Source organism: Ciconia boyciana, chromosome 5 (genome assembly GCF_034638445.1).
Source record: "Ciconia boyciana chromosome 5, ASM3463844v1, whole genome shotgun sequence".
Classification (NCBI taxonomy): domain Eukaryota; kingdom Metazoa; phylum Chordata; class Aves; order Ciconiiformes; family Ciconiidae; genus Ciconia; species Ciconia boyciana.
Genome location: NC_132938.1, coordinates 74,202,169 through 74,274,257, shown reverse-complemented (window position 1 = coordinate 74,274,257; position 72,089 = coordinate 74,202,169). Strand labels below are relative to the sequence as shown.

General features: G+C 41.5%; 1 protein-coding gene across 6 annotated transcripts; it reads left to right on the top strand.

The window, feature by feature from the left end:
* The first annotated feature begins 20,685 nt into the window (after window positions 1-20,685).
* Window positions 20,686-56,100, top strand: PCDH10 (protocadherin 10). 6 transcript variants are annotated; one of them, XM_072861446.1, is made up of 7 exons: window positions 20,686-24,347; window positions 25,988-26,046; window positions 26,621-26,727; window positions 35,165-35,494; window positions 50,008-50,103; window positions 52,089-52,163; window positions 54,500-56,100. In XM_072861446.1, exons 1-6 carry the CDS (start codon window positions 21,744-21,746, stop codon window positions 52,121-52,123), a joined length of 3,231 nt encoding a protein of 1,076 aa, XP_072717547.1. In that variant the 5' UTR covers window positions 20,686-21,743; the 3' UTR covers window positions 52,124-52,163; window positions 54,500-56,100. The 6 variants fall into 6 exon arrangements, with proteins under 6 accessions (XP_072717547.1, XP_072717552.1, XP_072717548.1 ...); XM_072861450.1 differs by having other exon boundaries at window positions 20,687-24,347; window positions 35,189-35,494; XM_072861451.1 differs by lacking the exon at window positions 50,008-50,103.
* The last annotated feature ends 15,989 nt before the right edge of the window (window positions 56,101-72,089 follow it).

The following is a 72,089-nucleotide window of genomic DNA, read 5'->3' as shown; positions in this document are numbered from 1 at the left end:
CACACTAGTTTTCCTCTTGTCCTTCTGGCTGCAACTTTTCTTTGTCAAGAAAAGCAGCTCTGTGCTGCAAATAATATATTATCTCAATATATCACGTAGGGAACTAGAGTGCACTATGCTGGAAAGGCTTAGAAGACTGACGAATCAGGCCAGCTTTAAACTTTAAAACAAAACTGTACTAAGCTCACTCACTGGCAGCAACACGCTAATGGTTAGCCCTTACGCCTTGTTAATCATTTTTGCTACATGCAGAACTGTCAGCCTTTCACACCTCTGTCCTAAACCAGCTGCGACTGGCACGCAGCACCACAGAGCTGACAGGGCTTCTTCATTGCAGAGGTGAACATGATCAGGCCTGACTGACAGCTGCTCAGCTAGGAAAGCTGGGACTGAGACAGGCTTGCCTTCTCTGCCTTTCTTCCTCCTTGAGGTTTCTGTGCAACTTGCTTCCCCCCCACACCCCTCCAAAGGGGGGCTCAGCTGCTTCCAACAACACTTATCTCGGTTTTGCCACTCACCCCTGTGCATTTGGTAGGACACTCTGCACATTTATCTTGCAACTTTTGGTTATTTGGATGTTTCCTATGTGAAAATACACTCATCTTTATTGCCCCTTTGGTGGTCACATTGGTTGTATCTAGCGATGCCATCAGTGCTACAAAATACTCACATACTGGTTTTTGTTAACCATCTTAGCATGCTCTTATTTGGGTTCAAGGCAAGCTAACATTAATTACATCCTGATTAATGCACTTATAATTTGTAGGTGTCATAAACCTTTGCTTTAGCTACGCCTAGATATACAACTCCCAGGCTAAACAGGTGCTCTTCTACCTGTGGTAGTAAAGAATTACTTCTACAACTTGTGCTATATGTAACTTATCTTCATACTGGCAGAGAAAGTTTAATGCGATATGGGTAAAAGTGATAATAGGACCAGAGTACAAGGGGGGGGAAGAGATATTTATTTTTTTCCCCAGAATAAAGTTCAAAAAACCCTGAAGATATTTTTAAAAGCAATGTGTTATTTCTGATAATGCAATCTAGATAGAAGCAAGGATTGGTACTGTATCTACACTATTAATACTCAAGAGTTCTTCCTGCCCAGCACTGATGTGGTCTGCTATTTTGGAATATTACCCTCCTTGTTCCATCCACAGACTCATTCTTCAAATCCAAGAAATACAGTAATACAGTAATAATGATTTCTCTAGTATATTTTGTCTATGACTTACCTACTGTGATAAGTGACACCAAGCAAACACACACACAAAAATTTCTTTTTTCTACTATTTCTATGTTGGCTTCAGTTGTTTTACCTCTTTCTAATTTCCCACATCCATGAGCATTTTATAAACACAGCTCCTACTGAAGAAAAGAAATGAGTCTTTGCCCCACATTTTAAAAGCTGTTTGTTTATTCCCAGCCCCCCACACACCCCCAGAATACAGGCATGGAGTTTAGATAACTTTGAATGTTTAAAATAGAACAAGGAAAATTGATTCTTTGCAAGGAAATTAAACAATATACTCATTATCTAGATGGCATAGAAAGCATGCATTTAATTTAACGCTACATACATTTTTATTTCCATTACGCCAGTTTCATTGTGGCCTGCCAACAAAATTTTCAAGCTTAAAGTCCTGAACCTTGTTGAGTTTGTCTGGAAAAACACCCAAAGTTCGATGAAGACACAGAAACAAGACCACAAACTTTGAACAGAGAATCTCTATCTGGGCCCAGTATTCCGGTTGTTGAGGCTCCAGCAAAAACCCAGAGAAAGAGATGGGTAACTAAAACATTCCTGCTTGGATGTCAGCTTTCAAAATAAGCTAATATACGTACTTAAAGTGCCCTTGTAAAATGAGGACTTCGCTCCAAGCAAAACTCAATACTTACTCCACTCAAGCCTCTAGACAGAAACAGGTGCCCATGTAATTAAAAAAAAAGCCAACATACACAACCAATTAATCATCTAAGTTTGCCATAAAAATGCAGTGTAACTTATATCCCCCAAGCCTGTCCCCAGATCCCTGTTTCACCTCTGTCCCTGACCCTGCTAAGCCAGCCGCTAATGCCACCAGCAACTGCTGGCTATAGACCAACCACTGTGGGTATACTTCCAGCCAGCTGAAGAACCATGAAATTATAGTTTGGGAGGCCCGAGCACTTGGAGAGACAGCTAAAAGGGTCTTCTGGCTGCTCAGCGCCTGGAGAAGTCCTGTAACAAAGTCCATAGACTGAAGATCTACCTCCAAAACTGTCAGCCTGGTTCCTGATCCCAAGCCTGACCTCTCCACCTCATCACCCACCACAAGTATCTGTATACCAATTCTGCTACAGTTTCTGATGCTTGGTCATCTGCCAAAACCAGAAAATACATGGATCAAGCCAAACCATCAACTAGAGGAAACATATGGATCCAGTCACTCATTTCCAAGCTCTCTGAACCCTCTTGAATACAAGAGCTCCCCAAGCACCATGGTGGAGACAGGTGCCTTCCTGCACCCCATGGCCTCATGCTTGCAGAGAGCAGGGCCTGTTGCAGTGGCTGTGCACCCACTGAGGTCTTGCCTGTGGCCACCAGGTCCCTGTGGTCCCAGCACCCTGCTGCAGCAGGGGGGCGAGGGATCTGCACCAAGGAGGGACCTCACCTCACCCCAGCCTGCATGAGATATTGCCAGGGCAGGGAGAAGGAAACGCATTAAAAGACTCAGTGTAGCAAAATTCACTTTTTTGCAGGATACCTCTGTAGGTTTAGTGAGCACCTGAAGTCAGCCCTGGGGCTCCCCCTTGGAAAGGTCCGTTTTCTCCTCCTCCACCTTCTGCTCAACTCACATGGCCAGCAGTAGGGACCATTTTGGCTGAGAGCAAGCAGACTTTGAGCCAGTCACTGAGCCTGGGCTCAAAGAGCCTGTGCCTTTAGCAGGGGCTGGTAATCCTCCAACTGACATAGGGCCCAGGCCACCCATGGGCAGGACAGGACACTTGCAAGGAGCAGGCTGGTGAGGATGCGTACTGCCACTGCACTGCATCTCACTACAACTCCGTCTGGGGTGCTGTTAGCCCCTGTCTCCCCAGGGTACCCTTGCCTCCCAGCCAGCTACCCAGAAAAAACCCACCAACGTGCAAAAATATACAATCCTAAAAAATCCAATACAAAAAAACCCCATATACAAAACAAACAGACCGGAAAATCTAGCCAGGCCAGCAAGATTTGCCAGATGAGGTGACCAGTGCTGAAGGAGCTGGTGAAAGAGAGCAACACCAAGGACCTGCTTCAGGAAGTCACAGAGACCAAGCCCTCCCCTCCCAGCTGATGCCTACATGGCAGCAAAGCCTCCCCAGCTACCTCATCAGGGATGGCACCCCAGCAGCTTGTTAAATACTAGCAGTATTTCACGTGTGCTGATCAATAAAGAATTGCTTTATACTTTCAAGTTGCGTATATCCCACTTCCAGAGCATCTTTGCACATGGCTACAGGCACCCAAATAAACTAGCCCAGAAGGGGAGTGATAACCACTTACCGGCAGTCAGGTGGTAAAAAAAGTCACCTTCCTTGAGACAGGAACTGTGTTTGGCCACGAGCTTGTCGTTGTCGCCATTAGGTATTGCTACACCGTTCATGTACATGAGACAGCTGAAACCCTGGTGGGCCACCACAGCATTTGCACGTAGCCATAAGACAGGTGCCATCACTGTTTGTCCTGGCATGGCTTCCCATGTGAAAGCAGGGTGCCAGGCTCCTCCGCAGCTCAGGTACCTGCCCAACCACTGATGCTACCACAATGCTGGCCAGCCACAAAAATAAATGAAAAACCTATGTGGAGGCCTGTGTAACTCAGCCACTGAGTTTGGTGTATCAGGTGTGAAGGAACATGGACGTGGTGGCTGTGGCTGTGGTTGCCACGCAGAACAGAAATAACTACTGTGAGCTGATGGCTGCTCCAGATGTTTTCTTTAAATATACATAAGGAAACTAAGCTCAACTTCTGGTTCTTCTTTACTTTTAAACACTGACCAGTACCTTTATTTAATTATATATGCCTTTAAAATACTGTTCATGAAAACTTATTAAGTTTCCATAGTACCTGGTGGGTGCCTTGCCATTAACATTTCTTAGACTTTCCATAAAGGTGTGATTTATGGCCTTATTCTGCAACCACCCATCGGAGGGATTTTGAATTCACTGAGACAATCTGCGTGAGTAAATGTTACTCATGTACATTAGTGGTTTCCAAGTCAGGCAATTAACTTACAAATGTTTGCAGGCTCTTGCTTCATTTTTTTCATACCATAGTCAGACACAGTATTAATATCCAATACTGACTCTAATAAGATTTCCATTACCTTCTGGGGTTAATAATGAACACAGCAGGGACAAAATCAGTATCACTGTATTAACTATCATTAAATAGGGTATCTAAGCATCAGCATCATAGTGAGTGAACAGCTTAGTGTATATAAAAAATTTGTATTTGTCTACTTATCTCATTCAAATTCTAACTTTAACATTAAGCCTTGGATTTTAAAATTAGTACCATGCAAACACACTGTGCATGGTCAATTAAACTGAACTCTACTATTTCACGTAATTGCAGAAACTGTGAAAACCAGAAGTAAACTTTGTTTCAGCCAGTTTCAAACAAGTATTTTAGATTTTTTTCATTAATGAAAAAAATTGTCTGAATCAATTGATTTTAAATATGGAATTCTCTGAAGAATTTGACCCTGCATATGATCATTTCAACTTAAAAACTGAATCCATACTACATATTATAATAGCAAAATTAAATTTTACTACATTCCTTCATTAGCAACATGCATCCGTGTGTGCTGGTTTTGGTTGGGATAGAGTTAATTTTCTTTATAGTAGCTAGTACGGGGCTATGGTTTGAATTTGTGCTGAAAACAGTGTTGATAACACACTGATGTTTTAGTTGTTGCTAAGTAATGTTTGTACTGGTCAAGGACTTTTCAGCTGCCCAAGCTCTGCCGGGTGCACAGGGAATTGGGAAGGGGCACAGCCAGGATAGTTGATCCAAACTGGCCAAAGGGCTATTCCATACCATATGGCGTCATGCTCAGCATATAAAGCTGGGGATGAAGGAAGGAAGGGGGGGACGTTCGGAGTGATGGCGTTTGTCTTCCCAAGTCACCGTTACGCGTGATGGAGCCCTGCTTTCCTGGAGATGGCTGAACACCTGCCTGCCCATGGGAAGGAGTGAATGAATTCCTTGCTTTGCTTTGTTTGTGTGTGCAGCTTTTGCTTTTGCCTATACTAGCTACTATAAAGAAAATTAACTCTATCCCAGCCAAAACCACCACAACGTGTAATTAAAATACCTACAGTTATCAAACCTGAGGCATGTATTATGTCTGGTCTAGCACATGGAAGTCTGTGGTAGAGGGTTCAAGGCATATTCCCCACTGGCTAACCTCGGGCACTTAATTTAAGTGTTTGTATGGACAAGTAGGCTCCATACAACCTGTCAAGCCAGCAAAGAGAGACAAACCCAAACCATGTAAGTCTGAAGTCACCTCCACACATGATAAAATGATGGCAGAATCACATTTGGGGGGAAGGAAGGAAAAAGAGAAAATGCCTCTTTGTTTAGGAGGAAGTAAATGAAACAGAAGGGGGAGACGACACACAAGGGATCCCAGCTCCCCACATGCTCAGGCAACGAACTCACCTGAGCACTCCAATAACCCCATCCGAATTACGCTGGGTGAAAGAGAGAAGGGCAGAGCTAATGTCTCCTGCAGTGTTCTCCCACTACCGACTCAGGATACAGGTAAAAGCATGAGCCAACAGGTCGCACAGGGTAGACACAACCCAAACTTAGATGATGCCTATGCATGGCTCTTCCCTGCACTCTTCTCTGTTAAAAGCTTGATGACGGAAGGAGAGGCACCACGTGAGTGCCGATCAACCTCGAAATGCACAAGTCTGCACAGTTCTGGACTGAGAAAGTTTATTTATGGCTGACCCGTACTTGGGAAGACCCGCTACCCGCTCATACTCTTGCAACAGACTGCAGCCACTCCAGTTTTAAATGTAATCCTGCTGTTCTTAATGTGAACCACACACCAACACCATAATTAATACCAGTTGGCATTTATTAGCAGTTTGAGATACAAGACAGTCTATGGGCTTAGAAAGTGTGGCCTCTTAAGGTGGGCCTCTTCAGAGAAAACTGAGGTAACACAGCAGAGAAATACAATGAGACGTTGCTTGCAGCTTCGTAATCTGCTTTTTTTGAGATTGGATCCACAGGTGAAATACACAGAGCAATAAGATAAACATTCTAGGACTAAGTCTAGACCATCCTTGAATACTAAACATCTTTTAAAATACACAATTAAAATGAAATAGTTTCATAAGTATCACAATTTATCTTCCCACATAAAGAGAACAAAATTAGTTTTAAATATCTCAGAAGCAATTTTTTTCCTCCTTCAGAATCAAATGGGGCTGAGGACTTTTTGAACAAAGGGATTGACAGTGAACACCTGCAAGCAGCTGTAGCCACATGCATTTCTCATTTACATCTTCATTTTTCTCCTTCTTCCTCAAAGTAATTAAAATCTTCCTTTTGCTGGAAGGCCTGTGGGGAATCATCACAGGGGGGTTGCTCTGACAGACAATGAGGTCCTGAGGTGAACCAGCTTCCTCCGGGTCCTCGGTCAGCATCATCTCCGCTGTACTACTGGTGGTGCAGCGCTCCTGGTAAACCTTTCTTGGTGTTGCCCCAGCAAGCACTGGTGGCATGTGGAAATGCCGTTTCCATTGCTCAATGGACTGAACCTAGGTTTGTGCCTCTGCCCAAGGGCTGACTCACTCGACTGACTTCCACCGTCACTGACCTAGCCTCATTTCGTCTGTAGGAGTCGAGCTGTACTTTAGGTAAGTGCAGCTAAATTTGGGAGATGATAACTTTATTTCTGCACGTCCACTCAATTAATCTGTTCCTGGACTGTCAGCGATAATAATTCTCCAAGAATTACCGATTAAGTCATACACTTAAAATTGTTTCCTAAAACCTCCTATTGTTATCCGAGAACTTTGACAGTGACTCTTGTCCTTACAGCTCGTTACCCTTCAGCATCATCACATCCAAAATAAGGATTACGTTTTTCCTTGTTCATTCACAAGATTATAAATGTAGTGGCGGGATTACCATTTCACATTCTACTTCTTATTTGCTAGAACTTTCCTTACCTAATTTTCCCTCTGGGATCTTTGCAAACATATACTGCCTTATTCTTTTATGGTATTTTCTGCAATTCCTCCTCATCTCCATTATTACTGCTGAAACTATTCACTCTCCTTCCCTTTTCATTTTGTAAAAACCTTAAATTCCCTTCCCACCCCAAATTGTTTAAGGGCTTTCACTTCTGGTGTATATCAGATAGGCTAAAGCTCTAGTTTTCTGTTTTGCTTAATCCTAATTAAACTTCTGGCCCACATACAAATGATGCCTATTACCTCTGTGGCAGCTTTTGCTTTTGACTAATCTAGAAATACTCATTTTCCTATATATTTTGTACTAAGGGAAGTTGTCTTTAAAGATGAGCAACTTTGCTCTTCAAACATTTAATCAGTGAATACCACACAGAGATGTAATCTGCTTTCATATAGCCCTCCCTGCGTCAATCCAGGATGAGGTGTTTTGTACTACCTACAAACCAGAAGACTATTTAAGACCATTTAACCATGATAGGACATAAATATTCAGATTACAAAATAAATAAGTGAATTGAGAAGATTTAAAAAAATAAAAAGGGGAAAATTAATCCTGATGTAAAGCCAGCTAGTTAAACCATATTCTTGCTATATAGCCACCATTAGACAACCCCTGCAGTTTCCAGATGTTTATTACAGGATATGCCTGGACAAATCTTCTTTCATAAAAGCTCTTTGACACAAAGACATTAAACTGTAAGTACCTTAACACAAAAGCAGACCTTTTAAAGGGGATTTACTTGAACTTTTTATATACAAAAACAGCTAGAAAGGGAATAGAATGGCAATGAAGTAAAACAATACTTACAGACAACTGGTTAGTAAAACTCCATCTTCTCCTTCAGGCACAAAACTCTATCTTCTTCTCCTTTAGGCACAAAAGCGAACTCCATACACTGTCAGCACCACGTACACAATAGTCCTATTAAACTCACCATTTTCTAGAAGATTAAGGGCCTGATCAAAACACTGAAATCACTGGAAGTCTCACAATTTGCTTGAACAACTTTGGATCGGGTCCATACTGACTCCATAAGAATAACTGCTCATAACAACTCAGCTTAAAGCTGTAAAAAAACAACTCTGGTTACAACCTCCATAAAAATAAAAAGGAACACATGCTTTCTTTCTATTTACTTTACTTTCCATAATTTTTAAAATTGAAACTTCCAGCATTTTGCTCCACAATATAATCCAATTCATTTGGTCTAAGGAAAATACAACAAGGCATAGAAGTTTGGTTCCCTATTCTGAGATGTATCATTATTCACAGTGAAAATAACTACTATTTTATCCCTCAGTTTGATGCTGAACCAAAAATTATTTGCCAAAAATTGGGGGGACAGTGGGACATACTTTTTCTTTCTAGAAAATGCTCTCTGTATTGCCAGTTCCAGGGTCCTGGTTCTGCATTTCTTCCATGTCCCAACTACCTATGGGCTTTTCATCGCAATTTCACATGTTCATTAAATGCAAGGTCAGACTTCTGTAACCGACAGTTTTACTTCCACTTGTATGTATGTGTGTGTGTGCAAGAATATATATTGTAGAGCAAGGCCAAAAAATGAATATAGCATCAAATGATAAAAACAAGGAACATGATTCCAAAATATTTTAACTAAAACTTATGCTGGTCGGATACCGACCATTCCTAATTTCAGGCAAGGCTTCTACTGTTTGCAATGTGTGCCAGAGAAAAAATGTTTCTATTATTCCTGTGAGAGGGAAAAAAAAAAGAAACAAACAAACAAAACAATCAAAAAATATGGTCAAAGAACGGTTGTCCACTGGGTGACAAACACACACAGATTTGTACGACAAATGAAGCCGTGTTTACGAGCAGGATCTCATCTCACCTCAAGTAAAAAAATCTGTGTCAAAAACTCCAGTGATTTAAGTGGGACTAGAACAGATGCCAAAGTTATGATTCTCTTATCGGCAGAAAGGTTAAACCATTTTGTAAATTTTTTTCTACCACTCTCACAGACTGAAAGCTATTATTGCCTAATGCCACATTTGGCAACCAGATGGTACTGAGGAAACCTCTATTCTATTTTTACAGGTATTTTAGTAAATTTATGCTAGGCTTTTTAGATCACTAATATATGATTAGCATCTTCTATACACAAGTAGATAGATCATATACATACTATCTGATCATCCAGCAACAACAAGCTGGATCAGGTTCAAGTTAATCAGACAATCACAGTCCTAGTAAATTAGACAAATCAAGCAATATGGAATACCTACCGACTTCTTCCAAGTCAAGACAGATGTTACCTATGATCCAGCATACAGGGGAGAAGCAGTAAACCTTCCCATTACAAAATTAACTTATCTATATGTTCTGAAGACATTTGAATAAATCAAACATGTTTATATCAGGCTGTATTTTGGCCATGGCTACAGCATTTTTGATGCAGCACTGGAAGCTCTAACACTGCATTTTTCATACTGCCAAACCACACTAAGTTTCTCCAAAAGTTCCCAAACTTCTGCTGTTAGGATGCCCCCAGCAGACATTTCTGCTTCTGTCTCATTTCAGTAGGCAGGCTTACAGAAAACCCTTCTTGGATTAGACTCATACACAGTAATGAAGTCAAATTCCTGTATAGGACCTTCTTACTCATGGACCTAGGTCAGTTTTTTCATAGGGGAGAAATAATATTATGCCCATTATATATACATAAAGACTGAGGCATGGAAGCGGTTCTTCCAAATCACCACCACTAGCAAAGCAAGAGCACAATCCTGTCTTCTAACTTTGGTACTACATCAAATGAAAATTTTTGCCATTCCCTAAAAGCACATAAGCTCTGGAAACTGTTTTATTACAGCAATCACCTCTAGAAATTTTCAGAACCAAATTATTACCCAGAAAGTTCATTTTGGCAGAAAAAAAATACAGTTAGATACATGTATTTTTTCTAGCCCCATTTTTTGTGATTTCTCAGATTAGAATACCAATCAGGTATTATCCTCCCTCTTCCCACAGAGACCACAACACAAGGTGGTTATTTATTACCTACTGAAAATTCTAAAAAGGGACATTAAAATTTACAGCTTTATATGTACAGTTCTGTAGATAAAGGACTTCTGATGATGCTATAATTTTCTGAATTCTGGTCAAGGATTTTCAGTTAATATTCTTCAATACTGCCCTGTAAGCCTATAGTTACATTGAAAAATCAATGTATACAACTATTATTTGGCTTTTCTATCTTTGCTCGCAGTAAGAACCGCATTTTTGAAGCTATTTATTGGCACTTTGGTAATGCCATAAAGGCTATTTCTTCCTTCCTAATTGTGCTTTTGTTCCTTTCTGTGCTGAGCAAAATATGGCAAAGGGTCAAAAGTATATATATCTTTTCTTTCCAGCAAATTGAACCTTATAAAATCAGTTCCGGGTCACCTCCAGATTCTTAGAAACTAGAGAGTGGTGGGAACTGGGGGACACAAGTGCACCCCAGATCCCTACTGCCCAACAGTACAGCAGCATGGGAGAGTGGCAGACAACTTTCTAACACATTCTTCCAGAAGAGGCTTTAATTAAAGGCAGTAGTAGGCCACAACCAGTAATAGCAGTAAGTTGTTCCAAAATATTCCCACTCTGCTATTAACGCTGCCTTTTACAGGAAGCAACAATCCCCTTTCACCAAGTTTCCCCTAGTTCCAGGGAAATCTGTGAGAATCACTGAAAGCCAGCAAACTCTTGAATGCTTTTCAAAGCTAAGAAAATCCAAGCCTTCCTACAAGACTTCTATCATCTTCCCACTCTACCCTAAATCACATTTACATGGCTCGTTCTCCCATTTTACACTTCCCACAACTTGAGTCCTTCCTGTCTTGTCTTCCTTTTCCCTCTTTTTCCTGCAAATCTCTTTACTTTCATGCTTAGCTCACGCAGAGTTATCACAGTGCCTGTGTTATGTTTTTCTCCACTAAACTGATTACTTCTTTAAGTCAGCTCTCTGCCTTCTGGAGACAGACACTCCTCTCGTGACTGCACAGCAGTGCAGATTACTACGCAACAGTACGCTGCGTCGCTACTTTTATTTGTAATCAGCACAGCTCCTCTTTTTGCACGGGCAAAAAAAAGCATTGCTTTTTTGCAGTCCAGCTGCTGCCTCCCACAGCTGCAGGATTTGCTGGACCATCCCTTCGAAGCAGCAGCTGCTGCAGCTCGCAGCTCTCTGGGAGCGCAGAAAGGATGCTGCCAGGGAAAGGATGCTCTCCCTCCCCGCGGCAGCGGGTCCCTGGACTGGTACTTGGCAGCCAGGAGGAGCAGCCACCGAGGCCATCCAGCTGCTGTGCTGAGCTCTGCCACGGCGGGGTGACCCTGCCAGTCATGGGGGTAACGTTTTGCTGTCTTGAGTGGCAGAGTTGATCAGCCTCTCCCGAGAGCTTGGAAGTGCGTCGAATTAAAAGACGTTGCCTCTCAGTAGAGGCAGGATCGGTTTTGTATTGGCCGTTGCTTCTGCTGAACTCGACTGCAGCTGCATCGCCCTCTCCCCCCACATGCACATCTTGCAGTACTGTCATTTCTTTCCAAGCTCAACATCAAGGTTCATGTAATTACATATAAGCATATGTATATGATTGTATATGCATGCGGTACTTCAAAAAGATTTGCATAGTAAAGCCTGCAAAATGAGAAAACATCAGTATTAAAGGAAGCAGGTCTGATTCAGCAGCTTGTTGTGGGCATGTTAGGAGACAGTCACATGTGGCTGCAGACTTCTTCAGTGCATATCATGCGAACCCTCCACTTCCTATGAAATTGTAATCACCTCCGGAGCTCTTCTCATCGTACCCAAGTGCTTCACAAGTATTTGTCCATTCATGTCAAAATACATTCGGCAATACTGTTACAGCCCTTCTTGAAACGGAGGAACTGGGGCATACGTTACATATGTTAACACACAATAGCATTTGGCATTCAACATATTTGACTACAAGATCTTTCTTTTCCCTCCTCACGCGTTGTGTACTATAACAGAAGCTGAAGTCCTGCAGGTACTAACCAGCTCTGATTCAACATCAGCAGCACTGCTCGTTGTGTACACCGATCAAACAACAAAAGCTTTCTCGGAAAAGATCTTGTCTCAGAATAAAAATCCGGTACCATTTGAGTCCCCCGTTCCAATGAACCAATTGCAGGACTGATGGGCAGTGGAGAGGGATCTTTTAGTAACAGATCACCACAATGTACAGGCTCATCAGAAGCAACAACATGAGTAACTTTCAAGTCAAACATTTCTTAAGTCTGATTATGCAACTTGCATACTTTGTTAATAATATTTCCAAAGTTTTGCTGAGTGAGGCGTATCATCCCTGTCCCCCATAGCTGCAAGATCCTGCTGATCAGAGCAACCTTGCAGCTGCGTGAGGCAGTGGCTGCTGGGCCAGCACAGCCCCCAGAGATCCTGAGCACGGACTTCTGTTGAGAGAGACAATCTTTTGTTTTGATTTCTTAATTGAAAAACTGTAATTGTAGCAACACCAGGCCCCAACTTGCATAATGAATAGAGTGTGGACCATTGAGATCTATAGCACAGACTACTCCTACTTCTCCTAATTAAGAGCGAGCTAGCAGTTGTGAGCTTCTCCATATGCATATGTAAAGCCTGCTGATAAAAGGGGAAAGGGACCTCTAACAGCTTTTTTGTTGTTAGGCTGCAGGAACTTAGGAAGCTGCTGAAAAGTCTGGTAGGAGATTTAGCTTTGTGGTTATAGTCTGATTGTTTTTGCTTTTAAGTCTAAATGCTTTTTTAATTTTTCTCTCTTCCCATTTGTTTTGCTGCACTTATACTTTTATAGTCACTTCTCTATACTTAGTACCTGTGACCTCCTTTTTCTGCTATTCTATGTGTTGTTCTATATGTATGCTTTTCTTTTTCTGCTTTCTCCTGCTTCCCTACCACCACCAGTGGGAGTAGTAAGTGTATGGATGGTAAGTGTACACATGCTTCAACTCTATACCTAGCTCTACAGAGGAGCCTGCAGAACTCTGGAAATAATTATTCTGAGAAAAATGGTGTTCATCCTCCACAGCAATTGTGTGGAACATATGAACTTGCACAGTTTCTGTTGTGCAGTCCAGCCACTAAGCAGGAGTTGTGAGAGGAGATGTCTAGTACAGATTTTTCAAGGGCCAACTTATAAATTTCTGAGAGTGTGTAAGCTGAGGCTTTTCAAGGACTTACTGCTTTGGTGTATCTTCCTGAGAATGGCAAAAAGCACTCGAGACCTCCATCTGCTAAAGTCACTCTTCCAAAGTGTGGAGGTGGTAAAATTTCTGAATTGAATGCTGCAATATTTTTAGCATAGACAAAATAACGTATTTTTCTTGATTATTGCCTCATAAATGAACAAACTGCTTTCCAGCTGGAACTTCCTCAATACTCAGATTGAGGTGGGTAACACTATGGGAAAGCTGACACTAGCCAGACGCAATTTGAGGAGAAAAAGCAAGCACCCGAGTACAGGGTCTTGTCATGTGAAGGCTCAAATAGAAAAATGCAGTCTTAACTATTGGTAGTGAAAGTAGCTCCACCTAGAATAGTTATAAAAATATATAGATGTGCGCTCTCTTCCCAAGTGACTACATAATTATAACGTCACTTTCCCCATCCTTCTCCTTTCCCTTCCTAGTTGGTGCTATTGTTATCTGCTGTGTAGTTGGTATGATGACTCAGATGACAGAATTATGCTGGAGATTATATATCTATGGAACACTGAGGCCCAAGAATGCAAATTCTCCTGGGCAAACAATCTGGGGGGGGGGGGGTATTTATTCTGCCAAGCACTACACATACAGTGTTATAAGGATAAGAATAAAAGTTTTATATTTTTAACTACTGCTTTCAAGCTGAACCTCAAAACAAGCTATGCTTTATTTCAAGGTTTGAACTTGCTGTTGAAAAGAAAATCAACAGAGCAATTTTCTTTATCATGAGTAACTCATCTACCTATGGCTTTGAGTGTATAATAAGAAGCTTAACAGTCTCAAGCAACCGCAGTTTTCCACTGCAGTTTTGTCCTCATTTGCTCTAGTAATCATTCAAGCTTAGCAGCATTTGTTAAATTCAGATACAGGTCAACTGTATTTCGATGAAGTTCAAAGAAATGGGTGCAGCTGATTGAGCCATATCATAAAAAAATAAATTTATATAGAAAATAGTGGCTTGATGATGCCTGTCTTGATGTCTTGATAAATGTGATAATATTTTGCTTCTCAGCTGATGTAATACCAGGTTTCTATCTATGGAGTAAACTATCTTTCTGGAAATTCTAGTTAGATGATAAGTAATTTGCCTTATTGAAAAATATTTTGTCAAGAAATATGTTCTGTGAGGTAAGTTAGATACAGAGGTCATCTCTTGTCTGCAAGTAAACAGATACATTAAAAGGAGTATGTATTTTTGATCATCTTATGTAAAGTAATTTCCATTGGTTTACAATGTATCTGCAGCACTACAATAAGCATCAAGTTCAAGATTGTCAGATTTGCCACCACTTAATCGATTAAAAATAATGTGACATAAGGCAAGCTTATAGGAATTGGGCCCAATGCATGTTGGTTAGTGTAAAGCCATGCATACAGAAATGCATGTTTTGAAGTGACCAGGACCTTGCTGGTCCAATCTGGACACTTAAAAAGGCCTGGTTGCTAGAAAATGTTGAGAGCTTAACTGTGAAAAAAATATTTTCTTATATTTATTTCAATGCAGAGTTGAATCAGCTAAAACCAAGTCATTAAAACAGGCTGAGATATTTTTTTTGCAATAAACATTATGATAGATTCTGAAAGCTGGAGAAGGTGGGATAATAGTAATGGACTGCACCAATCTACTGTTTCACACTGAACAGCCTCTTGCTGCTTGAGTGGTCTCCCTGAAATCTGTATGAATGTTTGGAGGCAGAAGCTGGCCTTAAACCCCTATAGGATGCATCCACTGTAATTCTGCTCCGGACTGTGGTGCATCCACTGCAATTCTTATTCAGAAAGATGCCCAGCACCTTCTGGAGAGGCTCCATCATATCTGATCACTAGTGCAGTACAGAGCATGTAATGAAGTAATACTTCATCTTCATTTATTAAAACAGCTGTCTAAGGTCATAAATACAATGAGTTGTTTTTATCACCAGGAGTCCTCCCATAAGCATGAGGATGATGATTAACATCGTATCTCCAGTTCTGCTTACATTTGCAACCTCGCGGCAGATGCTTGGCTCCAGTGTTGTTTAAAAGCCATCAGAAAATGTCTTGATCACTGGTGACCTCTGCAAGAACTTTGGTGGCTGCTACATCGATCTGACCCAAGGAGCGTTCCTCAGGCAAACATGAAGGCAGGCTTTTTTTATTGATTAGTCAAATGGCCTAGCCTTCCTGTTTTGTCTCCTCATTGGCAATTAAGAGAGAAATCCATTGAGGGAGTGGTGGCAATGAACCTTTCCCTCTGACACAAATAACCTTAATCAGGCCTCTTAGTTAATTTCTGAAATTGTTCTATATCGACCTCTGTTTGAAGCAGGATTTTCATCCTACGGCCCCATCAGTAAAACATACACATCTTCCTGTTAGCAAATAAGGCTTTTTCTAATGGTGACATTTTTTACTTCTTATTTACAATCCTAATCACATCATTGATTCCAGTAATCTTTCCTGCACTAAGAGCTGTTATTAATTCTCTTGAAGGAGAACCTGGGTGGGTTTTGTTTTTTTTTAACCTAGATAATTAAAATTAAACCAAGTAATGACAGTCTAAGAGATTTGGGAGGGGGTGGGGCGAAGTCCAGTTCTCACTTTATTTTTAACATCCAGACAGTAAAGAGGCTACGATGTTCCTCAGTCTAAAACTAAGCCTGATACCTAAAACAGAACCAGAAGATCATTCTGGTGACTCAACTCAACAATGGGGATTAGCTTTCTACTAGCTTTCTATGATTGTCCAGGTTAGGAAAGTGATTGTTTAATCCAAAACGTAGCATTTGGGCATTTCCTTACTTGTGTGACTCCTTTTGTGTCTGAACAATGGAAATACTACACTTGGGTAACAAGAAATGAAGCATTTCTTCACCTCTTCCCCAATAATCACTGATTTAACCCACCCCAAATGAATGTATTAATCCTTTACCTCCATTTTCCCTATCTCTGTTTTATACTGTTTCATGAAAGGACAGGACTTGTTTGTCCTCCTTAAGGTCAAGTGATATTTTAGACTAGGAACTCATTGAAATAATTGGGAATATTCATAGCTTAAGTCACTATGACTTCATCGCTACTCTGTGATGAAGGGCAAAAGAACTTGGTTGTGGGAGAGGGGAAGACCTGGCCTTGGGGCACTAATGCGGGCTCAATCTGGGGCTAAGCCGCCTCCCTGTCTGACAGCTCTTCTTCCCCTTATGCACATGCACTCAGGTTTTCGTGTTGATTCACTCTCCCAGCGTGCGTGAGTTAAATGCAAAGTTTTTTTATCTTTAAAATAATCTGTGATATTTGGTAAATGGAGATGCTAGGGAAGTTCTGGCTGAGCAGGAGTATTACTTATCATATGTTCTCCTTGCTAGAAAATGCCCCTTTGTACTTGGGGTGCCAAAGAGGCACTTGAGGATTTTGGCAGGGAGGAAAGGTTGGACTTACCCAGGTGCTATCCCTGTCAGCATGGTGGATTTACAAGCCTGATGTCATCTATTTACATTTCTAAATCGCAGCATGGAGCGAAATGCAGCGATATGAAAGATTAGTCTTCATTTGGCGAAGCAACTGCCAAATTAAATGATGACAGATGGAAAAACGAAAGCCATGGTGTCAGGGGTCCGATGATAGCCCTCTGCTTTAGCAAGAGGTAAATATATAAGCCTCAGCTGGTGCCTGCAGAAGATACGCGTCCAGTTTAAAGACAGCCCTTGGACTTTTTATTTAATCAATACCCCCTATCGAAGAGAGCAGCGTACAGCATTAGAACTAAAACAGTGTTATTAGAAAATGATATACTGCACATTAGGATGTATAATTCATGTCGCCTTCATTTGCTCAGACCGTCGTGAAAATCCATAAATCATTTTCTCGTTCATGTCTCGCCTAAGTGCCATTTGTCATTTCGCATTAGAGGGCTGCCTCAGATCATCGGCGCTTTTAATTCACTGCTCGGGGTTTAACACAACACGGAGCCTGCCGAGGAGCCCGGCGCTGCCTCCGCCCGTCTCACACAAAATGGAGACCGGGGTGCGCCTCGGAACGCGGGGGCGGGGGGGGATGGCCCCGCCGAGCTGCGGCCCCGCCGGGGCTGTGCGCCGCGGGGAGGGAGGGGGGGAGCGGGGCGGTCCCCCTGCGCCTATACGTGGAGGTGAATATCCGTATATGCATATGCCCGCGGGGTTATGGCCCCCGCAATCAGGCCGTCTTTACAGAAGCCTCGCGTGGGGAGCGCCCCGACGCCGCCGCCGCGGTGAGGCGGGGATGTGCCGCGCCGGCAGCCCCGACCCCCGCCGCCCCCCCCCTTACCTCCGGCCACCGCGGGCGGCTTCGGGTTCGCTCACGGCCCGGGGCGGGCGGGCGAGCGGGGACCCCTCCGCCGCCGAGGTCCCCCGGGCGTCGCCCGGGCTGCCCGCTTTCCTCGAAGGCACGACATACCGCCCTTCCCGGGGCTCCGGCGGCGGCGGTTAGAGACGGCCGCTCCGGGCCACGTCAAGTGGCTGGCAGCGGCCCTTTCTCTCAGGGCGGGTTAACGCCCGGGGCCTTGCACCCGGGTAAGCGCGGGAAGGGCACGAACTCTGTTACCTCTGCTTGAAGTTGGTGGCAGCGCAGGGGGAGAGGAACGGTCGCGCGGCTGCAGGCGGAGGGAGCGCCGCCAGCTCCCCGCCCGCACCCGCCAGAGAGCGGCAGCCAGGGGTTTTCTGCCGAAATCCATTTTATTGGAAAACACCCACCGAAGCGGCCCCGCCGGCTCCGCTTGGCTCTGCTCTAAGCGCTGCGAGGCGGGCGGGGGGGGCCGGGGAGGACACGATGTTATTTGGGGCGGCATTTCCCTGCCTGCCGCGCCGGCGGGCAGCACCGGCGGCTCCCCCGCACCCACGCACGGTCGCCGCTTTCCTGCCTCTTCCCCTCCCGCGGCGCGGCAGCTCCGCGTGCCGCTAGACCGGACTTCAAAGCCGCCGCGGCCGCACGGCCGCTTGCGGACGTGAGGGCGGTAACGGGAGAGCTGCGGGCGGCACCCCCGGCCCGCGGGGGGGGTGCGTGGGTGAGGGGAGGCAGGAGCGGGGGGCGCTCGGGGCCGGGGGGCGGGGAGCGCGGGGGTGGCACGGCGGGGACGAGAGCCCCGCTCTCCCCGCGGAGCGGAGGCGGTGCCGCCGCCGGGGCGCAGTGCGCCGCTGCCGCCGCTGGGGGGCGCCCGCCGCCCGCGAGTGCGGCCGCTGGCGAGGGGCGGGGCGGGGCGGCGGCCGCGGGCTGCCGGGGGGCGCCGCCGCCTGCGCGGGGACCGGCAGCCCCGGGCGCGGAGCCGCCGCCGCCACGCTGGACGCCGAGGCCGCCGCCCGGAGGCGTCGCCGCCGGGGGGGCGGGGCGCCGCGGGTGTGCCCCGGGGAGGCGCCGCGCATCGATCCGCCGGCGGCGCCCGCGGCCGGGTGCGCCGTAACCCGCTCGGTGCGGGGCGGCGCGGGGGCCCTTTCACAAACTGCCGCCCCGGCAGCGGCCCCCGGCGGGACGCCGAGATCGGTTTGGCGGCGGCGGCGTGAGCTTGGCCGTGGCCCCGCCTCAGCTCGCCGCGGCCGGGCGCCCGGTGGCCCCGGGACCCCCTCCCCGGGGAGGGCGAGGGCAGGGGCGGGCGGGTGGGAGCGCGCGCGAAGGCGAGGGTGTTTCTGATCGACGCGCGCGTTGGGAAACGTGGAGTCCTGCGTTTCCGGCAGGGAAAACGCATCTGAGCGTATAGTTTATTGGAATGTCTGGGAGGGAGCCGGTGCTTACGGACGGATTAAAGATGCGGTCAAAGCAGGAGCTGCTCGCACCTGCTTTGTGGTGTTGCTCTTTAGAAACAATAAAATAACGTCTTGCAAAAAAAAAAAAAAAAAGAGCAAGAATTACAAAGGTTTAATCCTTTTTACTCTTACTTTCTTCATCTTGTAAAGTTGCGGACGTGGATCTTCAGTTGCAGAAAGCCCACGGGCGGTGCGGGACACTACCACAGCTACCGGGGTTAGATCTGTGAGCTCCCGCCTCGAAATTCTCCCGGGTGCTGAGCCCTCTCCTCAGCGCCAGCGCAGCTCACAGCCGAACGCATTGACCAAACCCTGTTAGCCGAGCGCTGGACGTGCTATAGACACTATTGGTAGGATCGACTTTATTTAGCACAGAGCTGTCTTCTCGCTGTCTGAGGGAAAAGGGGAAGGAAAATGTCCGGTTGCTGCGTGAGGCAGGAGGACACCCGGCGTGGGTTACTGAAACCCGCCAGAAGTCGCAAGCCCGAGCCTCGGCGGCGGCTGCGAACGCCGGCTCTGAGCCCTCGGTGCAGCCGAGCAGCCTCTCAGCCTCCGGCGCCGTTACCGGCGTTGGCAGCGTGGAAAACACGGGTACAGCGGGCACCGACTGCCGGCGTCGGAGCGTTTGACTTGAAAATAAACAAATCAGCGGCTGTGAGCCTCTGCCGACTCGTCCTGCCGCCCCCTCAGCGATGCCCTCCCGCCACCCCAAGTAGCCGGTGACAGAACACATGCCCCGGTTCTCTCTTCCCCCGTCCCCGACAGTCTCCCGTTACGTTAGTGGAACTTCCAAAGTGTACATCGGGAAAAACTGTCGCAGCCCCCTGATACTTTAAATTGGCTGGAGCTGGAAACACTGTATAGACGTATGATGGAAAGTTGCACTTTCTCCATCGTCAAACTAATTAGCTAAGGCAGCCCATGGGGGAGGGGGATAATAATCTCAAGTTTCCCCTTGTTTATGCTTTTTCTAAAACCGTTACTGCGCCCGGTCTAGGGTAGGAAAGTTAAGTCAGGAGCTGGTGGAAACTCCCTCTCCAAGGAGAGGGTTGTTTACGATCACCCGTGTGTGAGTGCTGATGACGAGCGGCGATCTCCCTACCCGGCGACTGCGGCGGGGGAACAGCCGCTCCCGGGGGCAGGCAAGGAGGGAGGGAGGGAGGCAGCAGCGCCTCGGGAGCTGCAGGGTTAGCCCCGCGCTGCCTGCCTGCCTGCCTGCTGCTCTGCCTGCCTGCTGCTCTGCCTGCGCGCTCGCCCTGCCTGCCGCTCTCCCTCGCCTGCCGCTCTCTCTGCCTGCCGCGCTGCCTGCGCGCTCGCCCGCTCTCCCGCCTGTGACGCAGCCTGCTTGACGTGCGCCGCGGCCAATGGGGTGCCGCCCCCGGGGGCGTTGCTGCCGGCTGATTGGTTGGCAGGAGCCGAGCGCTGCGCAAAAACAGAAAAGCCGAGCGCTGCCGGCTCAGAAACTGCCGGCAGAGATCAGAGGAGCCGGGGCCGGGGCCGGGGCCGGGACGGGAGGCGAGCGGCGGCAGCAAGCAGAGACAGACACAGACACAGACACAGGGAGAGAGAGGGGCTAGACGCAAAAGCAGCAAGAGAGGAAAAAACCTCATCAGCACATCCATAAAAAGCAGAGCGATGATGATGAACATAATGATAGCAATAAAAGAAGAAAATGAAAGACTATTAATAGAAGAGAGAAAAATCTAAAACCTTTAAATAAAAAAAGAGGAAATCCCAGAGAAATCAGGGAATGAAAGTTTTGGGTAGCAAAGCTGTTCTCTGCCTTTTTTGATATGAAATCTTTCTGCGGGTTATAATTTTTTTTTTTTTTTAATTTCGCGGTTTTCTGCCTTTTTCTTGCATCTAAAGAGGGCATGTCCACCGGCTCTTCCAGCAGCACCTACCCCTCCAGCTCCCACCGGGAAGACAAACCGAGGACAATCTTGAAATATAAAAATTTCCTCCTTGAGATTTGCTGCTGCTGCTGCTGCCTCCGCCGCCACTGCTGCTGCCGCGGTGCAGTGCCAAGACTCTCGGAATAAATAAAAGCGGGCTACTGTGTCTCTCTAGATACATCCAGCTAATAGCTATTATTAGTTGGCCATTTATTTCGAAGATCACAGATGAAGTGGGGACGCCTGTCTTCTTCATTTGGTCAGCGTGTGAAACAATAATACTCGTAACAAAAAGGAGGGAGATGGGGGAGAAAAAAATCCTAACATGAATCAGAAGAAATAATATCTAGCACCCCCCCTAAATCAACCTCCCCCCCCTTTCCTTCCCCCTCCCCCGATCCCTCTCTCTCCACACGCTCGCCGGCGCGGACACACACACACACGCGCGCACACGCACAGACAGACAGACACACACACACACATAGATAGACGCGCACCGGCACACACACACACTGTACTGTGTATTTTCGGAGGAGGAGGAGGAGGTGGTGGTGGTGGCTTTTGGAAGAGGAGGAAGAGGTGGTGTTGGGGAGGGGGGATCTCTTTCCCCGTTTGGAGATGATTGTGCTATTCCTCTTTGCCTTGCTCTGGATGGTGGAGGGGGCCCTTTGCCAGCTCCATTACACGGTGGAGGAAGAGCAGGAGCATGGCACGTTCGTGGGGAATATCGCCGAGGACCTGGGCTTGGACATTACAAAACTTTCGGCTCGCCGCTTCCAGACGGCGCCCAACTCCCGCAGCCCTTACCTGGAGCTCAACCTGGAAACCGGGGTGCTCTACGTGAATGAGAAGATCGACCGGGAGCAGATCTGCAAGCAGAGCCCCTCCTGCCTGCTGCACCTGGAGGTCTTCCTGGAGAACCCCCTCGAGCTGTTCCGGGTGGAGATCGAGGTGCTGGACATCAACGACAACCCGCCCTCCTTCCCGGAGCCCGACCTCACCGTGGAGATCTCGGAGAGCGCCACGCCAGGCACCCGCTTCCCCCTGGAGAGCGCCTTCGACCCCGACGTGGGCACCAACTCGCTGCGCACCTACGAGATCACCCCCAACAGCTACTTCTCCCTCGACGTGCAGACGCAGGGGGACGGCAACCGCTTCGCCGAGCTGGTGCTGGACAAGCCCCTGGACCGGGAGCAGCAAGCGGTGCACCGCTACGTGCTGACCGCGGTGGACGGCGGGCAGCCCCAGCAGCGCACCGGCACCGCCCTGCTCACCATCAGGGTGCTGGACTCCAACGACAACGTCCCCGCCTTCGAGCAGCCCGTCTACACCGTGTCGCTGCCGGAGAACTCGCCGCCGGGCACCCTGGTGCTGCAGCTCAACGCCACCGACCCCGACGAGGGCCAAAACGGCGAGGTGATCTACTCCTTCAGCAGCCACATCTCGGCCCGCGCCCGGGAGCTCTTCGGCATCGCGCCGCGCACCGGGCGGCTGGAGGTGAGCGGCGAGCTGGACTACGAGGAGAGCAGCGTGTACCAGGTGTACGTGCAAGCCAAGGACCTGGGGCCCAACGCCGTGCCGGCGCACTGCAAGGTGCTGGTGCGGGTGCTGGACGCCAACGACAACGCGCCCGAGATCAGCTTCTCCACCGTCAAGGAGGCGGTGAGCGAGGCGGCGGCGCCGGGCACCGTGGTGGCCCTCTTCAGCGTCTCGGACCGCGACTCGGAGGAGAACGGGCAGGTGCAGTGCGAGCTGCTGCAGGGCGACGCGCCCTTCCGCCTCAAGAGCTCCTTCAAGAACTACTACACCATCGTCACCGAGGGGCCGCTGGACCGCGAGCAGCCGGGCGGCGACGCCTACACCCTCACCGTGGTGGCCCGGGACCGCGGCGAGCCGCCGCTGAGCACCAGCAAGTCCATCCAGGTGCGGGTGAGCGACGTGAACGACAACGCGCCGCGCTTCAGCCAGCCCGTCTACCAGGTCTACGTGAGCGAGAACAACGTGCCCGGCGCCTACATCTACGCCGTCAGCGCCACCGACCGGGACCAGGGCGCCAACGCCCAGCTCGCCTACTCCATCCTGGAGAGCCAGATCCAGGGCATGTCCGTCTTCACCTACGTCTCCATCAACTCCGAGAACGGCTTCCTCTACGCCCTCCGCTCCTTCGACTACGAGCAGCTCAAGGAGTTCAGCTTCCAGGTGGAGGCCCGCGACGCCGGCGAGGAGCCGCAGCCGCTGGCCGGCAACGCCACCGTCAACATCGTCGTGGTGGACCAGAACGACAACGCCCCCGCCATCGTCAGCCCCCTGCCCGGCCGCAACGGCACCCCGGCGCGGGAGGCGCTGCCCCGCGGCGCCGAGCCGGGCTACCTGGTGAGCCGGGTGGCGGCGGTGGACGCCGACGACGGGGAGAACGCCCGCCTCACCTACAGCATCGTGCGGGGCAACGAGGCCAGCCTCTTCCGCATGGACTGGCGCACCGGGGAGCTGCGGACGGCCCGCAGGGTGCCGGCCAAGCGCGACCCCCAGCGCCCCTACGAGCTGGTCATCGAGGTGCGCGACCACGGGCAGCCGCCGCTCTCCTCCACCGCCGCCATCCAGGTGGTGCTGGTGGACGGGGCGGCCGACCGGCCCGGCGGCGGCGGCGGCGGCGGCGGCCTGGGCGCGGGGGCGGGCGCGGGGGGCGGCGGCGGCTCCGGCGAGCATCGCCCCAGCCGCTCCGGGGGGGACACCTCGCTCGACCTCACCCTCATCCTCATCATCGCCCTGGGCTCCGTCTCCTTCATCTTCCTGCTGGCCATGATCGTCCTGGCCGTGCGCTGCCAGAAGGAGAAGAAGCTCAACATCTACACCTGCCTGGCCAGCGACTGCTGCCTGGGCTGCTGCTGCTGCTGCCCCTGCTGCAGCCGCCAGGCGCGGGCCCGCAAGAAGAAGCTCAGCAAGTCGGACATCATGCTGGTGCAGAGCTCCAACGTGCCCAGCAACCCGGCGCAGGTGCCGGTGGAGGAGTCGGGCAGCTTCGGCTCCCACCACCACAACCAGAACTACTGCTACCAGGTCTGCCTCACCCCCGAGTCCGCCAAGACCGACCTGATGTTCCTCAAGCCCTGCAGCCCCTCCCGCAGCACCGACGCCGAGCACAACCCCTGCGGGGCCATCGTCACCGGCTACGCCGACCAGCAGCCCGACATCATCTCCAACGGCAGCATTTTGTCCAGCGAGGTAAGGCCCGGGCGCCCGCCACCCCCGCCACCCCCGCGCCGGGCCGTTGGGCGGCCGTTGGGCGGCCGTTGGGCGGCCGTGCCCCGCCGCTGCACTGCGGGCTTTCCCCAAGCCCCGCGTCGCTTTCCCGCCGTCTCCCGCCCCTCCTCTCCCGGCGGGGAAAGGCACTTTGCTTTCCCCTTCGTCCGTCTTTTCCCTTTAATTCATTCGTCCGCCGCCTCTCTCCTCGTTGGCCTCTAATATTTGGGAGGCTTCAGCGGCACGCGAGGGAGAGGGGAGTGCGGGGCAGCCCCCCGCTCCGCCGCCCGCCCCGGCCAGCCGCCGCCTCCCTCTCAGCCGGGCTCACAAACTGTTGCAGCCGAGCGTGTCCGTGTCCGTGTCCGTGTCCGTGTCGTGTCCCCCCCACCCCGTGTCCCCCCCGGGTGCCTGTGAACGACGCTGGCCCCGGCCGGGCAGCGGCAGAGGCCCTCCTGAGCCGTTAGCTGCGAGCGGATCGCCTGCGGGTCGGGGGGGGGGGACACGACACACACACGACACGACACGACTGCTTTTCTCAGAGTCGCTGGAGCTGACAGTAATGAAATGACGTGAGGTGTCATCACAGGGGTTTCTGAAGCAACGTTTTAAAACTGTGACTTTTTTCTTCCTGAAATCTTTGCATGTGCAAGTAAGGCTTTGGGGGAACCCCCCTCTGGGACTGTGACAATCTCTACAGTTAGCAGGAACTTTAATTAATTTGTGAATTAGGGTTTATTAATTGACTTTTCTTTACTCTATCTGAACAGCGCTTTATAACCCCAAGCTGAGTTCGCAAAGGAAAGCATCAAGAGTTTCCGTGAAATTATATGCAGTCCCCTCCTGTTAAACATGTTGCCTATATTGTGTTATCTCGTGTGTAGAGAATTTCTATCAAAGCATATGCCATGCTGTAATACGCCCCCGTTAATCATTTTCTACTGGGCTAGCTCATACGTGCTCTCAGTACCTCTCTGGCTGTGCACTAGTGAACACAACACATTCTCTCTGAACGTGAAGACTGAAACCTGAATACTGTCCAGTCTGGCAAAGGTGGTTTGAATGATATTTTCTCAAGCGTTAAGTTTTGCAGTAAAATTTCTAGTTTTGGCTTGTAAGATTGACCTTTCCTCAAAATGTCTATAAAACTCTCTTTTCTGTTCCCTTTTCAAGGACTCAAGGGTATCTCAATGTATTTTCTTCCTTAGGGTGCAGTAGCTGTACTGTCTCCCCCTATTTTTATACACTGGAATTAAAAACAGGCTGAAAACTAGATTACAGTAAGTTTTTTCTCAGACTAAGTAGTACACAACTCTAGAAATAGTTCTGTTGATTTTTGTGGGAGTCCTTGTGATGCTCGACAGCATGCACTGTGAGAAAAACGTGTCAGAATCTCATCCCAAAAAACTCAGGAAAAAATCCCTCATGCCTTCCCATCTGTGCGAATAAGAAGAACAAGAGCTGGGTTTTTTCCCCTTACATCCTAGAAACAGATTGTGTAGGCCTACTTGCAGCTAAACATTACCATTTATAGTGAATATGGTGAGCTGCTCTGGTATATTTTCTGATGCTGGTTACAGAAATATCAAGAGTTAAAATATTTCCCAATATTTTCTTTTTCCTAGACAAAACATCAGCGTGCTGAGCTCAGTTATCTAGTTGACAGACCCCGGCGAGTAAACAGGTATGAGCTCCTTAGCCTTGTTTTCCTAATGCATGCTTTAGCAAGTCCAAATGGGGTGCAGAAATGTGTTTACTGCAGATGTAAAATAGCAGTAAAGCAATGGGAAATTGAATGTATGTAGATGTATTAAATAAAACACTGTCAACTAAATGAGTTTGAATTACGGCTTTTCTGAACTGGTTTCAAAACCACCTGAAAAGAGAACAAAATCTCGTTTTGTATTAGTCTAAAACGTGCTTTAAATACTTATGAATGCTTCTGTATGGTCTTCCAGAAAACATTGGCCTCTCTGAGTTAAAATTTAGCTATCCAGCTTAAGTAAATGCTACCAAATTATTTATACCAATTACATGAAAACCAGGCGGAGTAATCATGCTTACTGTCCGTTTCAGCTAGACTACCAAGGTCTGAAAAAGCCAGTTTTGTTTATGGTGGCCAGAGCACCTCTGCAGAAGCAGTGCAGCAGGCAGGAGTGGGTGAATGCAGCACCGTGTCTGGCCATGTGATGGCAGAAGAATGTTTTATGAGTTCCTCTTTCATGTTTATTCTAATGTAAAGATGTTTCTGTGTCTAGTTCTGCATTCCAGGAAGCAGACATAGTAAGCTCTAAGGACAGTGGTCATGGAGACAGTGAGCAAGGAGACAGTGATCATGATGCCACTAATCGAGGTCAATCCTCTGGTAAGTCTGATAAGAGAATGGAAACAGTAGATCTTTAAGTAGGGAGACTAGAAAGAACAGTTACTTATAGGAATATAATACAAGACTGGCATAAATAATGTGAGCATACCGTATTGGAGGCTGGGTTTAAGTCAGCTTGCTACTACAGTTACCTGGGCAAGGAGTCAATTTTGAACCCCTTTCATTCACGGGGCAGAGTTTATTTTATTCATTTGCTTGGGGGGGGGGTATGTTATTCTGCATCATTTGCTGTAGCAAAACTCCCTGCACATTAAAACAAAGTTGTTGGTACATTTTATAGTGCATTTTTTTCAATGGCAGATTTGCAGAGTTTCAAAGCATTAGGTAGTTTTGTTTAGTAGGCACTTCAGCTAGCATGGCAGTGTGAAGTGCAGGGGGAGTTCCCAAGGGAAAGAATGAACCCAGTGATTGAATGACAGCCAGACTGTGAGGATTTTTGCTGGGGATCAGTGGACACACATTGGGTGCTCTGAATGTGTAATACCTTAGCATTTTCTGAGGATTGTTTTTCAATTCAAATTGAGACACCATATAGTATAAGTGATCTCCATGCTAATAAGGCTAAGATACCCTTAAGTACATTTCTTTCAGTCCTGACAAAGGAAAGAAATGCTTTAAAAGACTATGATTTGAATCACCTAGAAAATATATACGTTGCAGTGTTATTCCCGTGTGTACGGCTTGCTGTCTTTGCTCTCATACTGTCAGTTTTCTTCTGAAAGGGACATTTGTTTAGAGCCTATGCATTAGAATTCATTCTCACCCTCACACTGCATTTTAGCCACAAATGCTTCTGCTTTCTTCCCTACCACAGTCTCCAAAGGTCTGGTATGACTTGATTCGATACAATGATTTCTTTCCCTTGTTTCCTCTGTGCTCTATCGTGTATAAGGATTTGCTACAAGCGTGTCATACAAAATACTGCCAGAGTCTCTCCAGTCGTCCGTTTTTTCCCCTGACCCCTGTCTTAGAAGATACCAGGGCAAGGGACTCAGCACTGTCATAGCAGTGCTGCCTCACCCGCGTGCTCTGTTAACGTCCTCTATTTTCTTGCTGCTACAGTCACTGTGCCCTTAACCATGGGAAACCCAGGCTCCAGGGGAAGAGGAGGCTGCTACAGGGCCCCTTTATATTGCTGCAAGTCATTAATATGCAGACCTAATGAGACTCGAGAAGAGCCAAGAGTCTCCGGAGCTCCCTGCTTCTTGCAGGGCTTCATGCTAAGTGAACAGAGTGCCTATTTTGTGTCTGGGAACCTGACAACAAACCAGGTCTTGCCAGAAGTTTACATCCGAACACAGAGCCTCTTTCATTTTTGGCCTATATATGGCGTATGATTTATTGTTGTTTTAAAAAGCCTCCCCCCACCCTTTCTTTCGCACTGTTTCTGATGCAGCAATCAGTGCTACTGAGTTATAAAAAGCTCCCTCTCCTCCTGCCCTCCCTGCATTCCATTTTTTTTTTCTTTTACGCATTTTACTGCAGCAGTCATCTCAATGAACATTTCAATCAGCTTAGTCCCTCAACATAATGAACCATAATAACCAAACAGGAGAGAAAAGAATAAACATCTGCAGAAGGGGATGGATTTGACTGATGGTGGGAATATAATCATATAGTTGCACATCAACTGAAAGCTATTTTCTTTTAGATGCATTCAGTGCTGTTATTGTTGTGCCTCTGCTCTTTATTCTTTCTCTCTATTTTAAAAGTAGTCTATCTCAGATATGAACACTGGAACCACTGTCAAACTTGGCATTAGTCCTTAGCTGGGTAAATTCTTCATTTTCATCATTTCTATTTTATCAAACTAGGGGAAAAAACCTGTCCTATACTTTCAAAATAATTTAGAATCACTTAAGAATCTGATGTGATTTATGAACTTCTGTGTCTTCAATGGTGATTCCATATGGAGTAATGAAAGCTGACAATTAGGTCTGGTCTACTCGCAATTAACAGTTTGAACTGAAACCTCAAATACACAGAATTTCCGATTTAATATATTGGTGCTGTGATTTGAGAATAATCTGCATGTACAACTTTTAAATGCTAGTTCCAAACAGATATTTAAATACGAATCTCTGTAGAAACTGCTTTAATCTTCCACATACATATAATTTAGTTTTCCTGTAAGTTTTGGGCTGAATCCTGCTGTCGTGATGCAAAGAACGTGCCCCTCGACCTCAGCGATGACAAGATATTTTGATATAAAAACTTCACTCTTGCTATTAGCGTTTGGTGATGAATTTTATGGAGAAAAAAGGAGCATAAATCTTGTTTGATCTTGAATGGCTAGAGGAAATATCTGACGGAATGCCTTCTCAGTTTTTCAGTCGTTCTGGTGCTCTATAATCAATTCTTCCTAAATTATGGAAGGAAAACACACTGGTTGATAACATGGCAGAAGTTTGGGCTGTTTTTTTCAAGATGTTACCTGATACCATGCAGCATCATATTTGTTTTCAAAAGCATTGCATTTGCATCCAAAAATATTTAGTAGATAATTCACATTGACAAATAAAACCCACCACTCTCTACCAGTTTTAGTCAGCAGCATGTTCTGCTCACAAAACATCTTTTTACTGCTCTGTACATGACTTCTGTTACTGGCACCAGTCAACAGTCTTGTGGCACACAAGTAGCTATTCTATAGTAGTCCATTGCTAGCCAAGCTGACTGTCAAAAGTCATGGTCAATTATTAATTGGGAAGGAAAACATGCAGGATGAAAATCTATCACTGTGCCATAGATTTATCCTGCACAATTATTTAGTGAAAATTCTGAACTAAGCTGTTCTATATATCATAGAAATCATCAAAATGTTTTATTATGTTTTGAAATAAGATTCTAGTTCACCTTTTCACAAAATAGATTTTCTTAATAGTGATTTAATCATGGTTTCAAATGTTCTGGAATGTATGTAAGGAATTCATATTGTTCCCATTAAATTAACGGCTGAATGCCTCGTAATTATCCGCATATTTATCTACCTTAACATCCATGAAGTACAAAAGTACTGTCATCTGCATTTAGTGGGGAATGGCAAGTAGTGGGATACTCAAGAGCCTAATTTTCATGGATTGAGTAGTCATTTCATTGACTGGGGTAGGAATCTGAGCTTTTTGGAAAATGACTTTCCAAAGGTGAAGAAGCGCAAGAAGTTTTTGGCAAACAGAGGAGGGGTTTCTCAAACCCCAAGTGCATGTTCTAATTACTTGTGCTCTTCTTTGTCTGAAAATGGTTGAGACAAAAGCCGCTATTTGTTGTAGAACAAATGCAACTAATACAACACTACTACCTATTATTAACACACTGTATTTCAATCATGTTCTGTAGGAGTAATTTCTAAGCATGAGGTTAGTTTGTTTCCCATGGTTGATTAAATTCTTGGCCTCCCTTGTGAAATTGCCGACTTGGGTGCCAATTAATACTCTGCGTGTGTGTATGTTTAAACTGTATGATTAGACACCTGTCCTGTAAGATTTGGACTCATGCCATCAACTTATTTCATATGGTTGCTCACTAGCTACTCAGCTTTCTCAAGCCGAACATGCAGAGTTCTTCACAATATTACCTTTGTTTCACCTTTTTCACTGAATTGGCGTGATCTCTCAGGTGCACTTCAGGAAGGAATATCCAAGATGTGAAGCTAAGTAAATGTACTGTCATGTATATACTATAAAATGCATCAGCTTTTTTGATACTCTCCTCTGTGCAGTACTGGACGGTATGCATTGGTGACCGGCTGAGATCTAAAATTAGGCTTCCACTAGTGGACTTTATGAAGGGAATTGATAGGGGTCTGATACAAAGGCACAGGGTGAAACATTGCCTCACACCTTTTCAGTACAGATTAGGTAAACCCCAAGAGGGTTAGTATGCATTATTGCAGAAGAGCTATGATATTTCAGTGTTCATAAGGAGAAGAATTTGAGAAGTCAGAAGAAGAATTTTAGTGAGAAAGGGGCAGAGAAAACCAGTATTCCTTCTGAGCCTATGCAGGGTGACAGCTAAATCCTGTTTTGAAAGATCACTTGGGCTAAGAGCCTATCTTGGATAAAGTGAGAGTGAACATGAAAATGGCTTAGAAAAGTGCTTTGACTCAAGCTGAGGGTGGTTTCTTTTTCTTTTTTTCTCTTCTTTCCTTGGGCTGCATGCTTAATAATGTTCACATCTCAATGGTCCAGATAGGGCTTTGAAGTTGAGATTTGGAAGAGCTGAATATTGAAGATGTTTGAGTCTTTATTCATGTTCTCATGCAGATGAAGTCAGTTTTATCCAAGGCAGCACACCAATTACTTAGCAAGAAAGAATGACAATAACTCTGTTTCATAAAGTCCAGTTCTTCAGTAGATAAAGTCTTCTACAAAGGAGGTTAACATCATTATCCTTATTTGCCGAAACAAAACAGGAATCATAGGGAAATGAGTAACTTGCTCAAGGATAATCTAACCAAATGGATAGTTGTTCTGGTAACGGAGCTCTGAAAAGGAGGTCTGGTTCCCTACATCATACCTATCTTGCATCTAAACAGAAAAGTAGTTTTGCTTTTTAAAGAAAAACTACCACAGAAGAAATGGAAAATGCCATTTAGTTCCAAGTAAAAGCCAAAGTTATGAAAAAATTACATAAGTTGGGGAAAAAACACACTCAATAACAATACTACAAAAATACTTTGTCAACATTTAATTTGTATTTTTGCTTTTTAATACATCATTTACTCAGTAATACATATGAATGTGTTCACTCATTGCTCTAAAGGCTTGGTGTATGGCTCTTCTCCCTTAATTAAATTAAGAAAGAATACATTATTTAAAAATGGTTTTAGGCCTAATTTTTGCTTTGATCTAAACTGTCTTTCAAACCAATTAGAATTCATGTGCATAGAAATTTTGATTTTCTCCTTTTGAAATATGAAAAGGAAGCAAACTGGGAATATGCTTCAGAAGTGCAACACTGCCAAGTATCTGATTCAAAGCACCTGAGTTCAGGAAATGCAGATGCAGATATCAAACTTCATATTTAACTCCCTTCTTAGTTTTTGGTTTCCTTTGAGGGAGGGGTGGGGGCTTGTTTTCCTTCAAAATCTGCCAAGTTAAGGTTGTGGGAGGGCTCATATTGCCCACTGGCCTCTCTAGTAATAAGAAGTGAACAAACAGGAATGAACTAGTGGCCTTTGCCATGAGCTCTTATATGTATGCTGTGTTTGGAATAGTGCAATGCTTATCATTTTTCAGCACTTCAGTGCACTATAGTATCTGTTTGTATCCACAAAGGACATTTGAAATTCATCATTCAGACTCACCTTTAAAATCTCAGTTTATCTGCATGCAAGGTCTAATATGATAACTACACGAAAAATATAAAGCATTTTTCTTTAATGTGGATTTGCAATTATGGTGGATAGTTTAGTTCTGAAGGATCGTACATATAACCAGATTTATGAGGGAGATGAGATGGAAGTGTTATGCTGCTGAACATTTCTTTTTGTTATAAATCAAGAACATGATTTTTGGTGTATGAAGGAGTTCTGTGGTGAATGTCTTACTTCATTTACCATGCTATATCCTTCCTTCCTGGAAAATAGCAAATAGCCTTTCCCCTCCCTGTTTTTAATGCTTTTCAATTGGAAACAGAGAATTCTATACCATGACCCACAGGAAAAAGGTGGAGGAAGAATAGCCAGCATTCATATCATAGTCAGTGTAAATATACATAGGTGCCCAGGGATTTCAAAACCGGACTGCTAATTTGAATTTATTTTCTCTCAAAATACTAAAACCGAGGGCTTGGTTCTGCACCCATTAAACTCTTAGGGAATGTTGTGACTGATTCAAGTAGGAACAATACCCCACCCAGGCCTCTCTGAACATTTTGTTCCCATCCTAAACAAGCTTTTACATTCTAGCTGTGTGTTCCAGCAGTGTATATTAAAATTCAGATGTATATGTATGTAAATTTTTTTTTTTCTTTTACAAATTCTCATCTTCAAGGGGGGAAAAGTTTGTCATACAAACTTACATTTTATATTCCCTACATTCATTACGTTGTTTATTCAAAATCCTGATTTATAGTGGCTATAACATCTCTTTTATAATAAACTGTTATATAAAACTGTTCAGTGCACTGCAGTAGACAAGCAGTATTCAAAAGGGAACTAAAAAAATAATATTTGGATAGAGACATTTTGCAGTTTAGCAGCTGATGTGAAAACAAAATACTAAAATGGAGGGTAATTTTCCAGGGGAAATAAAAATCCATAAAGAGAAAAAAAGGGTCCGTCTGACTAGATATCTTAAAAACACTATTATTATAATATCCCCCTCCCCACTGACTAAAGAATATAATTTAATATTTATCCATAAGTTTTTGTTTCTCCTGCTGTCTTTCAGGAAATGTTGAATGAATATGGTCACTGATACACTGTTGGCAAAATGTAACTGCAATCATTTTCCTATTAAAAGTAGGGTTATTTGTTGTTTACATGTACCTTTGCTAGGAAGTCTGAAAATTGAAATAAACATTTTGTGTTAATTGTCACTTATATCTTCTGAATGGCAAAAAGTTAGATTCATAAAATATGTCTTTTCTTGCATAAGAGATACTTTTGTGCAGACATTTCAATATATAAGATACAGACACACAGTGTTTTATAGACATTGTTATATATCCATTTCTTTCTGGGAAGTCTGCATCGAAATCTTTCTTTTCAGTCTTTGATAGCTACCACCACTACGGAATTTAGAACTGTACAGTTTGTACACCTTGCCTGACGATCTTAATCTGATTCCTTAATCATATCTGCAGTTCACATTTGCATTCTTCAACAGTTCACTGATCAGTAATTTATTTTCAGACTTCTGCATGCCAATTATCAATGCAAGGTTCTAATCGAAACTGGACGTAGCATTGTATGTTACTTAATTTAAAATTAAGAACTCATTATAAAGTGAGATTAATCTGAGATATAAAGCTTTTTTTCTTTATTCATAGTTTTTCTAAGCCTTTAATACTCAAGCACTTGTTGATAGCTCAGAAAGATTCTTGCTTGCTGAAGAGATTGTTTTTTGTAGTGTGAGATATCACATAAATATTACTAATATAAGTCAAATTATGGTTCAAAACAGTGGTAGAATTCTTAATACTAATCTTCACATTGGAGATCAAGCTAATCCAGTTCTTTACAATGTTGGCTGGTGAATGAGCTACTTTACATGAATCTTATTACAGCTGTTCAAAATTTTTTCATATTTCTCTTGCAAGTAGTGTCATTTTTTGTAATTCTAATGCAATGCTTGTAAGTGCAATGTTTATAACAGATTTAGTTCAGTTTTGACATACACCTATTCTAAGACACTCAGTTCTCTTTATAAATACAAGGAAAAGGTATTTCTTTACTGTTCTGCTTTTCTGTACGATGTTGAACGTCAACTTGGAGGTGCTGGTATTTATTTTACTCTGTGCCTATGCTTTCATACACCATTCCTCTCAAAACAAGTATAATCCAACAACTTAGTGACTCACAGTCAGGGAATACTCTTTTGGAAGGCCGATCTGAAGGTAGTCAATAGAAGCATAGCTTGTCATTTGAAATCTTAATAGCATTAAAGGATTTGTAAGCAAACAGTTCCATGTTGGCAGGGACAAGTGTTTGCTTATATAGGGGAAGCATTAACAATTCTGTCAATAGTATCCACAGCCATGTCACATGTGACTATGGCTACCTTTGTACTACTAATTACAGTAATTTATTACAGGATTCTGTCCCATTACTTGGATGACTTGATGACAGTAAGGACTGCTGCAGTAGTAATGAAAACTATCTCTGAAAGAATGATGTAACAGTTGATTAAATAAGCCATCCTGATCACTTGAAAGCTGGATTCCTACTTTGTAAGATCTGCTTTTAATATCAGTAGGCTCTATCTGTGTACTAAAGTATGCACAGATAGTTCCTTTATAGGACTCATTAATATTTCATTTTCATAAATGAAATCTGTGACTCCTCAATCAGGACATTTAATTTCTTTGGTCAGAGATACATTTATATAGAAACAATTCCTTCATGTTCTTAAACAAGTATTTTCAACTGGTGAACTACAGACATCAACCTACAAGTGGAATTGAACCTTATTTGAACGGGTTCTAAACAGTGAGATCTGCAAGTGGTTTTGTGAGATAGAACCACCAATACCCTTCTTCTTGTGATATTTTTCTGTATGTGACATTCTGGCATTTAGTTACGCTTATTAAATGGTGTCTTTGACTTCTGAAGACTGGACAATCAGATTTTTTTTGTGTTGAGGAGACGAAAGTAGTGGAAGAAGTTCTTACGACATTTCTCTTTCCACTTTTCTCGGCATAATCTTTCTTATCTGTCAGCAGCTGTTCATGATGCTGAAGCTTATATCTCTAGTTTCTTTTTCTCTCATGCTTGCAGGCATGGATCTCTTCTCCAATTGCACGGAGGAATGTAAAGCACTGGGCCACTCAGATCGGTGCTGGATGCCTTCCTTTGTTCCATCTGATGGACGCCAAGCTGCAGATTACCGCAGCAATCTGCACGTACCTGGCATGGACTCCGTTCCAGACACTGAAGTGTTTGAAACACCAGAAGCCCAGCCGGGGGCAGAAAGGTCCTTCTCCACCTTCGGCAAAGAGAAGGCCCTTCACAACACTCTGGAGAGGAAGGAGTTGGATGGACTGCTGTCTAATACACGAGCGCCTTACAAACCACCATATTTGAGTAAGTACTATTCAAAAAGCTGTATGAAAGTGTTCCCTTTGCGGGAATAAAAATAACCTCTTTCTGCTATTCATAGTAGGAATAATACAGACACAATTTTAGGAGCAGTGGGGAAAAATGGCTTCTCTTGGATTCAGGCACCACTGAAGAAGGCATTGTTCAATGCTTTTAAAAAGAGACAAAACCTTGATTGTTTTTAGTGTGACATGATTGTCAACAACAACAAAAGTATCAGCTGATATTAGTGGGGGAGTTGCTCAGTTTTGTTTTCTGATGCTGGATTATTTTCAAAGTTTTCTTGGATAGATGGTTTAAACACGGACATTTCCAGGCTAGCATTTTTTAAGACTAAAATTAAGTTGAGAGAACGGTCCTAGGAGCTTCTTTTTATGATTGAGCAGTATCTTGTGAATAAACAGTATGCGTATTATTTTGCAGTAACTATTTACATAATTAACATTAAGGGTTTGGAAGGAAGAAGACAAAACTTCTTGCCTTCGGCCTGATCATCTTTCAGCCTACACAGTATTGACTTTTGTCAGTGCTCCTCTGTGCCTTCTGTCTTGTTCGAAAATCTTGCCTCTTTCTTTAGTCACCTCTTGACTATGGTTGGGTGGCATGAAAGAGTGTGATAGATCTTAAAAAAGACCTTCATAATTCCTTTTGGAGTCTGAGCCAGTTGTAGAACCCTTGAGTAATACTTTGATCTAATATGTCTTTTCATTCTATTTAGCAGCCTTCTGTATTTTATTAGAGACTGTAATCTCCTTGACTTCAAGAGTTTATGATGTTTATCTCATCCAAATAAGCCAAAGACATTAACATTGCAGTACCAACCCTTTTTAAAGCAACAAAAGTCTTTTAGGACAGCAGATCAGGGGTAAAAAAAAGAATCTCACTGAATGGTATTAATTTATTTATTTTTATAAAGCATTTAGTTGTTCTGCAGTGGCAGTCCTGGTGTGAGATCTTTGCTCCAGATCATTCTCAGCACAGACAGTTCGGCTCTCCCTTCTTAATTCAGGTGTTTCAGTCCTTCAGAGAGGTCTTTCTACCACTTCACTCTTTAGCTTTGCTTTACTGAAAGCTTCTAAATTTGGATACCAATTCTGATATGTGAAAGCCATTCCTAAAAACCCTGTCCTGAGACAATCAGCTTATTTTGTGTAGGCTAAAATGTCAGGTGTCAATCATCTGGTCATACTCTGAAGACCAATGTGAAACTTCACTTAGCTATGACCTAACGACTCATGACTCTGTCTTTCCCTAAATGGTCTTCCATCATTTACCTCTACGAAACATTCTTTAGTACTAAGCTGTAATCTAGCAGTACTAATTTCATCTCTATCCCTTTAGTTGAAAATGTGAGTTTTGTAGCACTGATGATCTAATCACAACAGAGTTCCGCTGTAGTATGTGCATTACAATGATGATTATATCTGGTGACACCACAATAGTAGCTCTGTTCTGTTTTGTTCTAGGCCTGGGAGTTTTATTTCAAATAACAAAGAAATATTTTTTTATTGGTAGTTTAGGGATTTTAAATTTTGTTCAGCTAATGTAAGTAGTATTGTTGAAGAATGTGTTTACATACAGACATCGGTCTGCATTTTACACTTTTCTGGTATAAGGGCATAAAAAATTGGAGGTAAAATGTTGGAAGTAAGCAATATAAATGAGTGGTATTATGTAAGCCACACTTGAGAATCCAAATTTAGTTTTGCTTTTTTTCTTTGAACCTCAAAGCTAAAACTGCTACAAAACAAGAGTAATATTTCTGTTTTATTTTCCCTTATTTAATATTTTCTTTAGTAAAATTTTAGATTATAATTGCATAGCAAATAACAGGAGCAAAAAAAAGAAAGTGAGATAGTTGTAGCAATGAGTAAATAATTCATTATTAATAATGTATTCAATGAATAAAGCAAGAGGAATGCATATGAGGAAGGTGATTCAGGAAGGAGCTTTAGTTGAGCCACTGGGTAATTGCAATTGTAATAAAATTAAATTCAACTTCTTAACAAAGAAGATCATATCAAAATCAGTTTGTCGGTAGAATGATTTTTTTTAAAGAAGTGATTAAAATGAAACAACCCTCATATTCAGCAAAAATACTGTATAAAAAGTTGCAGCATGTATGAAAACGGCCATATGAAAAATCAGTAGCAAAGAAGAACAAGTATATTGCAGAATACAAAAACTATTTGAACTAAAAAGGTCTCAATAAAAGAGAGATTCTTAAGCAAAATGATCAGAAAAGAGCATAAGTTCTAGCAAGTAAACTTTAGGATAGTAATTAGTGGAGATAAGAGGGACTTCTTAGAGCAAATAGGCAAAGGCATGCAAATAAATATAGACAATTTTTAAGATGTCAAGTGTAGTAAGCTAGGAGAGAATTGGTGGGTCTCTTGAGGTGCAGTTAGTGAGGACAAGGATGTTGCAGAGATTCTAAACTGTTTCTTTGTAAACTGTATTTACTAGAGGAGGGATGGAGAAAGAAAGACAGGCGTATTTAGGAAGCCACCCATCCCAGGTAACCGTTTCAAATAAATGTGCAAGACTGAGTCGTGGAAGAAGATGTTGTTGAAAAATTGACTAAAACAACTAGGAAGAAGTCAGTGGATTATGTGTTTCTTTAATTTTCAGTTTCTAACAAAAGCTAGCAACCAAAGAATGTCAGAAGTTGTGTTTATCGTTAGAAAAGGTACTAGAAAATCTTGTAACTTAGAGATCAGTGAGAAACCTCAGCATAGGACATAAAATTGTAACTCGGGGGTTTTAGGAACAAGGCAGCTGGCATCTGTCCAGGAAAAATGCACAGAAAGACTGTCAATCTATTAGAATTTTGATAGAGCAGGTGAGAATTAATCAATATAATGTATTTGAAACTGTCAAAAAAACCTTTAGCATAGCTTCTGTAGAAGCTACTAAAGTAGCTTTAGTAGAAGCATAGTAGCATAGTAGCATAGTAGCATAAAGTAGCATAGTAGAAGAAGCTACTAAACTAAGCAAGTGTTGTCACAGAGCAAAGCATTACCAGACTCTGTGCCTAAGAGAAAAAAATCATAAGGATAAATGGAACATTTTAGCAGAAGCAGAGTTCCTCAAGTGTCTATGTGGAGATCCATGGAGTTTAAAAAATTAATTATCTAGAAATGGAAATGAGAAAAAGGGGGTGGTATTTGCAGATGACATAAAATGGTTTAGGTCAATCAAGTCTCTAATAGACTACGTATGCCCACGTTGTGCAGTGAAGCGTGGTCCAGAAAACCCAGTCTGCTTCTGACCTAGCTCGCTGTGGAACTGAAAGCTGCAGGGCAGTGTCAGCACGGTGGGATAGCTGAGCGAACTTACTCGCTTACACTGTGCCGTTAGCGCAATAGCTACAAAGGTAAACCGGTAGCTCTGCGTGGAGCTTTCACTGTGCCATACGAGTGTATCTGCTCAAGTTTGTGTGATCCCTACACGGTGTTCCAATGGGTATGTTCAGTGCAGAACCTTAGAAAAGACAAATGCGGAAGGAGATGTATATTATCATGAGAAATTTGAACTCTTCTTGAGAACAAAGACCATGGAATAATTCCCTGAAAAGTGTCCCCCCAATGTACAAAGCCAGCAAGAAGGAAATAAAATGCTAGGTTGTAAAAAGGAATTGAATTGAAAAGACACTATAAAAGTACTACAAAACCCTTACACAAAACATATCACCCTGTTGCTCTAGGCAGTCTATTCATTCCATAGAAATACATAGCATAATGGCAAAAATACTGAAAATATTTCTATGCAAAGTCATATCAAAAGCTTAGTACTAATTAATTTAGACAAGCTGTGATAGGGACATGAAGTAAACAGGAGACTGCATGAAAACAGAGAAGGTAAGCTGGGTGCTTGCGTTTGCCATTCTCAATAACAAGAGAGCAGCAAGGCAGCAAAACAATTGAAGGGCAACCAGGCCATGAACTGATAAGACCATACGCATTTGATCAAATGATACACATTTGACACAAATAATACAAATAAATGACACAAATAATCTGTCGAACTTATGGTTATGGGGGGTGATTGAAACCAAAGGCTTAATAGTGGGGATTTGGGTGTTTGCTTCTTTGCTGTTTGAGGTTTAGGTCATCGCATGGATAGTTGAAAACAGCAGCAGCTATATTACAAATTATAATGTAGAAAAATATATAAATCCTCATACTTGAAAAGGTTTCTTTATGTCCCATTATCAAATTTTCACCTTACTGGTCTAAGCCATTGGACTTATTCATACACCAGTTTCCTCATAAACATACATATTCTATATATTATTCTGAGCAGAATACACCTGTCGTGGTTTAACCCCACCCGGCAACTTAATCCCCACCCAGCCGCTCACTCGCTCCCCCCTGGTGGGATGGGGGAGAGAATCGGAAGAGTAAAAGTGAGAAAAGTCGAGGGTTGAGATAAAGACAGGTTAACAGGGAAAGCAAAAGCCACGCACGCAAGCAAAGCAACACAAGGAATTAATTCACTCCTTCCCATGGGCAGGCAGGTGTTCAGCCATCCCCAGGAAAGCAGGGCTCCATCACGCGTAATAGTGACTTGCGAAGACAAACGCCATCACTCCGAACGTCCTCCCTTCCTTTTTCTTCCCCCAGTTTCTATACTGAGCATGATGCCATATGGTATGGAATGTCCCTTTGGCCAGTTGGGGTCAGCTGTCCCAGCTGTGTCCCCTCCCAACTTCTTGTGCCCCCCCAGCCTCCTCGCTGGTGGGGTGGGGTGAGAGGCAGAAAAGGCCTTGACTCTGTGTAAGCGCTGCTCAGCAGTAATGAAAACATCCCTGTGTTATCAACACTGCTTCCAGCACAAATCCAAACCATAGCCCCATACTAGCTACTGTGAAGAGAATTAACTCTACCCCAGCCAAAACCAGCACAACACCAAAAGTAGATCTCTTTGTACTCAAATAATATATTTTGAATAATATTTTTTCACATAGGTTTTAAGTATTTATTATGACTACAAGTTATAAAATTGCGATGGGATCAATAAATTGTAGGGGTTTTGAAAACAGTTTTCTCATAGAGTGACTCCAGGATTCTTCCAACTTGCATATTCTTCTTACTGTGTAATTTACACTTATTTCTTCTTATTCTCCATGTGATTTGAACACTGCCTTTCTGCAAACAGTCAAGAAATTTTCCTAATGACTTGAATGTTCATAAAACATGAAAGAGATTCTGAACTTGACTGGAGAAAATAAAATAAGTGAAATAACACTGGTGAGGAAAATAAAATGTAGCTTTTGAACAATTCCTATATTTTTAAAGTAGATTCTAACCATTTCTATCTAATTTTTCATTCAGTGGTGGTTATATTAGCCATTATTTTTATAAATATTTTTCCTGTAGTGGCCAAAAACCCTAATCCAAGATTCAAACTCCGTTGTACCAGATTCTGTAGGATGTCTAACAGAGACTATCTTCACAATGAATACCTCATCGGTCTGATTCTGATTTCTAATACTTTGGACCAGGTCCTGAGATGGTGACAGTGGTTATAGCACCATTGCATCCATCTCAGTAGTATTTTGATCTATAATTGATGATAAGAAGTACCTTTAATTTAGTTTCTTGTTTTTCCTGTAATTGTGGATCATTCCAGACGTACATTTCTTTTATAATACTTTAGAGCTTTCCTAAAGTTATGTACTGATGTTAGTGATAGAATATTTTTTCTTCCTATTAAGAGGTTAGGATTTTTTCTATATATGAAAACAGTCAAATATTGCCATAATACCTTAACTTTCTATGTAGAAATGCTTACTTTCCTCTAAAAAAATGACTTTGGCATAGCTTAATCTGCTTTGGAAGCAGGTTAAGATAAACTGCATAAAGGCACAATTTGCTACACAGAATAACAGTTTATACAAGGAGACATTCTGGAATAATAATTGTGTTCTAAAGTAGACCCCTAATTAGCTCTGCAATATTTTCTACATACATGCAAGCATCTTCATCTTCACTGATGAAACTGTATCATCATCATGGTAATTATTGCCAACACCATCAACATATTTTATGTATGAATCAGGATTTTATCATGTTAGGTATGACATATACATAGAGGGAGAATAAAAGAGCTGGTCTCTTCCCCAAAGAGCTGGCCGCCTAAGCAAGGTGAATTGGAAGGGGAAAAAATCCCTTTCTTTGGCTAACTGTTTTGATTTGTGTGGCATGGTTACTAGACATCAACACTACCTTTGATAGATGCACATAGGTCTAGGCTTGCTGAGTCAAATGATTTGCATGAGACTTGCTTGTGTTGTCCAAAAAATTTAAAGGTAAGCTTCTCCTCGTTCTGTGCCTCTGTTTCTTAGCCTGGATAGCCATTGACTCCCTGCGGCAGAGGTACAATGAAGGTCTGTACACAGTCAGGGTGATTGGGCTTGGCTCTGAGCACAAGTCCCTATGTTTATGTGAAAGTATAGATGTAGTCCGAGGTTCTTGTTCTACAAAATATTTGTCACCTGCTCAACTTGACCTATCCAAGTCAAGTTGGTTTACAAATAAAATTAAAAAGTTTTCAAAAGTCTTTGCACAGTTGAATGTTTAGGAATTGGACCATCAATTTATTTCAAATAATCTACCACAGAGCTAGCACAAAGAACAGTTTAATTTACAGTCATTATCCATCTCGCTGAATTAGATTAGAACAAATGACCCAGAGGAGAAAAATGTTCATGTCTTTATAGCAGGACAAGAAGTGTCTCACAATCCTTTGATTATTTTTCAAAGGAATAAAAAAAGTGCATGTAAATATTTTTTGTGTATTTTGATCTAGTTAGCATTATAAGGGCCTATTTCTGAATGGCAAGATATGTAACACAACATTTTCTGCTGATGTTTAACACAAATATATGAAAAGATGTTTTAAGCAAGAAGTCTTTACTGTTTTGGAAAAGTTTCAAAAAAAAAAGAAGGAAATGACAATTTTGTACATTTAATATGATGGAAGAAGAATTTTCTTTGTTTTTTTGTTTAGTTACATCTAATTTCTGGAAATTATTTGTGTAGTTTTATCACGGCTGTGATAGACATTATAGCATCACATTTGCATAAACATAAATAACAGCTATTTTGAATGGGACACTTGATTAATTTTTAAAGATGAGGCTTGTCTACATTTTTGCTTTTAAAATTAGTCTACTTGATTTCCAATACAGATCAGGTAAACTTGTGAGCTGTCTGATCCCTTCATTAATAATTTTGAACTCAATTTGTGATTTTCACACATACTTGAAGTAAAAATGCACACAAGTAAAAGCAAACAAATTAGCACCAATGAGTTGCATGTACATACTACAGTTCTTGGGGTAAGAAGAAAGAACACATTGTAATGCTGGATTAAAAAAAAAAAGTTGCATTGAAATGCAATTTTTATTGGTATTAATAAACAGATGATATGTGCATAGTAAAAGAGTTGTTCCTTTGTGAATAGTACAGTTTTGTCCTCAAAAAGAATGTTAAAATTGTATCTTTCAACTTTAAATCTGATCTGCATAGCTGAATATCCTACATATCCTGTCACAGACAGTGGAACTCTTCACTTATATTCAGGAATTTATCTCTGGGACAGGATACAGCTCTCATTTCTGCACAAATGAGAATGACTTTGTACATGCAAAATTGCTCAGCCAAAATGGAAGCTGAGTTGAAAAGCCAACATCTAATAATGCTAAGAAACCTAACTGAATACTTTCCTTTTCTAAAAAGTCTAATAGAGCATTCCCATTTTTGGTGTATCTGAAATGCTTATACCTCACTTATACCTCAAGTTTGCCACTTCAGATACATCATCTCTATTAGGTAAATAAAGCTGACAAAAAAAACCCCCAAACCTGAGTTAAAACTTAAACAGGTAATACTAATTAAAATATAATAAGGGGAGAGCAAGACTATGATGTATTTTTACTTATTATTGTAGGTACTCTATGATCTTGAATAAACCACTTATGATGATTCACTGTTCAATGATTATTGCATAACTTCTGAAAGGTATTTTTATCTCACATTCACGACTGCTTTGCATTCCTCACCTTGCAGCTATCGCTCAAAGGGAAGAACACTTACAGAGTATTACTGCAATAACAGAAGGGAAATGGATAACTCAGAAAGCACAATTAGAAAGGAATATATAAATATGCAAAGATAACTTGGCTTTAGCCCAATAAAACCTATAAATTACATTATTTTTATGAAATTTTTATGAAAATAATATAAGAAAAAGAAATAAGCATTCTTCTTTTAATTTTAAAGTACAGGTGTTAGCTGTTATATTTAAATACTATTTGCTTGAATCTCTTTATGGAACTGTGATCTTGCACAGAATTAACAGTACCCTGTACCATACAAAATACTGATAAAAATGTACCCGTTATGAGGTTTACATAGCATCTTTTATCTTAGATGACTCTAGAGCTCTAGAGCAACTACAGTGCAGGAAAATAATTGAAAAAGTTAAAAAAACTTGAGTAACTTATACTTGAAAGAAAATTATATTTTTAGTTTGTCTTAATATTGTCTTAATTTGTCTTAAAATATGTATGTGTCTAATTTGTCTTACAAATATATCATTTCAACTGTTTCTTTTCCTCTAATAGCTGTAAAAGTCTGTATTTGCCAGTTCTGACTGGAACACATAGAAGTCTTGTATATCTAACTATCTCAGACTGGTGCTATATTTATTCATTTATGTAGATTTTGAGAGTGCTTATGTCTGCCGTGAATATACCATCTGTGGAGACTTTTAAAAAAATAATGAAATACCATTTTCTGGATTCTTACCAGTGGAATACGAAAAAAAACCAGCAGAAGGATTGCTGGAAACTTTAGGAGTAATTTTTGAGATTACTGTGTTATGCTGGTTTAAAATTCCCAAATGCCTCATTTCCTATAAATTTAAATCCTATGACAAAAATAATTTAGCCACTTATGGACATGAGTCTGTTTGGAAAGCAATGAGATGTTTGGAGTTAAAATTTTCAAAGGCTCTAAAGTTATTTATTTTTGATAGGCAAATTCTATTCATTATGAATAAATGCTATTCTTAAATGTACAAACCTCCTTATTGTGACAGTCAGGAGCTGGAGAATTGAATGTGTGCCTAATCTTGGGTCTATGCGCAGCAAAGTATTTTCCTCTCTGCTTGCCCCTATCTGAGGAACTCCTTGGCCTGCACAGCAGAGGAAATTATTCTTGTTTCTGGCTCTTTTGCTGCACACAATAACTCTGATTTTCCACTGTCATTTTCACTGCTTTAATTTTTGAGGGCTTCCCTTCCTTTTTTTTTTTTCTTGACCAAAGGAGGAAGAATAGGGAAAGCCATTTAAAGAATGCAACAACTAGCCAGTAAGAGAAGGAACTGCATCTACTTATCGTGTTTGGATACGCACGCTATAGGGATCAGTGTTGCTATTTAGCTGGCAAGCCTGTAAACAGCTCTATTTGTACACTAGCCACCGAGAATCCACAGCTTCATGCTAGCAGTAGGATGACTGCTGCTGGGAAGTAGCTGTCAATATATTTAATTTGTTTTAGAAACATAGTATGGTGAAGTCAGAAGGGTGAAAAATGATGTATTTGGTACCTACTTGTAAGACAGGAAGTAGGAGATACAGAGAATTAGAATATAATTCTTAGTTTCAATACCTAATAAATTGTTGGAGGAACTAAATACAATTATAGTAATCAATGTGGATTCACCAAAAATCTAAACTCTCCTCAGGTAATTTAATTTCTTTCTTTGATAGGATAATGGTCTTTATTGGTTGAAGAAAATATTGTGGTCACGGGGAAGCAAATCTTCAGAACTTGCTTCCTAAATTCTGCCTGAAAATTATGTGCATGTATGAGTTGCAAGAGTAAATCTGCATTTCTTGCATACACAGGAATCTATTTCATATGTGTAAGTGATGTTATTTTACATGACATTTTCACAGGTTATCAGGAGTAATGTGGATTAGAAAGAAAAAAAAATGGATGCAGAGTAGATTCACCAAAGAAGTTACGGGGATGACAGACTCCTGTTTTAGCAAGTGACCTGAGTCCTCTGACTTTATCTTTTCACCTCCAGCATCATGGCTGCATTCAGCACTGGAAAAGGATTCATTATGAAACTGCTTGAATGCAACCTTTCTTTATTCATAAGGAATTTTATAGGTGCTGATATTGTGGATTCATCTTATGTCAGAGTAAAATTCTGTCACTTTGTGACTTTTTCAGTTGCCTATTTGTGCTTTCGTTTGACATCCATCTATTCTCAATTGGAATTTAGATGACAACTGAATGTAGCTGCACACAGCTACAAGTGAGATCTAAAAACTGAGATCTAAAAAAGTTCTTGCTTACAAATGAGATGCAGTAATAACTTTTTTTTCTGCTCTCCTTGAGATAAAGTGCTGTGTGCTTTGTACTTGCAATATTCTTTATGTCCAATATGGCTACGCTGCTTCTACTTAATTAAACAGGATCCTTCCCAGCGCTGGAATGTTATGGTCTGTACTCTTGCACTCCCTGGCATGCCTTTAGCCTGGGTCCACTAGCTTTCTTTCCTAGCAAGTCCTGGGCATGGTGCGGGTGTCAGAACATGGGCCAGGGACCATTCCTGAAAGCAGATTGAATATGATCACACTATATGGCCTCCATATATCGCTCAATATGGCTGAGAAATTTTAATAATGTGGATATAAATCATGCCATTCTGGTAGTCTTACGTGACAAAGAATGGTCATGCGCAAATTTCATTCATGGATAGAAACTGAGCCAGTATGTATTTTTGAATAAGAGAAGTTTTGAAAAGATTGTGAGAAGTTTATACGATACACTTAAGGATGTTATCTTGGTAAACTGGGAAGGACTCTCTGTAATCTGAGTGTATGCTGCTCATGAAAAACAATGTTAAGTACTGTGCTTTAGAAATGGAAAATAAAACGTTCACAAAAAGAGAGGGGACATACCTACCAGATCCTAATGCCTCCTAATCCCTGCTAGGAGAGAGGGGTGGTGGAAAAAACACCATGGCAAAGTGTCCTGGTTTTGGCTGGGATCGAGTTAATTTTCTTCCTAGTACCTGGTGTAGTGCTGTGGTTTGGATTTAGGATGAGAATAATGTTGATCACACAGGGATGTTTTAGTTGTGGCTAAGCAGTGCTTACACTGGTCAAGGACTGTTCAGCTTCCCCTGCTCTGCCGGGTGCATGAGAAGCTGGGAGGGGGCACAGCCAGGACAGCTGACCCCAGCTGGCCAAAGGGCTATTCCAGACCATATGGCGTCATGCTCAGTATAGAAACTGGGGGAGTTGGCTGGGGGCAGTGATCGCTGCTTGGGGATGGGCTGGGCATCGGTCAGCGGGTGGTAAGTGCATTGTGCATCACTTGTTTTGTACATTTTTTATCATTATTATTATTATTTTCTCTTCCTCTGCTGTCCTATTAAACTGTCTTTATCTCAACCCACAGGTTTTACTTTTTTTCCACTTCTCTCCCCCATCCCACGGGGGCAGGGGGCAGGGAGGGTGAGCAAGTGGCTCTGTGGCACTTAGTTGCCAACTGGGGTTAAACAACGACACAAAGATAAATTGGATAGGAATACACACTGTGATGCTGATGTAATACTGTAATGCATGTTACCTCATGTAAGAACAAGTAAATTTAATTATTTCAGGCCAAATCCAGCATGATTAATTTAGGCACCTCTGAAGGCCACCAAACGGTGACTTATACATGTCTGCTTCTCCCTTATATCTATAGGGAACTTAGGCCTTAAGAGCAGTTTAGGAGGAATGGTTCATATCCCTCCTCTTCTCCTGAGGACACTGAAAATTTTAAGCCACATTGTAGCCAGCTTTTAGTGTATTCTGCATTGGTTAACTCTCAAACTGACATGTTCCTTTTCAGGCTTGTCAGCTTAAAGAGATGTATATTGTAGATTTCAGAAGAGTGCAATAAAATGGTGAATTTTGAAAAAAAAAAAACCAAAAAATCCCCAAAATCACATGGAGGAAGAAGAGAAGAAGATTGAGGAGAAGAAATGATTGTTGCATACAAATACATAAGCAATTTGTATATATAAAAAAGAAAGGAATCAAATACTGGTATTACTAAGGATAGTACCAAAATTATTAGCTTACAGTGAATTGGGAAGAATATGAATTTGCTACTAGAACATACATGCAATTAGACTAAGTTGTTAATGGAGAATTTGGAAATAATCTTAGGTAATATGCTCTGTGCTAAGTTTGATATACATCAGGTATAATTTAGGAGTTATTTAATTGGTCTTAATAGAGTACATAATTATAAGAACTCTTGCAAAATTAAATATTCCATGATTCTCTGAATATAATGGTGATGTCATGTTTATCTTTAGTGTTTTCAGGTAGATAATATGGTTATAACAGTACAGAAAGATGAAAATGCTTTCTTCTGCTCCCTGTACCTTGTGGGGAAACTGTCTTTGGTATTTTTATGGTACGTTATAGAATATAGCTTAGCACTTTCTGTGCTGAATTGTAATAACTAAAAAACATTGTTTCTGTAGTAAATAACGGCAACCAGAGATAAATCAAACCTGACATGTACTATGCCACTGGGCTATTGCTGGCAGTGAAAAAAAAAATTGTCAGCATTTAGAACAGAAAATCAAATGCACACAAAAGTATCTTATGTGCCACAGAACATTGATGACAAAATCCAGGACTCAATTCAAAATAAAATCCTCCTTAATCGTATGTTTAATGTAAAGCACATGTTGATTAAGGTCAGTGCTTAAACTTAAGCCTATGCTTGAGGATAGTCCTAAACAGAAATTTTATCTGGTGCTTACATGAACTGGGACTTGGATACTTATTCTTAAGAACTGAAATGCTTTATTTTTTTCCAGAGGATCAGCTAAGTCCAGGTAGAATATAAACCTCAGATCACTCAATAGCACCAGAGAAACATTATTTCATTGACTGTCATGATGTGTCAGCATTTGTATCAGGTATCTCACCTGCTGTATGAAAATATTTACAAAGACATGTTCCAAACATCAAAAATATCTTTTAAGTGTGTATTTTCCAATCTTGAAATGAAGCTAATAGCAGTGGCAATATGTGTCAGTCAGAAATTTGGTCAATAAACTTTTTTCAAAAAAGAGTGATAACCTGTTTAAGTTGTTGATAGAGAATTCAACGCTATGTTCAAATTTGAAAAGTGGCAATTTTGGACTTAAGTGCAAAGAACAAACCTCTTTACCCCTTTCCATGGAGTAGGTAACACTCTTTGTCATGTTCACGAGATTATGATGAGTACAGTGTCCACCACTGTGAAATTTTGTCTCAGCTGGGCATGGCTGTGTCTTGAACTGATTTAAATGAACATAGATATGGAAACGTATGCACTTAATGCAAGGCAAAAGGAAAGGTTTTATGTGATTACATTGTTTACTTTATACAAAAGATAGCTTTTTGGCACAATCGTCTTTGTTCCAGAAGTAAAGATGTATTCTCAAAGGAAGGAAAGGTTTTAATGGTCTGTGGGGTTTATTTATTTAGCTAAAAGCAAGTCTGTTTCCAGAAAAGATTCAGTGCCACAATTACAAACTTTTGTATTTTGGCCTACTTTATTTATTCACAGCCTGAAGACCTAATGCTCACAATGTTTTTTTGTTTCACATGAAATCTGGGTAATTGTACCCATCAGTCCAAATGCTGTGTGTTTATTTTAGAAACGATATTTATATTTTGGGTTTTGCAGATGCCAGAAAGAACATTTCAGTCATACTGAATTCCATGTCTTTATTAGGGACAAATGCTGCCTTGGTGCAACTTCCATGTTCACATGCGGGAGCTCCTCCTGCCTTCCCTATCTCGTCAGATGCCAGAAATGGCCAGACAGAATGTGGTCTCATTCTTACCTAACTCCCTTGGTGGCCTTTAGGAGTCTTCGGACATATGCACAAGCACATCAACAGTGGCCACCAGAGCCAGGTCACTCACTGACATTAGGGGACAGTTGGCCTTTTTTATTTTTTTTATTTCTTAAAATACAAAAGTAAGTATGTTCCATCTTCCTTTTTTCAACTATTTGATATAATACAGAGTTAACAAACCCACATTAATAGTGTAAAATGTAACGGGCATCTGGAACGCAAACGATGTCCAAGCGTGCTCTACAGTGTACGTAGGTTTGAAGCACAAAATCTCTTACCTAAAGCCTTGAAAGAAAAGGAAAAAAGTTCCCCTTAAACTAATTCATGAGAAAAAGATATATGTGAAAAATATTATTTTCATATTTGTGTACCAAAGTTTATCGGACTGGCTAAGACAATCTTTTATAATGCCGTTAGTGGAGTTTTCATAAAATATTATTAGCAATGCTTTAAAAAACTTCTTTAAGTAATAGCTCATTAAAAAAAAAACTTTATGGATTGCAAAAGATACTGAATTGACACCTGCAATGACTGGAATACTTTTTTATCCACAGACCATGGGTGGCAGCAGAGTAATCCCCATCCTACATCCCCCAGCCCCAGCCCCAGCCGTGTGTCTCACCCTTTACCTGGATACACCACTACAAAGGGTGAGGGAGCTATGGTAGTTTACTCTGCATTCCCATTCACTTGTTGACCTCTTTCCAAAAATATAGTTGCTGATAACTGAACTAGAGCTCCAGGTTAACTGAAACAGCCAGGTTATTTCATATAGAATACCTTCTACCACTACTTAAATCCTGGTCTCTGCTCAGCTGAGCTGAGTTAAAACAAGAATGCTGAATTTGCAGTCTGTTGGTTGTCACTAGAATTATCCGTTCCTGGCTCTGTCAAAGCTAATGGGACTTGGTGAAGGGCAATATTTCATCTGCTACAGTTAACATATAGACTGTAAAGCAAACGATAAAAATATAAAGATAGTTAAAATTACTAATGCAAATTTAAAACCAACATTACCATAATGTATATGAGGTAATTGACTCCTTTTTGAAATATTGTTCACTACAAGTGAAAGGCATTTGCTGTAAAGCCTGAATAGCTGGGCTATTTCTGAGTGGAATGCAGGAGATGACAGCCTCCTGTAATCTCTGTCGCAGTTGCAGTGTTGCGTGGGGACCACCTGATCTGCGTAAGCGTGGCATGGTGAGGCATACGTTTTTTTACAGGGGACCCACGAGAAAAAACGTAATGCATTGAGTGCTTGCATAGAAGCCCATATCTGAAAGCCCATATGAAGACAAATATTACTTAGATATTGTGCTAACTTACAGAATTTGGATCTGAAATAGCAAGATGACTGTTTACGTACTGGCTTTTTCCCCTGCTCTCCTGTTGCATAGTTTGCTTTGATTTAAAAGAGAGGCTTTTAGGTTCAAGTGTCTTCTTTCTCCTAAGTGAAGGGGGATCAGCAATAGTCCTGTAACAGCAGCAGCATGCCTGGCATTTGATATTCTTTGGAGCTTTTATTATCTAGGGGTTCATTTGGATCTTTAGACTGTTGGCACTTGGGGGAACTCAGCAGTCATTCTGTTATAGCAGATACAATGCTGTGGGAGTTTATGGAGCTCTTAAATATAGTATAGAGTGAAAGTGACAATAGTTATAAAAGGTATAGGATGTGTCTTCTGCTGCTGCTTTGGTTCCCACCTGTGGAGGGACGCAGTGGGCCTTCTCTCCGTCCTAGTTAGACTAGCTAGCAATACTAAGCAGGGGAAAACTTTTATTCAGAGAGTTTGAAGGTCTTCCGAGTACAGGCAATCCCTTCTAGGGTTTGCTGAAAGAGGAAATGTATATGACTGTATTCATGGCTGTAAAGTAGTAGTCTGACATCAAGTTTGGATGCAATAGGATGATTCACAACAGGGTGAAAGGAAGATATATTAAAGAGACTAGGGCTTTACAGTATCTTCTGTTCATTCCTGATTCATAAGCTAGGAATAATCATTGCACACTTTATTTTCTCTTTTCTGTTTCTTATGTTAGTGGTTTTCATTTCTTTTGCTGTTCATCTACCACTGATGTCTTTACATGTCTTCTCTCATCAGTCTACACAGAACTAGCTCACTGTGAATGGGAGGTTTACTAATGTGTGCTGAGGAGCAAATGAATCTTAATATATTTTTGCTGGTTTTTTTATTTCCAGTTTTTATTGCAATTCCATATAAATTTTATGCATTAAGCGCTCTTACTGTAACACTTAAAATCTTTGTTAAGGTCTTTAGGGAAGGATCAATAGTCAGTACAGCACAAATCGTGTACCCTAAGAATTTTAATTGGAATACTTGTGATTATTTAATCATCTTATTCACCTCAAACACTATTAGAATATATGTACAAATAGTAGAATTACATTAACAGAATTATGAAATTGCTTATTATTAAAACCTTCTTTCTAACTAATATCTGTACTCACACTGACTTGAAGCTTCCCTATGCACTAGTTTGAGAGTTCAGAACAGGAGATAAAATAGGGATGAAAGAGAGAGCTGTGATCTCGGAGGAGATATTAGGCACCAGAAATTATGGTGTTCTTGTTCCAGCTCTTACACTGACTCTGATACTTCCATTTCTATAGCACTTGCCATCTCTGGATCTCAAAGTGGATTATAAAGAATAGTGATTTAAACCTTCCTGCACCTCTAGGAGATAGGTAAGCAATATTATTCCCATTTTACAGATGGAGAAATTGTGATACAGAGAGGCTTAGTGTTTCTTATTAAAGTTTATTTATGAACACACATGCATGCACACACACAGAGCCAGAAACAGATGTCAGAACTTTCATTGCCCTCTGTTTTAAGCTAAGTCCATTCTCCTTTCCATTTAACCTCTCTGATTTATATTCCCCATCTGTAAAAAGACGGAAACTGGTATAGACTTGGAGAGATTTGCTTGCACATAGATTTCTGTGCAAATACAGAAAAAAAACCCCATGGAGGACATAAGTTGCCTTTGAAATCCAATGCATTTTATGTGTTGGCAGAGGGTATTTTAGGATTTGGGAGAAGGTTTTTTTGTAGGTGGCAAGAGTTGCAGGTGTTGTGCACCCTGATATGTAATATTTAGTTATTGCTATAAAATGGCCCGATTTTTTTGTAATATAAGCATATTAACTGAAGTTTAAAAATTAAAAAATGCACTAATTTACATGGCAAAAGACTAGACAGAGCCAGTAACTCAATCTCTGTATTACCTGAAAGAATATCGTAAACAGATTTTGCTGTGCACCTCAAGTGCCACACCACCACCAATGCACTGTGTCAGACAGGAGTAGGACAGTAGTGCTGCATGAAGGCAGCAGTTGCCCCGGCTGCATAGCTGTATGGTTTTCTCCCATGAAAGTCCTACTGTGTCTGTACTGCAGCATGAGTTCCTCAACGGCAGACGGCAATCTAGACTACTGTACTTTCATATTTGCAAGAGAACTGCAATTATTAGTGAACTTTTGGAAAAAAGTTTTGAAGATCAAATATAAGTCTTCTTATTGTTATGACTATTATTGGAATGATTGTTTCTTGTAATATTTAAAAAGATTTTAAAAGATGTCTAGAAACTTGATTGGTCTGATCATATGCTGCGTGAAAACATCATGAAGATTCTGATCTCATTAATCTTAACTACAATGTTAAAAAAATATCTTGCGGAAGCTTTTAAAAATCCTTTCTAATTCTGCTACTAATTTGCTACAGAATTGGAACATCCAAAACATAATATATTAGATGTTTTAATTTTAATGTTAATAACACAGCTGGCAATTGTCTGTATATGGAACAGCTAGCTTATACATCAATGTTTTTCACATTTTTCTGCGTGCATCCTATGGCACAGGGAGGCTAGATCAGGCAAACATACAACACCCATGTTAACATTTTCCTGTAAGTAATCTAACTTCCCTGTGATACAGCAGATACATTTCATATGTTTACTAGTGAATATATACAGTGAATAAGTATGGCTAATGTATATATTTATGTTAAATGGAACGGAGACTGGATGTGTTTGTGTGTCCGCATGCAAGCATCAACATGGATATATGGATAGCTTGATTCAAAGATTCATTCTAAAGTTAAGATTCCTTTTTGTTTTAGTTGTAACACTTCATGCACAGAAATACACTGAATTTCAGGTAGGGGTTTAGCTGATTTGGAGCTAAGGTAAAACCTGATTTTATCATTAAAAGCTTTACTAAACAATAATGACAATGATGATGATTATGATAATAATAATAATACTTCAGCAAGTGAGGTAGTTCCTTGTCTCAACTTCATGTGTGACTGAGATCAGAATTTAACCCAGGATCTTCCTGAACGCTACTACAAATCATTTGTTACCTTTGCTCCCAATTACAGTTAAAATAGGCAGTGTCTTGAGGTAATACAGCTACCACAGCTGGTGGATTAGGGTATGGGTTTGCTAATGCATTGACCTTCTTCATCTGTGCAACATGAGTTAATTTCCAGCCTGACAGTAAATGCTGAGATTTGAATTGTAGCACTAATGCACCATTTTTTCGTCTCTGTCAAACCAGACTAAAGGGTCATTTGGTGATGAGGATAATGGTTCACTTTGAAAGAGAAGGAAAACCGGCTTCTGAATCTTTGGGGGATTCTAGATCTTGCTTCAAATAACAAGCTGAGCAAGGAAAAAATAGGCTTGGAAATTCCAGTAATATTGAACCTGCAAGTCTGACTATTTGCCTTGTCCTTATACTGATTCTGTATAGGCACATTGGAATACTTGCCATGACACGTTAGACAGAATAATAAAGCGGCATGTGAAGTTTGGTTTTCAGGCTATCAAGCCTCAGAAAGAGTTTTCTCTGAAAAGTGAATCAACATTAAACTGTTTGCTACAATGGGAATTTTAAGCGACAGTTTGTGACAAGTTTTGCTTGTTTCTCTACACTCTAAGAAATACTAAACCTATGAACTGTTGGAGACCGATTTTTTTTTTTCTCTCAGAAGTGTCTTTCTTTCTTTCCTGCAGCACGGAAAAGGATATGCTAGTCACTTCTACAGGACTTACCTGAAGCAGCATGATTTGCACAAAAGTCGACCAACAAAAAGCATCAACTTTCAACTTCATTATCTTGGCCATCCAGTTCTGTGTAACTGAAGGATTTGTGTGCTGTTGGAGACATCATGGCCAACAATAGGACCTAATTGCTCTCAGCAGGCCTGAGAAATGAGTTGAAATGTGTAGAACTGTAGAAACTTCAGAGGCAACTGATCTTGCCTCTCTGATCAGTGTGTGCCTGTTTACAGCACTATATATCTTTCTCTCTCCAAAATGTCACTGAGCCCTTTAGATGTTTATATTCACCACAAGAAGCCAATCGTACAGATAAAAGAAATGTGCATTATAAATGCAATATCACTGTTTTAAACTTGACTGTTTTATATTATTTTTGTGTGATCAAGTGTTCCCCAAACTATTCCAACTTTACAAGAGAGATTGTGATCATGTTCTTTTCACCTGTGGGTCATAAAAATGTTGTTAATCTGAAGACCCGCAAAATTATCAAAGACATTCTGTAGTTTATACACCGTGTTGCAAAGTGTTTACTGTACTATTTCAAAGCTTCTAAATAAATATAAAATATATATATATTATATTATATATAATTTTCCGAAAAACGTGGTACAACTTAGTTGATTTTTAAATGGATTCATACAGTCTACACCATACACTAAAGTGAGAAGGTAATTCAGGGTTCCTAAGCTATCCTTGCTAAAAACAAAAATAAAATAAACCTTTAATAGTACTTCCCCAATATTCGTATTTTGGTCAATCCTGTTTTTCTTGTTTAAAAAAAAACGCTGTAAGCAACAACATTTTGTCTAAAAGTTGTAATGAATTTTCAATGCCAAAGATGCAGCTGTCAATATTACCAGAATGAGCGCTATGTACTATCAGAGGTATAAATCACTCTCCATTATTTTGATTATATTTCTATGGTTTTTAATTTGGAATCACAAAATCTTTTATAAGGCTCTATAAACTCACCTGTATATGTTGTTAAAAAGAACACTGGGTGTCTGTACATTTTGCAATGTAAGATATAATGTAAGTGAAGTTAAGTATTTTAAGAAAATCATCCCAAACTCATAAGTATGCATACATACATACGTACATCCACACACACAAACACCCACACATCTCTCTCTGACATAGTTTTGTGAAACTATACAAATATATTGCCTAAAAATATTTCTCTTGTGGCTAGGAATAGTTGTTGATAGAATTCAAATTACAAAGGCAAAGTATATGCCAAACTATTGACTCTTTTATCACAAAGGAGATTTCAAATTAGGAACATGGCACATTCTCAGCTGACCCCTCTCCCATTGGAGTTAAAATGGGGTTGGCCACCATCGTGGCTGGGAAAAGGATTAAGCCCTTGCATATAATCTTTATGTTCTGTAATAATTCTGTGGTCTGAAGCGGTATCTTAGAGCGTTTCTTTTCTATGAAATATTGAAAAAGGTAAAATTTCAAAGGTAAAGTTTGAAATTACTTTCATGTCCATGGAGTTTAAGTACCATTTACTAAATGTAAAAATCTAGTAAAATGTTTTTTTTCTTTTTTTTCTTTTTGTATTGTGGTTTTTTCCCCACTGTATCTTAATATGTCAAATATTGAAAACAAATGAGAGAACACTGTGTTATCACCAATGTCTAGCCAAATTTGAACAAATTCGTGGCAATGATTCAATATTAAGTAAAACAAGAGAAAACCTCTCACTGATTGCAGTGGAGCCTGCATCATGCCGTTATATAGACATTCTGATATCCCCACCAATGCCGCCACAGGATGAATGTGTGAGAAGCTGCATTTAGCCACTGCTATGTCGTAATAGAGTTTGGGTTTCTTCCTTTTGTGTTGTTTGTTTGTTTGTTTGTTTGTTTATAATGGCAGTTTCTATTAGATAGAAGTATATAAATAATCTGTGTGGAAACTGTCCTGCTATGGATGCAAACAGGACTCCCGATCAATTTGCGAGAGCCCTTTGTACAAACGCTACTGGACCAAGCCCCGAAGTTGTTAATCTAATACTCCGAACAAAAAAATATGCTTGTGAAACACTTTTAATGTGTACGCCTAGCGCATTTGTATAACTACAAAATATTTTGTGGGATCCTTTTTAAAATGTATATATTATACAAAACACACAAAAAAGCACCAACAATAGCTATTGATTTGAGCAAACACAACAGTGAAATGTTTCTCTAGCTGTAGGTAGCGGGACTTTCAGTCATCTACAGCCTTTGTTAATTTTATGAAGAAAAGCAATGAAATTTGTGACGAATATTTCATTTAAAGGAGTCTGTTAAATTCTTGTTTCTGCTTTTAAAGCAAGAAAGTCCTTGCCCTTCTTAGAACTGTTTTTTTTTATTTCCAAGTATCTCTCTAATAGTAGGCATATACTGTAAATTAAGGTTGTTTTCAGTCTTTGGGAGGAAGAGGAAATGTTTTTCGTTTCTATTTCATGGACAGTTGAAGTGTTTTTATTTAATGAAACTGCCTTCACATTTTGCATGCCATTTTTTCAGCAAAACTTAACTATATCATACCCCGTCATTCATTTCCATAACTGAACTCTTTCCATGAACAGTGTATGTGATATACATACCCATTTATTTTCTTTTTTTCTTTTTAAAACATTAAATAATGTAGACATTGGTCCATGTATGCACAGAAATCCTTCTGAGTTCATTGGGAGAGTCCCAGCGGGAATCATGATAGGATGCAGAACTGTTGAGGAAAAGGAAGTTTTTAAGTACAACAGCCTGGGCTCCCAAGATATTTAAAGACGTAGCTTTTGCCCATTTCCCTAGCTCACTGGGAATTTCCGTATGATAGCATTTGATGACACAAGCTTTAGGACACATTAAAAACCAGTACATAGCTGCTGTGTCCCAAGAGAAGTGCTGAGAAGCATGCTGGGCAGTACAGAGGCTCAGTTTCTCCCATTTCTTTGTTTTAGTGGGGAAGATACCTGTTGCGTCCAGCCAACTCCCATTGAAATTAACTTGTTCAGCATCTCCCATATATTTCATCATGCCACCAGGTGCCTATCTGCAGTGATAGGTATGTAAATGCCTTTAAATATTAGCTTTTGTATTTGCCTCTTCCTTTAAGCATATGTGATGCAAATGTCTAAGGACTCTGATTTGCATATTGGACACAAAAGTAAACCGAAGTACTCACAAAATGTTTAGATTGGATATTAAGGGGAAATATCTATGCCCATAAACTGGGATAAGGAAGGTTCTGAAATCTCCTTCATTAAAGGGTTTAAAAAATACCTGTCAGGGATGATATAAGTGTACTTAAACTTGCCTCAGAGAAAAAGCATGGGCTAGCCTCTCAGTCCTGCTATAATGTTCCTAGAAGGGCATGCTAAGCTTTGGAGGATGTGATCTGTACACAGCTGTAGCGATAAGAATGTTCTATCCTTCGATTAGGTATCAGAAGCAATATTTAATGTTTAAATTTACAATTTATGAGCATAATAGAACAAGCTGTCTGTGTGAAGAACTGTCTTTGGAGTAAATCAGAGTTCCAGCGCAGCAGACAGGATCTTATAAAGGATAACAAAATGGAATCAGATCTGTAAATCTTTTTTTTTTTTTTTTCAATTCCTGATTTAGGTATGTAGCAAAGGATTTCTAAGCAGCTTGCCTATTCCATTTCTTCCAAACCAGACTTTAGTTTCTTCCAGACGGATTCTTCCAAAACTTAGAAATACTGAAACATTTCACTACTTGAAATAAAATTCCAGTTATTTAATGCAAGCTTTTACTAAGCTGTCTATTGAGAGAAAGAAAAAAAGAAAAGGGTTATTTCCATTAATATATTCTCAGCTGATTTGAACAAGGTGTAGTAATTTTTAATGAATATTGTTGCAAAATTAAGTGGAATGACAATGCACAGATAAATACAATTTGTAAAGATTATGCTTCCTGCATTATAGTCACTATATATGTGTGTGGGGAGATACGTGTGTGTGTATATAATTATAGTTCAAAATCTGGTAAGTTGCCACTGGATTTTTTCTTACAGGAGTACACTCCTATCAGTAAATGCAAAACAGAAGGGTAGAAACACATTTATAATACTACAAAGTTAGACTTGTTCCTTAGTGCAGAATGGAGTTTTGCATTCAAGATTTGAATTCAGCCCCTTCTTCATGCATTTTACCCACAACCAAGCACACATTTCAGTATTTCACTTTCAGAATTTTACCTGCTTATAGTAGGCTTTTTTTTTTCCTTTTTTAAGTACTATCATTCCTCAGGGTAAAGGGTGGATAAATAGATAGTCTTCCTAGGCTGACAAATTGTCACTGCAATTTTGCAAGGCTGTTAAATATTTGAATGTCTTATATGGAGAAAGCTGATCGTATCCTGCCAGCGTTCCACGTTCAAGTCTCGAGTTTTATGGCATTGGGACTTTTGAATTAAAATCTGTACAAAGGTGTAGGGGCCAAAATAAGCATCTTTGATATACATTTAGTTATTGCAATTTGATTGCAAAACATTGGCATCAGATGTCTATAAAGAATAGAAAGTTGTTTATTCTATTTGAAGTAATGTAAAAGACAGCCAGTAAGACTTTCTTATAACATTATGCTATGAGAAATTCTGAAACTGTGAGTTAAATCCATTGCACTGATCCCTACAATGAGAGCTCAAATTCTTCTTAAAGAGCTCCTTCGTTTTATTTTGTCTCTAATCTGCTAATCTGTCTTGGTATGAAATGGATACATCTATATATAAACAAATACACACATCCATTAAAATCCATTGTTGAGCATCTGTGTTTTTGTAGATATCCTCGTATGTAAGAAATGAGCAAGAACTAACCTGGACAGCTTTCTTGAATTGAAATTGTTTTTGAATTTGAATTTGTTAATAAAGTTCATGATACTGACAGACATCAGGAAAAATGAAATCTATGTGGGTGTAGTTCTCCAGAAGGAAAATGCTTCATTTAGGAAGCATCCTTTCAAAAATGTATAAATGTGAGTGCTGGAAGTCTTGCTGAGTCAAGATGAAACATACTGTGCTCAAGCTTTCTTGTTCGCTGTGTCAGCACTGATTACAGTCTCCTCTGGATGTTAACCACTTTAGCCAACCAGAAGGTATCAAAAATGGCATAACATTTCCCATTCTTACTGAAGAGAGCCGAAGGCAAATAGGTGAATATATACTGAAATATTGATGTATAATATACAATATGGAAAATTCAGTTAAGCCAAACAATTAATGCAACTATGCTTCCAAATACTTGCACTTCAAAGATTAAAGTTCATCTGGTGCTCAGCTTAAAAGCGTATTTTGGATAACTCATCTTTGAGTTGCACTAACAGCAAAGAGTAACGTATAACAAAGCCTTACAACAACATGAGAAAGGGAATGTAACCAAACCAACCTTAAGTTTTAGGAGTCTTGGATCCCAACGTTCAGGTTGCAAAACTGAACTGTATTTTATATGCATCAGAGCCTAATTCCATTAAAGGCAATGGCCCAAGCCACAGTGATTTGAAGGAGAGTAAAAGGAAGTTTTCATTCCTTTCTTTACACACATGCATTTTTAAGCAAGAGCAGCCTACAATAAAATTATTTGACACCAGAAAAAGTGAAACTTCACTAGCTCGGCTTTTAACAAGCTGCGCAATCAAGTTGGGAAATTTGGACATGGCTATGTGTCAGTTTAAAACAGACATGTTTCTAATAATTTTCTCTCGAAGCAAAATAACACAAGTTAAATGATATCACTGTTCAGATTTTCTAAGAAGACAAAGACAGAAATGCAGTCCTGAAAAGATATATTCATGTTTTTACTATGTAGAAGGGCAGAGAATTAAAAATTCATTGGAGCAGAGTATTCTTACACTGCCATAGCTGTTGGTTGAAAATGTGAGCAAAGCAAGCAAAGAAAATACCAACCCCAACAATGAATGTTTCCGAAAGTTTTGCTTTGAAAGGTGACAAACAGATCCTAAGCACATTATCTCCTTTCAGACCTAGACTGAAACACGTTTCCTATCATCTTTTCTGGTCTAACTTTTAGTTGGATTATAAAAGCTGTCCTCTGAAGGGTTTGTATGTTCGCCTCAGTGTGTGGTGGGTATTCCCATTTGATGAGAATAAAACAGAAAAAAGACCTAGATGAAGTCTGATGTCAAAATTGCCTAGCAATTCCATCCCCATCACTACAGCTTTTCTAGACAGGTTTCAGAATAATTTAGGGCAGAAACTTTATGGGATGCTGACAGAAGAGCAGTGGTGTGGCACTGTGAGAAGAGAGCAAGAGAAAAAGAGAGAGAACATTCTTTGCTTTTCCTAGTCTCGCAGATGACATTAATTGGTACTTAAATGGTGCTTTGTTCAGGAACATAAATATCACAAAAGAGAAGGATTTCACCATGAGAGCAATATTTTTGTTGTGGCTTATGCTATCTGCAAAAAAATGATGAATGCAAGCAAACATTCTCCTGCTCAAACCCCTGAAGATGAGGCTAAATGATGCCCTTGGAGCTCACGGCCATTCAGTTTTTGTAAGAGGCTTGGTTTGATTTATATTCTGACTGTCAACAAAAAAAGAGAAGAGACACAGAGTGCTGGAAGTAAAAGATAGTTAATTAATATAAACTAGGGAGAAAATGCAATATACCTTGTAATGATATCATTAAATCTCACTGAGCTTCTGGAAATGATCTGTTAAAAATTAAACAAACAAACAAACAAACCCCCCAAAATAAAAAATAAATCCACTCCTTGACACTCCAAGTACACATTTAAATTAGAGCAGTCACAGCTGAGTTGAAAAATAATGGCATGTGAAGTATCATATTCTTTCTTACACCTATATCCAGGGGACAGTGGGGGACAGCCCCGGCCCCCAGCACTTCCCTGGGGACAGGGATGGCCTGAGGCTGAGACGGGCTGTTGGCCCGCGGGTGGGCGTCAGGATCAGGCCCAGTGCAGGGAACCAGGGTCGGACACGGCCCTGGGACAGCTGGGCCCTGCCCGTGGCCACCCCACGGCATGGCAGGGAGCCTTCCCCACCGTCCCCAGCAGGACGGGGCCACCCTTGGCTGTGCTGGCACTGAGCCAGCCCCCAGCCCCCAAAATCAACCCCCCAGGAGCGTTTCTCACCCTATTGTGAAACCGTAACAATTTACAAACTTCCTTCCCAGATGTATTATTATATTCTGCTTCAAATACTACTTTTTAATGGATGTTACTTCATTGTGCTTTTCACCATTTATGTCAGCTGGTTTTTGGGGGTTCCTGGCATCATGTACAGTTAAGTAACAGACATACCAGTCTAACTTTTAAATTATACGTTTATACCTTATAGGTGGAGTTCAATTAGCCCTTATCATATAGAAACTAATATTAAGGTTTCTGGGTTTAATTTTGCTGCTTTAATTGCTGTTGTCACTTCCTGCGTGACAACACAGGAATTAATTTCATTTCACTATTAATGAAATAAAATTTTGTTTTATTTCGTAAATCTGATCCAAGAAGTACCACTTATCCAGAAAAAATTCCAGGCAAAAGCAGGTAGTTTACCTTTTTTCTTTTTTATATAAATAATTTCCAGGCCTCCCGCTGTTCAGGGATAAGGACATTAAATGCAGTAACAGAAAATATTTGAAGTCTGCACGGTGTTTTACTGGACTGGGGAAATTTCTTTGCCATTTCCATTCTATCTGGAGTAAACTGGAAACCACCATTTGCACGCAAACTTGTTAGGTGTTTAATTCTTCATTTGCAGAGTGAAATCTACAACTTCCCTGAACACGTTGCTAATATTCACAGATCTAAAGCTTCATGAAAAAAAACCCAAAATCTTACTGTTCGCATCCAAAAAAATAACCTTGAGCACTGGAAAATCTATGCATAGCTGGAAATTGAAAAAATTTGTATTTTAAAGTTAGATTTCTATTGACTGCTGTTCCGTGTGCTTTATAGCCTTTATTAGAAAGCAAAATTCATTCCAGTGTTATGACAGATGCCTGTATCACTATCCTTATTTTACTGAAGCATAATTGAGAAATCTCGTAATGCAGTTTACTGCAGAGGTGGGAATAGAACCTAGTTCCTAAATCAAAATAATAAGAAAAAAACCACCACAACAACAGTGGTTATAATATAAAATCATGTAAAACCACACGGGTGCTACAATACTGAGATCTCCCCACATGCAGGTTAATGAGCTAACTGGTAGTCTAGACAGCAATATGTAATTTGGTGTCCTTGGTCCCTCTGTCAAAAGAATATGTAATTATTCTTTGCAAAATGGGACAGCTTCAAAGAGAAAAATGAAGAGCTCTTCATCTTTCCACTCAGAGCCTAAATCCTTTTGGATTTGACGATTAGGGAGGGTTGGGAAAAGAAAATTGGGTCTAGATCCCACCATATAAAAGAAGCATTTGTCCTCAGTGGCCAGTATCGTGGGCAAATACTATGATCAGTATGGTATAAAAAGGGCCTCTATCAGCATTTCTTTCTCTGGTAGTTTTCTGTTCAATACATGTCTTCCCAGAACACCTAAAAATAGGATCCTATTTTGTTAAGATGTTTGTTAAGATGTTAAAGACTAAGTACCAAAGATTTCCAGAGCAGATGGTATGACTTTTGGAATACTTTTGCAGGATGTGAGAAATCTGTATTCAGTTCTCTCCGCCTCAGATAACGTCTGCATCCATACCCAGCTTAGAAGAGTTTCTAAACAGCAAGTTGGAGGATTATCTCCTGTTTTGCTGTTCCAGTCTAGCAAAGCATTTAAACATCTCTTGGTGCACAACTAGGCACATGTGCCACCTTCTACGGCTAATCACTGATTAAATATAGACTCATTTGCTTGCTCTCCAGTGAGTATTTAGTATTGTGTAAAAAATTTTGCTCAGTAGGTATTTGTAGAAGACACACAAAGTGACACCAGGCATCTAACAGAACCATTAGAGAGCTTGCCCTCTTGCCAAAGGGAGAGATCAAGAGAGCAAACCACACCTGCCGTGTTAGTCATATAGAGGAATGTATTATCAGAAAATGAGCGTATTATCAGAAAATACGGGGACGTGATGGTGGTAAGGGAAGACTAAAAATCTTACACTAACAGAATGCATTACTGGGAAGGACTTAACTGGTACTTACCTGGCAGATGTTGAAAAGTTCAGAGATTCTGGACAATTGGATACATTTCCGGAAGGTAAGACTTTCCTAAGCCATCCTACTGATGACAACAGAATTACTGTACCGGTTAAGCTGGGAAACAGTACTTCTTCACCATTTCCCTGGAATAAGTACCTGCACACTCGCATTATAAACTGGAAAGACATAGAGAAAAAATAAGAATGTGGCTTACGGAATTGCTGGTATAAAAAGAGGATTTGCCCAGCCCTCTGACTCCCTTGGACTGCTTCGATGGCCTCAGACATCCTGGGGCTGCGTCTCACCCTGGTTCCCCTCACCGGGCCTGATGCTGACCTCCACCCGTGGCCAATGTTCCAGCCCTTCCTCGGCCCAGCCCTGTCCCCAGGGAGGTGCTCGACGCCCAGGGCTGGGGCTGTCCCCGGCCGCTCTCGGCCTGCCCTGCTCCTGGCTGGGGCGCTGGGATGGGCCCTGCCCTGGTGCTCCCAGGGAGCCCCCAGCCCCTCAGCACCCTGACACCGGGAGGGCATCGTTCCCAATTCTCCTGCCTTGCTGCAGGATCAGCACTTCGAATGCCATTACCAATATACGTTTACCTAACCTGTTCTTGCAGACTGTACTAATGCCAGGCACAACAGGCCTCCGTTGTAAAAGAGAGATTCCAAAGAGGATGGAAAAAGGAATATTTCATTTTGAGATCGAGTTTTGTTTTGATAATTTTATTTCCTTGCTGTTATGTTACTGTAAAATACTCGAGTATTTAGATTGCAGGATAATAGCTGTTTCAAATAAATCAAACAAGAACATTTCCTGTGCATATGTTGTCACTAATGTTACTCAAGGTCCTTGTTTTATCTTCTTGGTCTTGGTCTGCTCTTACAAAGAAAAACCTTGCACCTATAACAGCTCTGTCTCTCCCTCTTTCCCCAATCTCCTCCTCCTCCAAGACACTTAAATTGGCCTGACAGTACCTTGGACAAGTAAGATAATGAGAGAAAGTGTAGGAGACATATGAAAATAAATTCATTTGAAGAATTTTGTACACTTGTTGGTGTGCAGGTAAAACCCTACTTCAATTCCAGTTTAGTCTAAATAAACCAAGGAGAATAAAAGTAGGTTCTTAGCCTTCTGTGTATGTGTGTAATTCCAGTCTACTACAGGTGAACATCTTGCCCTGCCAGGTCCACTGCAAAGAAGGTAAACGGACCCATTAATCAAAATACCAAACATCTATGTAGAACTACAATTTTATAGTTGAGTGAATATACGTAAATAATCAATGAATGCGAACGGAATTAAAAAGTGAGATACGGGGTTGTCCCTCTCACAGTCATAGTACAGAACTCACAACTTAGAGAAAAAGAAATGAGATAGTATAAAAAGGTATCTGAACTGATCACTCTGCACTCTCAATATAAGCTGATTATACCAGAAGTTTGTCAATTTTTCAGCAGCCGTCCAGACTATATTGCTTCCAGACTATATTGCTAGAAGTGAAGATCTCTCCCTGCTCCCATCCTATTCCCAGGATTTGTGTTCCCTCAGGGCTTTTGAAGAAGAAAGAAGAGAGCAACAGAGACTGTTCCGTCTTGCTGCAGGTGAGAATACCTCTCTGGGTTGATCTTGTATTTTAACACCCTGTTGTATTCCCCCTGCACTTATTCAACATACAGAAGCTAAATTGGTTGAAAATGGCTTTCTTAAAAGATCAAAATCTCAGAAGGCTTTGAACCCTTAAATAATATGGAAGATCACAAGAAGCCCATTCAAGTTAGAAGAATCTGCTCATCACCTTGAATTATATCAGTACCATCCTTCTCTTTATTGCCCTTAGAGTGTGCGGAGTCAAAGACAACATGGCATAACAAATGACACTCTGTGGCCTGCTGTTTTCTGGCTGCCATTTGTACGTTAAATCACCAGCAGCTGTCATGATCAGAAAGAGTGGTAGTCAGTGTTGAAGGGAATAAACATACACAGGCAAAAATGAGGGCTTGATTCCTTCGGGAAAGAAAGCAAAACAAAATAGAGTGCATAGACAAAATAACAAAATAGAGTGCATGGAGTGGTATAGACAATACAGGTGGTGAATGTATACTCATAATGTTGTAAAAGGACTATGGGGCAAGTGCTTTATAAGGATCATTTACATACCTCAGTACTTCTGTCTGAATTTGTATTGTGTATTGCCTCTCAAAAAGTGAATTGAAAATGCTTTTAAATGTCAGGCATTTTTATTAGGATTGTTTACGTGTGCTTATGTCGTACAATAGTTACTACAATAAGTAAAAGTTTGGAGTTTCAGAAGGTTACACCTAACTTTCTGTCCTGGTTTCAGCTGGGATCGAGTTTATTTTCTTCCTAGTAGCTGGTGTAGTGCTGTGGTTTGGATTTAGGATGAGAATAATGTTGATCCCACCCTGATGTTTTGGCTGTGGCTAAGCAGTGCTTACACTGGTCAAGGACTGTTCAGCTTCCCCTGCTCTGCCGGGTGCACAAGAAGCTGGGAGGGGGCACAGCCAGGACAGCTGACCCCAACTGGCCAAAGGGCTATTCCAGACCATATGGCGTCATGCTCAGTATAGAAACTGGGGGAGTTGGCCGGGGGGCAGCGATCGCTGCTCGGGGATGGGCTGGGCATCGGTGAGCGGGTGGTGAGCAGTTGCATCACTTGTTTTTCCTGGGTTTTGTTCCTCTCTCTTTTTTTGTTGTTTTCCTTTTCATTACAATTTATTATTATTATTATTATTATTATTATTATTATTATTATTATTATTATCATCATCATCATTATGTAATTTACTTTATTCTACTTTATTTTATTTCAGTTATTAAACTGTTCTTATCTCAATGCATGAGTTTTCTTACTTTTGCCCTTCTAATTCTCTCCCCCATCCCACCGGGGAGGAGGCTGAGTGAGCGGCTGGGTGGTGCTTCATTGCCGGCTGGGGCTAAACCACAACGCTCTCATATTTGGGGGATAATGCCACCTGCTTCTTAGCACAGTGAGCTGACTTCACTGGGACGTCTCTGTGGAGCCACTTTTTGGGTCCCTTTCTTTGAACGAACTGGGGAGCAGGCCATTCCTATGAAATTCTCACTTGGTCTGTACTCAGGCTGAAGAGGTTCCTTCACAACTCACAACCGAAAAGAAATTAGTTGTTGAATGTATTTAATCTAAAAATACTTCATATCTCCAAAGACTGATTTTAAAAATTTCTGAGCAACCAGAGGTCAAAGGGTGCCAGGTATACTCAATATTTTTCAAAAGTAAGTTAGTACATTAAAAGATTCAGAATTCCTTTCTCCCACAATTATGGATGCAGTATTTCCATCATCTTTATTTCAATGTTAAGCTTTCTTTGTTCAGTAAACACAGGATACATTTACAAATGTCTGCTGGGAAGGTACTGTGAATTTTTCTTCCTCTCTTAGCTGCATATTTATGCAATCCATGCTGAGCACTGCTTTGCAGGTAGGAACTTATGCATGAAAGAGCGTTGAATTCCTCTTGTTTGTAGATTGGGTGCCTTTCAACTGATTGAGTCTCACCTGCTACATCTGTTAGCACTTCACTGGAAAGTGTCTTTCCTTGATGGCCTGTCACTCTTCAAGAAAGATCCTTCCCTTTTGTTCCTAATCTCTGCACAGCATTGTTTTCTCTTTGTTAGATGGATCACTTCTCCAGAATTCACAATCTTTAATAAACACATCATCGACAAAATGCTTTCATCTATTCTTTAGATTTTGTAACATCTCTAGAAATTATTTTGCTCCTTCTACATGTTTTGCATAAACTTGTCAGCAAATCTGTTTACCTCACTCTCAGAGAACTAAAGTTTTTACTTTTAAAAAAATCTTTGTTCTTCTCCCAGCTCAGTAACTATTCATCAGATGGCTTGCACTCTTTGGCGGTGGTTTTTTAACCACTCACCGTGACAAGTGAATTGATCATACACAAGCCCAGGGCTCAGATATCCCACTGGTATCAGTGTAAAAGAAAAATCTAAGATCTGGATTTTTACTATATGCAAAATACCTGCAGCAGAGTCTTGAATTTCTAAGTTTTAGCTTTAGCATGTGTTACAAATTGACACCATCCAATGTCCCCGTGCAAATATACTTGACATTCAGTATATGAAAGTTGCTTGAATGTAGCATAAAAATTCTGCTTCATATCGTATGTGATTTGCTGATTAATGAAATGCATGCAATGTATTAGTACAAGGACAAAATACCTTTTCTAACTCATACTTGGGTGTGGACATCAGATTTTTATTTGCCAGTATTGGTAAAACAATAGCACCTAGGAGACCCATTTGTAGGCAGAGCCGCTTGTACTAGTGAATGCACAAACACACTAATAAAAGATGCCCTCACCATACTGATCTTACAGTTTAAAGTCAACAGCGGGATTTAGACAAACAGAGGACCACAAGGGAAAATACCCAACAATGAGAAGTGGGAACCTAATCTATACAGTACTGAAATTCAGTGGTCCTGCATAACAGATGTGTAGGAAAGATGGCCTGCTGGCAGAGGATGAGCAGGGATGAAAAAAGTTGAAGATTAGAGCTTTTCTCCACAGAAATATTAAGCCCCAAATTTCAGTACTTGTGTAAGACCAGAGATCTGTCCGGGGACTCACAGCCTTCAGAACTAATGAAGACAAAATGCTAAAGTTAAGGTGTGGCTGACCTTTTGGAAATCCATAAGTTTGAATTGTGGTTGCATGCCACAGCCCAGTCCCATCCCATCCAAGTTTAGACATCGACATCAGGTGACCTCATTAGGATATAGCAGTAAGGTGCTAAATGGAAAGGTGCTAAGGGAAAGACAGAAGAGTATCAGGGGAAGTTGAAATTGAAGCAGCACTGAAATGACTGCTGGTGCTGCTTACCTGGTCAAGAGGGAGCTGAAGGTCAAGAGGGATGCTCCAAATTTTGACACTTCATTTAAGTACCAAAACTTCAATACAATAAACTCGATCTTAGGAGCCCCATCTTCTTCAGGCCCAAGGCAGAGAGTCCTCTTCAGAAGCTGCACATTGACCAGAAAAAGCTGCATTTTAAAAATCTTGGCTAAACCAAGTAATTGTGTTCGTATACATTGTTCAGATGTTGGTGCCAACGTTAGAGCCCTTACCTGGGAAGTGGCATGCCCATCGTCTCCCCCCATCCACAGCCCTGGCTGGTTTCCTTCGTGTCACCGTCATGTGTGCAGGGCACGTGAGGTGAGGGTGACTGCACGCTGGCCCGTTTTGGAGATCAGGCAAGTACCTTTAATCACCCTTTTCTCTTGGGACACACCATCTAATGCAGGTCTCTCAGATCCTAACTAGGCAGCCAGTCGTACTCGAAACTATAATCTGCTGTGGGGCTATTAACAATGAAGATGGAGCTTTTTTACTAGTATTAAATTTTATTTTTTTTTTACATTTTAATTGCTGCTAACCATTATTTTAAAATAGAAGATAGCAGCTAAAGTTTTAAATCAACAACAGAAACTCAAATAGTTACTGCAGTTCATTATTAGCTTGGAAGAAAACAGAGCAGCGATTATTTCCCTAATTGTCCTTAAAGTCATTATTACATATGCAAGTACAATTTGGTACTCTCCAGAGTCTTTCCCTCATTACACTGTGTGATTCACTAAATTACACGATTGTGATTAGTACGGCAATCGGTGTCCAAGTGGTATCAGGCAACTACTGGGCTCCTTTTGCGGAGGTCAATTTAATTACATTGTGCATGACAGAAACCAGGCCAACTGAGTATTGCCTTTGCCACCAGCAATTGACACCTGAGTGTTAATGAGCTGGTAATTAAGAGTTGGCACAGACAGGCACATTTTAGTGTTTGGGACTGGGATTACCATATGCTTCAATGCCTCTATGCTAAAAGCCTGAAGTTATCCATTTTCTAAAATATACAGGGTTTTAAAATAAAGGCAAATTATGGCATTTGCAAATAACAAGCTGGGAAACACTTTTAATCAGGACTGAATGCTGCCTCTCATGAACTTCTGAGAAATCCTCTCTTTCTACTCGTAATCTTTTTGCCAGCATTTTATTTTTTGTAATACATGTTTACCAATACATGCTCACACTGGAATTGCCTATAATCAAAGGGATGTTTTAAAGTTTGTTTAAAGTAAATAATCGTTGTTATTAATTTCACTACTGTTAGTTTGGCCTAGAAAATTTAATCAGAGCTGAACCCATATTGAAAGATCTTTCTTAGTATTTAGAAATCAATGCAATATCTTTCTCAAGGAAGAGAAAAAACAAAGTTGGTAAACATTAACAGACATGCATTTTGTTTCTGAGAGGCTATAAATACAGAAATGTTAGTTGTACATTTCCTGCTTTTTTTACTGATTTCCCTAAATTGCTCCAGTATCTTTGAGGGCCTGGGCTATCGTAATCTGCCATTATTAAAATGAAATCTTGTGCTCCAGCCTCTTCACAATATAGCTTTGTAGGAAAGTCATATATCTCTGCATTTCTAAATATCCCGAATGCAAATTCTCTGATCTTTAGTACCATTGATAGTATTGGTTTTAACTTTTTGTGAGGTTCTTCTCAGCCAAACGATGATTACCAGGCTCTTCCTAGAAAAACAGAAAGGCGTGGGTTTGTCTGCAGCATGTCACCTAGGGAGGGTGAAATGGCTGGCTGCTTTTGCAGAAGGTAGTGCGAGAGGCAAAAGGCAGCTCCGCTGGAGTTGCTTTCCCAGTGCCTTTACGCTCGTTGAAAACAACCTCTACGTACTGCCTAAATTTATGAAGAAGAAAGAAGCTGATGAAGGAGACCAAGCTTAAGGACAACTGAAAAATGACTGGTACGAAGGAGAGTGTGATGACAAGTTGCGGGGGGGAGGCAGGGAAGGAGACTGGAACATGAGAGAGAAGGAAAAGCTATATGGTAGGGAAACCACCTCTGAAACATAATCCCAGAAACATAAACCCCAGAAACATAATTCCCAGAAAACATAATCCCAGGAAATTTAGAAAGAGGGAGAAGGAGAAGCTGTGTGGTAGGGAAATCGCCTCTGAAACATAATCCCTGAAAATCAGTATTACCAGCACTCATGATTATGTTGCAAATATTCCAATTTTAATTTCCAATTTTAATGTTCCTCAAGTCCTGTGACTACATGCAGCTCAACATTAAATTTAAAAAAAAATATTTTTCTACCTGTCAGATTTTAAGCCAAGTGTGTAAAGCGAGTAAGGTAAATTAAAAACAATCCAATGATTTTTAGCATTTTTATGAGTTTCATGAGGTTAACTCTGCATGTTCAGTGTAAGGAATATTACGAATGAACTGATTTCTGTGATGCAGCACGTATAGCATTTGTAGCTATAATTCCTGTATCTCAATTTTGTTATGTACTAGGGTGATACGATACAGTCAAAACCAAACAATTTTATACAATTCATCATCACAGCAATTTTTTTTTTTTTTTGGTGAAGACTTCTTGATGGATGTACCTATTTAAAAGCCCTCTTCCGTATCTCTTTCACGACGTCTTAAAGCAAGTAGTGTTGCTACAGACCTCTCCTTCCTCAACAGCCTGCAGCAGCCCCCAGCAAGAAAGGTGCTTAAGCTCTGGCAGGGTCCTTCAGAGCTCACTTCAACAAACCCACCTTGCCGGGTGCCTTGAAGTCAACAAGGGACCCGCTGCGCACCCTGGCCGGCAGCAAGCTTTGAAGCCGTGGGCCCCTTGTAGCAGCTACGTTTTTTTAATGTACGCAGAGGGACTCAGTGCAGTGGCTTAGAAAATTTTCTGGTGGCTTTACGAATCCACAGACTGTTCACATCAGATGAAAAATGTATTAACTTTAGTGAATCTTAGTTGTGGGATTTACTCCTAATTTTCTTCTTTTGAGGAGTTTGCTTTTTTCCGCTGAACCCTCCGTAAGACATATAGCCTTTTATATGCAGATTGCTATAATTATGCTCTGAAATAGCTTTGAATTCCCAGTGGCTTAAACGAGAACATGAAAGGGCAAATGTTATGCTGAGCTGAAGGATATGAAAGTGGCACGTACATCCATCTAAAATGAGATATAGGGACGAACAGCTCTTTACACAGCGACGTCAGTTCTTGACAGGTTATTGAAGGATCTTTGCAGCCACAGAGGCTGTCTTGGGCAGCACAGAAACGCTGCCTAGGGATAGCTTATCAGCTTACATTTTTCTTTTTTAATACCGAAAGGTGAGTAGGTGCTAAGCGAGGCGGGAGAGGCAGACCACCACGAAACCTGCAATCCTCCCCACCGCAGGCTGGCCCCAGGCCGCAGGCTGGCCCCAGGCCCCAAGCAGGCACCAGGCCCCTGGGCTGGGGGAGGGGAGCAGCTGGGCTGCCACTGCCCCAGGCGGTCCCCCGCAGTCATGGCTA

Bases quoted from the DNA above. Each gene is read 5' to 3' on its own strand.
- PCDH10 (XM_072861446.1), top strand. From the start codon at position 21,744: ATGATTGTGCTATTCCTCTTTGCCTTGCTCTGGATGGTGGAGGGGGCC. The intron at 24,348-25,987 runs GTAAGGCCCGGG...TCTTTTTCCTAG, and splicing joins GCAGCATTTTGTCCAGCGAG to ACAAAACATCAGCGTGCTGA. The intron at 35,495-50,007 runs GTAAGTACTATT...TTTTATCCACAG, and splicing joins TTACAAACCACCATATTTGA to ACCATGGGTGGCAGCAGAGT.